Source organism: Lithobates pipiens, unplaced genomic scaffold (genome assembly GCF_037356315.1).
Source record: "Lithobates pipiens isolate NorthernLeopardFrog02 unplaced genomic scaffold, aLitPip1_a1.2 Scaffold_19, whole genome shotgun sequence".
Classification (NCBI taxonomy): domain Eukaryota; kingdom Metazoa; phylum Chordata; class Amphibia; order Anura; family Ranidae; genus Lithobates; species Lithobates pipiens.
Genome location: NW_027507764.1, coordinates 515,931,427 through 516,003,515, shown reverse-complemented (window position 1 = coordinate 516,003,515; position 72,089 = coordinate 515,931,427).

The window sequence follows — 72,089 nt, the reverse complement described above, 5'->3', positions numbered from 1 at the left end:
TACGGCCATATCCCCATCTACCCAAAACTTTCTGGTATTTGAAAATATATTTATTCTTTTTTAACCACTTGCTGACCGCTCCATAGCACTTTTACTGCTACGGGGGGACAGCTGTGGGCAGAATCACATACAGTGCCTTGAAAAAGTATTCATACCCCCTGAAATTTTCCACATTTTGTCATGTTACAACCAAAAACATAAATGTATTTTATTGGGATTTTATGTGATAGAACAACACAAAGTGGCACATAATTGTGAAAGGGAAAGTAAATGATAAATGGTTTTCAATTTTTTTTTTACAAATAAATATCTGAAAAGCGTGGGGTGCATTTGTATTCAGCCCCCTTTACTCTGTTACCCCATAACTAAAATCTGGGGGAACGATTTGCCTTCAGCATTCACCTAATTAGTAAATAAAGTCCACCTGTGTGTAATTTAGCAAATACTGCTGTTCTGTGAAACCCTCAGAGATTTGTTAGAGAACCATAGCGAATAAACAACGTCATGATGGCCAGGGAACACACAAGACAGGTCAGGGATAATGTTGTGGAGAAGTTTAAAGCAGGGTTAGGTTACAAAAAAAATACCCCAAGCTTTAAACATCTCATGGAGCACTGTTCAATTCATCATTCAAATATGGAAAGAGTATGGCACAATTGCAAACCTACCAAGACATGCCACCTAAACTGACAGGCCGGGCAAGGAGAGCAAAGAGAAACAGAGATCCACAGCTCAGGTGGGAGAATCTGTTCACAGGACAACTATTAGGCCGCGTACACACGCGGGGACTGTTCGCTCAACTTTGTCCGCTGAACAGTGTTTCAGCGGACAGTCCGCTCGTGTGTGGGCTTCAGCGGACAGTTTCAGCGAACAGTCTGCTGAACAAAGTTTTTCGGAATTTCCGAAAAACTGTCTGCTGAAACTTTGTTTCAGCAAACAGTCCCCTCGTGTGTAGGCTTGTTCGTCAAACTAAGTTCCGCGCATGCTCAGAAAGGATTTACACGCCGAAGGTTGCATTGCAGTGTATAGGACGTCGTTTTCTAGTCCCGTCGTACGTGCCGTTCACGTCATCGCGCACGGTTTCAGCGGACTGTTCGTTCATCGTGTGTGGGCAAGTCCGTCCATGCTAAGTTTGAGCGGACTGTCCGCTGAAACTGTTTGACAAACAAAGTTGAGCGAACAGTCCCCGCATGTGTACGCGGCCTTAGTTGTGCACTCCACAAATCTGGCCTTTATGGAAGAGTGGCAAAAAGAAAGCCATTGTTGAAAGAAATCTATAAGAAGTTTGTGAGAAGCCACGTGGGAGACACAGCAAACCTTTAGGCATAAAAGCAAAATGTTTTGTGTGGCAAAAGACTAACACTGCACATCACCCTGAACACACCATCCCCACTGTGAAACATGGTGTTGGCAGCATTCATGTTGTGGGGATTCTTTTCTTCAGCAGGGACAGGGAAGCTGGTCAGAGTTGATGGGAAGATGGATGGAGCCAAAGACTCTAACAGAAAACCTGTTAGGCCGCGTACACACGCGGGGACTGTTCGCTCAACTTTGTCCGCTGAACAGTGTTTCAGCGGACAGTCCGCTCGTGTGTGGGCTTCAGCGGACAGTTTCAGCGGACAGTTTGACGAACAAAGTTTTTCGGAAATCCCGAAAAACTGTCCGCTGAAACTTGGTTTGAGCGGACAGTCCGCTCGTGTGTAGGCTTGTTCGTCAAACTAAGTTCCGCGCATACTCAGAAAGAATTTACAGGGCGGACAGGGCGGAAGCGCTCGGTCTTGTAAAACTAGTGTTCGTATTGAAGCTAGCATATTCGTCATGCTGCTAATTTTGTGGTTTTTTAATATAGCCCGTTCTTTTCTTCTTCGTAATGCAAGAAAAGTGTGTGTCTATCTTAAAAAAAAATATATAAAATAAAAAATAAAAAAAAATGTATATATATATATATATATATATATTTATTTCTGAAAAAAAAATAGAATTTATCTATTACTATATATTTTTGGAACTACTATTGTCATATTTTTTTTTTTTTTTTTTTTTTTTTGTGGGGGGTTTGAAACAAGATGGACTTGCATTTTTTTTGGCCAAGCAGGACTATGCAAGTAGAGATAGATAGATAGATAGATAGATAGATAGATAGATAGATAGATAGATAGATAGATAGATAGATAGATAGATAGATAGATAGATAGATACCCAAACCAGCATTTTAGCTTACACATGATTGCATGTTCAAAATCAGCAGAGCTTCCCCTCATTTCAAATGTTAAGCCTCAAATTTACAGCGACTGCACTTCCAAGTGCACTTGCAGTGCTTTAAAAATTGCACTTGAAGTTAGCATATTTACATGAACGTGTGTTTTGTAAATAACCCCCAGAGTCTTTTGACATGTATCTGCCTACTCACAAATAAACTTTGTTTTTTAAGCCAAAATTATACAAAAATATTTAAAAAAAAATAAAATAAAAAAAAACATACAAGATTTTTTTGAAATAATACATTTTTATTTTTCCTCAGAACAAAAATAAATCAAGAGGGAGGCAACACTGGAGAGAATTTTGACGTTTGTGAAGCCTTTTGTCCCCCAGGCACACATCAAGTGAGTGGACACCAAAATTCCTAACCTGCGTAGCATGTACATAGGGAGCACAACCAGGTCCTAAAATCCCAAAGACCAGGAACAGCAGCAGATGAGATCTATGTCCCCAGACTGTGGTACTACAACAGCCTGCGTCTTCTTTCAGAGCAGACTGAAGCCAGGCAGTCACTTGCGACTCTTCCGTCTAGCCTTCCCTCCACGCGCCGCTGGAGGCTGTGCCTCTGGTGGTGGAGTTGTGGTAGGAGGAGGAGGAGGAGGAGGAGGAGGAGGAGGAGCAGTAGGGTCTGTGTTGTAAAGCTTAGTGGTGGGTGTGAGCTCACCCTTCAGACCCCGTTGGATGGCATCAAAAAAGATTGCTTCACACAAGTTTCGCTGTGGTTTGTCCATTTCTTGTAGCTTACTAGCCAGATAAGTGGCATAGGCCTCCTCCGGATTGGGGGGTTTTGACAAAACTTGTGTGGCTTGGCGTATAAGCACCAAGGACTCCTCCTCTGTATGGCTCATCCTCCTGGGCCTTTTGCTGGCTAGGCGGAGGGGAGGGACCTGGCTTTCAGTCCGACTCCTGCTGGGCCCAGCTAGCTCTTGTGTGTGGCTGGTCCCGGCCTCCTCCTCCATACCACTGGTCCCGGCCTCCTCCTGGGTGAGCTCATCCTGTGTAAAAAAACAAAGAAATCAATAAATAAAATATGTCTATATTTAGAAATCATCAATCACTAACAATTTTACAGTTCTCACTTGCAAATACATTTGTCTTGAAATACAAAAGGCTATCATTTTGACACCATCATTTTTCCATCAGTTCACCAAGATTTGAGCCACATTTGTGTAAACTACTGTATCCTTCTATCTAATTTAATTTGTGATGAAATCCTAGATTTGGAAGCAATTCAAACATTGAACTTGACATCATTAATATTTGAGCAATCCAAACTTTAGAAAATAAAATATACCTGGCTCCAGCTGGGCGCATCAACTTCGTCCAGCAAGGAAGGGTCTGGATCTTCCAGGGATGGCTCACCTGAGGCGGAGGGAAGGGTGGAGGGACGGGTAGACGGAAGAGTCGAAAGTGACTGCCTGGCTTCTGACGTGTCATCCAGAAAACGCAGCCTGTCGTAATACCACAGCTTAGGTACATAGACCTGACCTGCTGCTGCTCCTGATGTTTGGGACTCTAGGATCTTTCTTTGCTCCCGCCTATACCCGCTACGCAGGTTCTTAATTTTGGCGTTCACAAAGTCAGTGTCTGCCTGGGGGACTCGGGTTTTCACAAACGCCAAAACTGTCTCCAGTGTCTTCTTCCGGGCAGCACGGCTTGAATATTGGGGGTGTTTTGAATCCCAAAGATTGCTGTGCGACTCCACTAAATCGAGAAATGTTGAGAGGAAGGCCTCCTCCTTAAAGGGGTCTGCAGTATACCTTTGCATTTTCTGAAAAAAAAAAAAAAAAGTCAGACCAAATGCACACTATATAGTGACAATGTAGGCGAGACACACACTACTACACACGCTACCCCCCCCCCCCCCCCCACACACACACACACACACACTACCCCTCCCACACACACACTACCCCCCCCCCCACACACACACACACACACACACTACTGCCCCATACACACACACACACCACACACACACACACACACACTACCCCTCCCACACACACAAACACTACCCCCCCCCCCCCACACACACACACACTACCCCTCCCACACACACACTACCCCTCCCACACACACAAACACTACCCCCCCCCCCACACACACACACACACACACTACCCCCACGCCCCCCCACCCCCCTATACACCCACCTCCACCCCCACACTATCACACAAAACACCAACCCCACTCAACCACCAACCCACATAAAAATCAATTAAACATCAATAAGAATAAAATTCAATATGCACATCCCTAACGCAGGCTTTAAATTAAACGAAAATAAAACGATAACTATCTTACCGTCGCGTGTAGCACTCGCTGCTTCCGTTCGGACAAGCGTACGGCCTCGTGGTAACGCTTTATATACAGCGCATGCGCTCAGGCTCCGCCTGCGTCGCCCGCCCCTGACGTTCCTTGTGAACGTGTTCCCCGCCCCTTTTACCCTCGTTCCGCTGTGGGTGAATGATAGGAGAAAATGGCGGACGCAAATTCTATGAGCAGCGTGAGCAGCGCGGAGGAAAGCCATGGGCCCCATGCTTCCGGAGCAAGGAGGAGATATAAGGCCACCAATATGGCCTTTGAAGAGATGGTGGAGATGGTGGCCATATTAAAAAGGGAGGATTATGATGGGGAACATGGCCCGTACCCCAAACCTAATGTCCGGAAAAGCGCCATCTTGGATGAGGTAGTCACAACCTTGGAGAAGAAATTTGGGGTACGAAGAGGCAAGGACCAGCTCCGGAAACGCTGGTCCGACATCAAGTCCAGGGAGCCGGACCAATATTACCGCATCAGAAAGGCCCTGAAAAAAAGTGAGTAAACTCCGCGTTTCTCGTGACTGTCGGACATAATCGTTCGTGTAGGCATTGTAAATCTGGCAGGTTTGAGCGTAATCGTTCGTGTAGGTAGTGTATGTAAATCCGGCGGATTTTATCGTAATCGTTCGTGTAGGTAGTGTATGAAACTGGCGGATTTGATCGTAATCGTTCGTGTAGGTAGTGTATGTAAATCTGGCGGATTTGATCGTAATCGTTCGTGTAGGAAGTTTATGTAAATCTGGCGGATTTGAGCGTTCGTGTAGTTAATAGTTCATGTAATGAGCGCATATGGTTGTTCGTATATGTGGGCGTAAATAGCATGAATTTGTGTATGGTGTAAATTTATCTCGTGTTGGATTAGATTTTAATTAGTTATTATTTTTTTTTGTATTGTTCATGATAAACTGAATTTTCACGCTCAGTTTATAGGATATAAATTTTTACTAAAGTTTCATAAATTTATTCAGTGCAATGTAGACTCAATTAAAAAAATGAGATAGATAGATAAAATGCTGGTTCAACATCTGGACTGGGAAACATTTATAAGGCCGCGTACACACGCGCGGACTGTTCGCCCAACTTTGTCCGTCCAACAGTTTCAGCAAACAGTCCGCTCAAAATTAGCATGGACGGACATGCCCACACACGACGAACGAACAGTTTTCTGAAACCGTGCGCGATGACGTGAACAGCACGTACGACGGGACGAAAAATACGACGTCCTATACACTGCATTATAGCTTTCGGCGTGAAAATCCTTTCTGAGCATGCGCGCAACTTTGTTTGACGAACAAGCCTACACACGAGCGGGCTGTTCGCTGAAACAAGGTTTCAGCGGACAGTTTTTCGGAATTTCCGAAAAACCTTGTCCGTCCAACTGTCCGCTGAAACTGTCCGCTGAAAGCCCACACACGAGCGGACTGTCCGCCCAAACACTGTTCAGCGGACAAAGTTGGGCGAACAGTCCGCCCGTGTGTACGCGGCCTAAGTGTAGTTTGGGCCATCATAGAACATTTTTTGACATAATCACACACAGGTACTCCAGGGGATGAGTCGAGTGTGTCCGTCTGTGAAACTTGGACAAAAGATATACAGTATCACAGTTTGGTTAAAGGCTAGGTTCACATTGCTGCAATGTACGAGATCAAATGTGATTTGCACCGCACTGCAGTGCAAATCACATGTGATCTCTGTGTGATGCGATTTCAGCCATGCATATAGTATGGCTGAATTTGCATCGCATCCGGACCAAACTTGTACATGGCCCTTTTTTTAGTCCACAGCCGAATCGGATCACATGGGTGTTCACACCATGTGGTCCGATTCCTGTCCGAGTTTAAAGATTGCACTGTGAAATGAGAACTAATTTGGAGGTGTCAATAAAACTTTACACTGATACTCCCAGCAGGTCACATAGGGCAGTGCAAACTGCGCATGCGATGCGTGAAACCACAGTAGATTTGCAGCGTTCGCACATCGCAGCAGTCTGAACACAGCCTAACTAAAAAAAAGTCATTTTAAGGATGTATTAAACTAGGATCTTGTAATAACCACTAATAATTGTACACCACTTCAAACCAATGTTTCATATTCAAATTTCTGAACTCAAATATCACTATGCTTAAAAGTTTTTTTTTTTTTTTTTCATTCTCATAGGGGAACAAAGACTCAGACAAGAGGCGGAGCAGCCCAGGACCCCCCGACCTCGCCAGCCTGATTGGGCACTTAGCCCCAGCCCCGCATCAGTATTGGAGCTGCCCAGCCCAGTGTCCGAGAGGGAGCAGCCAAGCTCGGTATCCTCCGCTGGACCAAGCTCCGTAGCTCCACTGGATGAGCCCAGCCCAGGGCTAGATGTGGAGGAGGAAGACCAGGTGGAGTTACACACCCCACAAAGTGAAAGTGAAAGTGAGTGTCTGACAACCCAGCTTAAGGTAAACAATTAATGGCTGTATATTTTAACCAATTTTTTATCTACACATGTTTTTAGGTGATGATCTGGTTGTGGTAGGAGAAGCCGCGGAGCCATTTTCAGCGGACAGTGCCCAGAGGCTAATTGGTGACATCATGGCCTGGAATGGGCAGATTGACCGGATGGAGAACCAGATTCTCAACATCCAAAGAGAACTGGTCACTATGAGGCAGGGAATGAAGAACATGATCGATGTTTTAGGGAGAATCTAAGCCCCTTTTCCCTAAAACCCAATCGATCATGTTCTTCATTCCCTTGTAAAAACGTTTTTAATGTTTTAAAAACAGAGTTTTTAGAGGCCAAATTTTGAAGATGCACACGGTGTGTCAACATGTGCTATGTGCCATCAGAGGATCGCAATGGACGCATTTGGTGTTTGCAAACCCTTCCTCATTCTAGTATGTGAGAGGAAGGGATTGCACACACCAAACACGTCCATTGATCACTCATGATGGTACATAGCACATGTTGACATTACCAATTTTTGGTGTGCATCTTCAAAATTTGGCTTTACCCCTTGTTTTATGTAAATAGTTAAAAATCTGATTTAATTTTTTTATTTTTGTGATAATTGTATTTTTGATATATCTATATATTTCTATGTTTACCAAAAAAAAAAAAAAAGAAAAAAAAAAAAAAAGAATTTCTAAAAAAAAAAAAAAAAAAAAAAGACACAAAAAAACAAAAAAAGATCTAAATAAGAGGCACTGGTTGGAATGTGCACTATTAAAAAAAAAGATGTGTGTGTGTCTACTTCTTTCAATACTCAATACCAGTTTGGGAAGTCATTTTGTGTTTTCTGTCACAAAGTGTCAGGGAATTATTAGACCAGACTGTGTGGACTGCACAGAGGAAACCCAGAACGAATGTGCGTGAAAATAACAAGTGTTTATTATAAATAAAAGGAAAGTGAAAACATACAGTGCACAACCAACCACAACAGCAAGAAATATATATATATATACAATAAATAGGAACTACCGGAGACGTTAATGAAAGCCAGGCCGAGGTCATACACCAGGGAATCAGTCGATGGGTAAGGACGGATGGATGGGCTCAGGATTGGAAAGGGACAGGTCAGGTAGATACAGGGTACAGGGTACAAGGTACAGGGTTCAGGGTTCAGGGTTCAGGGTTCAGGGTCCAGCGGTCAGGGCACTTGCAGAGAGAGATACCAAGGCCAAGCATGTTAGCGCTTGCCGGGTATATATAAGACTGATGATTACCCTCACGTAACAGCTGATCGGAGCAGATGCTGTCTGCTCCACACTGCCGGAGTACACCCGCTGGTGAGCGCCGGTACTACAGTCCAGGGATCAAATAGTGCCACCAAGAGGTAGGTCCTCTTATTACAGGCCCTGGGTGTTAGAAGACACCCGCTGGTGGACACTGGTACTGCAATCCAAAAGATCAACAGCGCCACCAACGGGTGGACCTTTTCATGACACAAAGGGCCTTATTTCCTATTGTCAAAAACCACTTTGCTATACAAATGCACTAGGACAGGAATATGCAATTAGTGGAAATCCAGCTGTTGCAGAACTACAAGTCCCATGAAGCATAGCAAGACTGACAGCCACAAGCATGAGACCCAGAGGCATGATTGACTTGTAGTTTTGCACCAGCCGGAGGTTGGCCAATTGCATATCCCTGAATTAGGACAATGTAGGAGACAAGCAACGTGAAAAGCAAACAAGAACCAAACTTCAAAATTTGAACAGACAAGACATATTTCAAGAAAAATAGATTTTTATTGGTCAGCTGGCATTGGAATAGCCCCCCTACCATTAAAATAGCTGACATAGCGGTCACGCACCTCACGTGCTGTTTGGGGGGCTAAGCCAGGAAGGGCATGATCCAGCCCTGTCAGTTCTGGAAGCCTGAGTCCGGCCTCAGGCCCAATAGGCTGCAGGTACTGGTTACCTGAAAATTTCCTTAGAAAATTGTGCAGAATGCAGCAGCACAGAATAACATAGTTTAGTTTATATTCTGCCAGGTTGATGGCTGTCAGTAACAGACGGAACCGGCTGGCCATAATGCCAAAGGCACTCTCCACAACCCTTCTTGCTCTGGCCAGCCGGTAATTAAAAATCCTCCTCTCCGGGGTGAGGGTCCTTTGGGGGAAGGGTCTCATAAGATGTTCACTCAGACCGAACGCTTCATCAGCCAGAAAAACAAACGGGAGCCCCTCCACATTCTCGGCATCTGGTGGCAAGTCCAGGCCACCAGTGGTAAGACGGTGGCAGAACTCGGTCTGCCTAAAGACTCCTCCGTCAGACATCCGGCCGTTCTTCCCCACATCCACATAAAGAAAGTCACATTGTGCCGACACCACCGCCATTAGCACCACACTATGGAACCCCTTATAATTCCAATAGTAGGACCCCGAATGGGGTGGGGGCACAATCCTCACATGTTTCCCGTCGATGGCCCCTCCGCAGTTGGGGAAGTCCCAACGGGCAGCGAACTGGGAAGCCACAGTCTGCCATTCCTGTGGCGTGGAAGGAAGCTGGGGAGTCAAACACATGAAACAAAAAAAAATTAGTCATTAAATAAAAACAATTCATAACAAATAAAATTCAAAAACATTTTGGAAGAACAATTAAACAGAAATATTGCAAATTTGTTTTCAGCCAAAAAAAAAAAAAAAAAAAAGTAGGCGGACCAATTCACAGATTAATCAGCCCTCTGATGGACCAGGGGACATAAATTAGGTGGGTAAGTGGGATGGGGGGACTAATTAATAAGTATCCAACACCTGCAAGCAATTTGAGTGGGGTGGGGGGACTAATTACTAAGTATACAACACCTGCAAGCAATTTGAGTGGGGTGGGGGGACTAATTACTAAGTATACAACACCTGCAAGCAATTTGAGTGGGGTGGGGGGACTAATTACTAAGTATACAACACCTGCAAGCAATTTGAGTGGGGTGGGGGGACTAATTACTAAGTATACAACACCTGCAAGCAATTTGAGTGGGGTGGGGGGACTAATTACTAAGTATCCAACACCTGCAACCAATTTGAGTGGGGGGAATAATTAATGAGTTGACAATCCATATCTATATATCTCTATATATCTCTATATATCTCTATATCTCTATATATCTCTATATCTCTATATATATCTATATATATCTATATATCTATATATCTCTATATATTGTGACCTTGGGGTGATTAGCTCAATTGGTAGATGCATTTTTTAGTCCACATCAGTCAGGCGTGTATGGTTAAGGGCCTGGTAGCCCACGTTTATTAGAAGAAAACAAAATATTAGTCCATCCAGTAATCCCACGCAGGGGTCCAAGCTTAAATTAAATACAGCAAAATCAGAACGAAAATGCTAGCCCACCTGGCTACTCTTCAGCAGTACTGCTGCTATAGGTACTTGCCCCGTCCAACAAACTGCTTGGACACACACAGCTTCCAACCCTTCGACACACAGCACACGGCTCCTTGGACGCACACAGCTTCAAGTCCTTCACACAGCTTTGGACATGCACAGCTTCAAGCAGCAAGCTGCTCACACACCACCATCCTACACAAATCCCCTCGTTATATGGGCTGTGTGCAGCTGGGTACACACCCTGCTCGCTAGCCTCAAGACCCGGACACAGGGTTGGAGATCCCGTCCCACCCATAACTCTCAGGGATCTCCAAACTACAGAATCCCATCTGGAGCTAGCAAAACCTGGAGAAAACTGACAGAGCAGTTTTCTCCATTTAAACTCTACACTCTGTAGTCCTGCAGTCCGCAGATATGCAAACTCTGTGTCTCCTTTACCTCTAATTTCATAGGGACAGAGCCTCGCTCTGTCACAATATCTATATATCTCTATATATCTATATATCTCTATATCTCTATATCTCTATATCTCTCTCTCTCTCTCTCTCTCTCTCTACACACACAGGGTGTATACAAAGAGTATACAAAGGGTGGGGGGGCAAGTAAAATAGTACAATGGAGCTGACAATATGAATTATAGAGAAAAACAAACAGTCTCGGCTGTGGGTGTATATGGGGCCCAGGATTGAATGCTGAGGATGTTAATGAAAGCAAATATGCATGTGAGACACAAAAAAGGTAAAAAGCTAAAAAAATGACACAAAAAAAAATATATATATATATATAAAAAACCCATTTAAAAAAAAATAATAATAAAAATGCATGCATTCATATAAAAGGGACATTCACATCATATTCCTGTCATGGATATTAAAAGTCATGATGAAATGAATACAAACATACAATGCATATAATGCATATAATGCAATATTAAAAGAACAAACTTACCTTCATATATTCCTTCTGCAGGACCCGAATAATGGCAGAACAGGTCTCTGGAATAATGATCCCCAGAGCCTGGGGGGAGATACCTGTCGAGAACTTGAGGTCCTGAAGGCTTCTCCTTGTCGCCAGGTAGCGCAACGTGGCGACGAGCCTCTGCTCCGGAGTGATGGCTTGCCGCATGCAGGTATCCTGCCTGCTGATATAAGGGGTCAGCAAAGCCAGCAGACGGTGAAAAACGGGGTCCGTCATCCTGAGATAATTCCTGAAATCATCAGGATTATTCTCACGGATCTCACGGAGTAAAGACATATGCGAGAATTGGTCACGCTGGCGCAACCAATTCTTTGTCCATGAACTCCTCCTCACCCTGTTCACAGACTGGGCTCGGGTCAAAGTATTAACCCCAACACCAAGCCCCAATATAGCACGAACTCGTTCCCGAGTACGTCCACACTCCATGGCTTTGAAACGGTCGGCTGGACAGACAAGCTCAACTGAACGCACTGAAGAACAGCCAGACCTATGAAGAACGACCTGAAACCCAGAAACGAGCGGACCAGAAGCGCCTAATAACAGGTACAACTGATTCACGCGTACCGAAAGACAGATACAAACCTCACAGGTAGACTGCGCCGCAGCGAACGGTCAAATTAAGCTGAAGTCTGAAAAGCGCGAATCGTCTCTAACCAAACTTCTACTAACGCAAAGTCAGCAGAAGGAGCCCAAAGGGTGCTTTGCTGTGTCTTGGACTTCCTATTTCTAGTCCCGTCGTACGTGACGTACGTCATCGCGCACGGTTTCAGCGGACTGTTCGTTCGTCGTGTGTGGCCAAGTCCGTCCATGCTAATTTTGAGCGGACTGTCCGCTGAAACTGTTTGACGAACAAATTTGAGCGAACAGTCCCCGCATGTTTACGCGGCCTTAGAGTCTTCAAAAGACTTGAGACTGGGGTGGAGGTTCACCGTTCAGCAGGACAATGACCCTAAACATACAGCCAGAGCTCAATGGAATGGTTTAGATCAAAGTATATTCATGTGTTAGAATGGTCCAGTTAAAGCTCACACCTAAATCCAATTGAGAATCTGTGGCAAGACTTGAAAATTGCTGTTTACAGATGCTCTCCATCCAATGTGACAGAGCTTGAGCTATTTTGCAAATCAGAATGGGCAAAAATGTCACTGCCTAGATGTGCAAAGTTGGCAGAGACATCCCCAAAAAGACTTGCAGCTATAATTGCAGTGAAAGGTGGTTCTACAAAGTATTGACTCAGGGGGGCTGAATACAAATGTATCCACACTTTTCACATGTTTATTTGTTAACAAATTTGAAAACCATGTATCATGTTGCTTCCACTTCACAATGATGTGCCACTTTGTGTTGGTCTATCACATAAAATCCCAATAAAATACATTTAAATTTTTTTGTTGAAGCATGACAAAATGTGGAAAATGTCAAGGGGTGTGAATACTTTTTCAAGGCACTGTATAAAGGTAATTCAGCATTTCTGCCTACAGAGGATGCACCAGTGGGCCTCTTCTGCTGTGATAATTCACAGCAGAAGTTGATCTACGAGTCCCAGGGAATCGATGTCTTCCGGCACTCGCCGATCATTAGTAAAACACGGAGAACGGAGATATGCCGTAAACAAGGCATATATCAATTCTAAAAGAGCATATTTTTAGCACTAATCACTGTATTAGTGTCATTGGTTCCCGCAAAGTGTCAAAAGTGTAAATTAGTGTCCTATAGTCTGCCGCAATATTGCAGTCCTGCTATAAGTCACTGTTCGCTACCATTACTGGGTATAAAAAAATTTAAAATTCCATTAATATATCCCATAGTTTGTAGACACGATAATGTTCACGTAAACCAATCAATATATGCTTACTGGGATTTTTCTTACCAAAATCATGTAACAGAATACATATTGGCCTAAATTTTTGAAGAAAAAAATATTTTTTCAATTTAGTTATTGGATATGTATTATAGCAGAAAAATTGTCAGCTTTTTTTGTTTATAGCGCAAAAAATAAACACAGTGGTGATCAAATATTACCAAAAAAAAAAAACGCTATTAGTAGGGAAAAAAAAGACATATATTTTATTTGGGTACAGTGTCGCATGACTGCGCATTTTTCAGTTAAAGTAACGCAGTGCCGTATTGCAAAAAGAGGCCTGGTTATGAAGGGGGGTAAACCTTCCGGAGGTCAAGTGGTTAAGGAATTCAAAACTTCATTAAATGGTATTTTTAAAACTATACAGTATAGATCTGCTTGGAGTACCGCTTTAACAAAATAGCTCAGTGAGTAAATATGTAAAGGTTTTACATTTCGCATGCAGTTTTCCTTTGGCCCAGTCAATACAATGAAATAGTTTGCTTTCACAGACAGTTTTATTAGTTCATTATTCTCACCTTGGCCTGCATAAATTCATCCCTAAACCGGTCAGTCAACTTCACTGACTCATTCCTGTATTTAATGATTCGGTCAGGTAGGTTTCTGTTGTTCCTAATAAATTTCTCCAGCAATGACCTATTCTCATGCTTTTTCATTTTGTGATAATAATGTACCATCAATGTCCAATTCCTTTGTGTGCTGTAGAAAAGTACAAAGATGTCTGTTACAGTTCACTAGCAGGCCTGCCTGATAAAGGGTTCTTGCAGATCTGATAGTGCTTTGTATATCACACCTAAACATTTGATTTACATTTAGCCAGTACTAAACCATGCAAAGAGAAGCATTTGGTAAATCCCTAATGCAAACATCTGGGAAAGATCCATGTGTTGCTTATTTAATTCTGAGCTTCTCTCAAGACCATCAGAATATACGAGAGTCATATTTATTTCACATGTGTAACAACTGCAAAGCCATCAGTGGCCAGGATATAAAAGAGTTTCTTGGCAATGTATTTTTCATTAAGATGGCTTGACAATTGTTTGATAAGGTTTTGCATCAATCAATCCACAACGTAATGTAGAGTTTACTTCAACAATTAGATGAGGTTGATTGTAAAGTTGAGCTCTGGCCAGATTTCTTCCCCCTCCGCTCTTTAATTGCTGAGTTAAATTTGTAAAATCTAAAAAAAATGAAAAGCCCCATTTCCCTAACAAAATCTGAGTCCACATGACATCCTGGGTCCCAAGTCTTCTATCTTCTTCAAGGAAGAGGAGGAAGGTTGTTCTTTGGGTGCCTATGTCACTGCCGTGGTGAAAGGGACACTCCCTACTAGCTGTCTAGTGGTGGGGTCTTCACAGATTCTGAAGAACCCAACAAAATTGGGATGACATCATAAATCGGGGTACTGAATCACCAGATATAATTAACAGGAGAATCAATTTGGGGGGGTCATGTAATGGCAGATGTAAAGAGAAAAACTTTTTTTATTTTTTATTTTTTTAGACTATGGGAGATTTTGTTGTTGTTGGAGGTGGACTTTAATGTGAATATACTTTTTATGCCAAACAACTGTACATCTCAGATCAGGGAAACAAATGAAATAAAATAACATTTGATATAGAGCTTGGCGTATCTTAAGTAGGCTTTTAAACATATAGATAATTGAGCAGTTATTTAATAACCAATTAAGCCACAGCAAGTGACTTGTAAACTGTAAATACAATTAGATTCTGGCTACAGTGAAACAAGTTTGACCCCAAATCGTCTTTTTGGCCCTGTCCTTTGAGATCCAGGAATCAAAACCTATTAAGGAGACTGGGGTTGTAATTATTTCCAAACTGAAACACATATGTCATTCTTTTCGAATAATAATATTGTGTGTTTCAGATTTAATAATAATATGATTTTAATTTTGCTTCAGTTTTGTCCCACTGGATAAATCAGTAAATACATATGAATTGATCTTAAATGTTATATTCTTGCCAAAACGAAAGGCAAGAAATTGGACTGTATAATACACACTAACTGCATAAAGAATACTGCCTAACGGGGATTTGAGCTGTTACTGTTGACTTTGACAAGTAATTTAGCTGCCAGTGGCAACCAGTTCATACGGGGTGCCTCCCCCCTAATCCATGCTCCTGGCCCCTAATCTACATGCAGAGGGCTGGACACATGGATTTCAAAGTTTGTTTTTATTTGAAGAACATGATTAGAGCCTGAGGCTCTAATTGGCTCCAAAAAAGGGTGGGCTCGGCGAGCAGAGCACTGCTCCCCGAGCCCTGGCAACATCATCTGGTGGCACCACCCCCTTGTGATGTCAACGACCGAGCATGCGTCGCTCGCCCCCCCCTTTCCTGGCCTGCCAGACTACATGCTCTGTAAAGGGTCTGGTATGGAATTTGGGGGGGGGGGCACACTGTTTTTTATTTTTATTTTGGTGTGGGATTCACCTTAAAATCCATACCAGACCCAAAGAACCCAGTCCGTTTTTTTTTTTCACTTTTTTTTTCGCTTCTTAACAACCAGCCATTCAATGCGCCTTGATTGGGTAAAGCTTTGCCCAATCAGGGCTTAGAATGCACTGTGCAGCGTGTAATGCACTGCAGGGCGTTCGGCAGGGCGAGCACCCCCTGACCACCCTGCAAATTTGGGTGTTCACGGAATGGGCGAACAGACGATGTTCGAGCCAAACATTTGCTTGGCCCGAACCGTTCACCCAACCCTATCTTTTGGATGATGGCAATGACAGTGTGGGCAGGCAGTGTTAGGAATATGATGACAACATTTGGAGGAGCACATTTGCAGCAGGTAATTGAGCTGCTATGGTGCTGAGGTTCAATAGTAATGATACAGTGGGTAGGCTGCGTTACAGTGCATACATGGTATATTGTACATGCTGGCACAGTCACAGTAGTGGCAGAGGACAAGTTACAAAATCACATAGATAGTCGGGTTAAAAAAAGACACAAGTCCATCTAGTTCAACCAATAAAAAAATAAGTAAATCATATAATCCCATATACACAATCCTCCACCCACAGTTCATCCAGAGGAAGGTGAAACACCCCAGCAGAGCATGATCCAATTTGCTATAGCAGGAGAAAAAATTCCTTCCTGATCCCCCGAGAGACAAACGTAACTTTACCTATAAATGTCAGTACCCAGTTATATTATGTACATTAAGAAATTAATCCAGGCTTTTTTTAAAGCAATCTGCTGAGATGGCCAGAACCACCTCTGGAGGGAGTCGATTTCACAGCTCTTACTGTAAAGAAACCTTTCTGTATTTGGAGATGAAGTATTTTTTCCTCTAGATGTAGAGTGCTCCCTTGTCCTCTGTAATGACCTTAAAGTGAATAACTCAACACTAAGTTCACTATATGGACCACTTATGTATTTATACATGTTGATCATATCCCCCTTAATCTCCTCTTCCCAAGAGGGAATAAATACCGTTCCTCTAATCTTTCCTCATAGCTGAGATACTCCATGCCTCTTATCAGTTTGGTTGCCCTTCTCTGCACTTTCTCCAGTTCCCCGATATCCTTTTTGAGAACTGGTACCCAAAACTGATCTGCATATTTCAGATGAGGTCTTACTAATGATTTGTACAGGGGCAAAATTATATCTCTCTCTATGGAGTCCATACCTCTCTTAATACAAAAAAGGATTTTGCTTGCATTGAAAATAGTATTGCAATGTTATTAATTTACCAAAACGCCCAGATTCTTCTCCACTATGGATTCCCCCAGTTGTCACCCTCCTGTATGTATGATGCATGCATATTCTTACCCCCCCCCCCCCCCCCCAAGTGCATAACTTTATATTCATCAACATTAAACTTAATTTGCCACATAGTTGCCCAATTAAACATTGCATTAAACATTGCATTGAGGTTGGCTTGTAAGTTGGAGACATCCTGTAAAGATGTTATTCCACTGCATAGCTTGGTGTCATCTGCAAAGACTGAAATGGTAGTTTTAATCCCAGACCATATATCATGTAAAAAGACAATAAAAAGTAAGGGTCCCAACACTGAACCTTGGGGTACACCACTGATAACCTTAGACCATTCAGAGTAAGAATCATTAACCACTACTCTCTGAGTTCTGTCTTTTAGTTGTAATAGGGCCAATGGTCTTTGATCATACCTGTGATGCGGAGCATTGGTAGTAGCGTGGAGCTTTTGTACATGCATCCCTCCTTGCTCTCCTACTCTATACTCTCTGCCAGGGTAGAAAGAAGCGCTACCTAGAGTTTGGGATGTATGGGACTCCACCCAACACTATTACCAGAGGTTGTGCAAGTCCAAATGCTAAACTTTGATTCTACTATAGTGGCTAGCAAAGCTAGAGGGAGTTGATGAAATGGTTCCTGAAAAGGATTAGTCTAGCAGCTGCAGTCATGATGGAATAAAGTGGAGACAATTTTCTGAGTGAAAGTCCAATTTCAGATGTTATAAAGAGCACACTGAGAAATTACGAGAAAACAAATTAATGTTCAAGGAGTTTAGTTGGAGGTATATGGTGTCTTTCACGCAAACAGAGATTTTGAGATTTCCACAATAGAAATGCTGGTGTAATAATAGAAAAAAACTACATTTTTCTGTATTTTGAACTAACTATACTAGTTACTGTATCTAATACTGTATGTCTATGTCAAGGAAAAGATTTATTTGGAGGGGCTATAGAGTTGGACATCATCAACATATGGATAATAAAAAAAAAATCTTTTATTAACCATATTGCCAAAGAGAATATAAAAGGGGTCTGAGAAAAAAGTCTGGTGATACATCAATCACAAAGTGAAGAAAAAGTTAACCTGCCAAAAATAACACTAAAAATGCAGTCAAATAGATATGATGAGAACCAGGATGGTATGGTTTTCTCAGCCCAAATGAACTAAGAATATTTATAAGCAGAAGACGCTGGTCAGTATCAAAGGCAAGAGACATATGAAGAAGTATTTATATAGAGTACCGACCCTCTGATTCAACAGCTGTAAAGTAATTGAAAAGAGTAAATAGTGCTGGTTCTGTATAATAGAAATAAAGAAAGGTAGATGAAGAAGGGTCCATCAGTCATCAGATAAAGGTAGATGAGCTGTAAATATTTTGTCAATGCCTTGAACAGAACATCCTTGCCTGTGAAATAAATGTTGGAACTGCCACTTTTAGCTTTTACCAGTAGCACATGTAACAGTGAGAAAACAAGAGAGCAATTGGGAGATAGTTAAAGATTTTTTTTGCCCCATAAGAGAAGCCTTCTTGAATGGACCTTTATTGTAGGATTTCCAGGTCTTATTTTATTGTCACTTGCATATTGAAAAGATTGAAAATGCTTTTTGACCATACAGACCTTTCATTTTTTTCTCTATGCAACCCGGGTGGAAGACCAATTTAGTCCAACCTGGTCTGCTGCCACCACTAGCCTTTATTTATTTATACATCTATATACCCCTACGATTTGGCCGTGTTGGATTACACATTGGCAGGTGGTGATTTTGCTGCTGCTCCCCTGTGTTCAGGGCGGTTCGCCATTGAGCTCGGGAGCTGCAATATATGTCCGGGGGATCCTCTGATCTCCTGCTGTCCCTACCCATCTGTCCAGATGGGTGGGGCCATCCACATATCGGCGTCATGTTTTCCACGCCCATTGAGTGGCGCCCACTTGCGTCATTACGCATGGGCTGTGTGGACCATCCCGGGAAACCAGGGTCACTGCACCTGCGCAGCCCCAGTGGCGGCGAGCGTACCTCGGCTAGCATACTTTGTTTATCCATACATGATGTTGGGTGTGGAGCAGCCGGTCCTCCCGGTAGCTCCCATTTACAGCTTTGTTTTGCTAACACAGCTGCACCTCCATGAGGGGAATATTTTATCTGATGTACCTCACCTCACTTAGGTAATCACTAATATTACTTAGTATAATCTACACTTTAGCCATTTACTTTATATATTCCCACTCCTTGTGCACTTCATACACAACTTATTAGTCATCCTCATACTCCTCCTTCAATGATAATTTCTTTGCCCCTTTGCTCCCAGTTCTTACCAGCGTTTACCTTACGCTGCTTTAAAATATTTACGTGCATACTTTATTACTTATTAAGCATATGTGCATTTGCAGGGTCAGTTGACTGACATTCATAATCTTCTACTATATATAGTTATCATGCACCTGCTGCTCGGCCTCCTCAGCTCCCGAGCTAGATGCATTTTGTTTCCGTCGCCTGCCGAGCTAGCAATTGATGGCCTGGACCAACCCATGGGTGATTATGGGGCCTTATATCTAGACCCATGTGACCACTCACCTTCCTCTCCAACTTTGTGTAGCATGAATTTACTTGGTTCATTATTTGTATTGCAGATACATTTAAGCATCTACCCCGAAGAGCAAGCATGGTCTTGCAAAACGCATCGGGTACTACCAATGCTTGCACATATTGTGATGTTTGTATACTGCTTTTATATGTTATGTATCTACCTCTGTATGTGGAATGTTTTCCTTTCACACTGTACAATTTATCGGCCAGTTCACCATTGCTGTTATGCCCCATATGCATGATTAGTTGCAATAAATTTATACTTATTATATACTTAGGTCAACTCTTTTGAATATTTTGACAATACATAAACATATACTGTATATGATATTTTAGTGATTCTCTTTGCATCTGCTTTAAAGTGGTTGTAAACCCTTACAATCCACTTTTTTGATACAGGTAAGCCTATACAAAGGCTTACCTGTAGATATCCCAGATATCTCCTAAACCTGCACCGGCACCGCAGCGGGAGATTCAATCTTAGATGAGTATTATATAATGAGCTAGTATGCTATGCATACTAGCTCATTATGCCTTTGTCTTGCAGGTCTTTTTTTTTCTCACTTTTCTTGCCAGCAGTTTAGACATTAATGGCTGTGTGTTGAATTATTTTGAGAGGACAGCAAATTTACACTGTTATACAAGCTGTACACTCACTACTTTACATTGTAGCAAAGTGTCATTTCTTCAGTTGTTACATGAAAATATATAATAAAATATTTACAAAATCGTGAGGGGTGTACTCACTTTTGTGAGATATTGTATATATATATATATATATGTAACTTTTTTTTTTTATATATTCGTAATCATGTGTTCAGTTGCTTTGCATTATTATTTTATGTGGGCTACTTTTGTTTCCCCTGGCTGGATTTTTCTACAGTCACTGCTATCTTAATAGTATGGAGGTTGGTGAGAAAGAACAAGACCCATGCAACTTCAGGTGGGACAAAGTATGGGTAACAATTTAATGGCAGCAGCTTCCATAGCTTTTTGTCTCTGCAATTTTTTTAATATTTATTTTTCTTTATTAAAAACAGCATTTTGCTGTCACAGCACTAGATGGTTTAGAGGATAATAGTTGATGAAAAGTGAACATTTACAAAAGATTTTCTTGTTGATTTTTGTGTGTGGACTGGCGTTTACTATAAGCCCAGTTTCTGTATTGTGTTTCATAAAAGTAAGAAGGCTATTGTTCTCCTAGTCTGACATGTAAGGTAATTGATACAGAAAGTTTTATTCTGTCTAAGAAGATTACAAAGCAGTTACAGGTCTTTAAAATGTAACCCAACCCTAGCAGCATCACTAGGCCTTAGAGACGACTCTAGTTAAGTTTAAAAAAGGAAAGAACAAGTCCCGCAAATTCAGTCCAAATAACTTGGGACTTTTGCCTAAACGAGGAGCTAAGAAGATCTTCTGGCTTAGCATATTCCCATGGCTGTCAATGGGAGTTAACAGGTGAAAACAGACAAGCTGGCTTTATTGCTGGTACATAAAGGAGCTGTGTAGTTTTAGTTTACACTGGAGATTACTGTAGCTGGGCTGCAGAGGAATTTAATTGTGAGATTCTAGAAAAGATGGAACTTCTCCAGCCTGTTGATTTCAATAGCCAAATTAAAAATAGATTAGTAATCAACTTTATAATTAAATATGGTATACATTGTTGCATCTGTCATAGACTGAGTCAATTGTAAAGGATACTATAAATCAAATGACAAGGTATCTTTACATTAAAAAGCCCTACTAAGAATATTCCCATTTCTCATATAATTTATCCTGATGTTTTATTTATTTATTTATATATATATATATATATATATATATATATATATATATATATATATATATATTTTTTTTTTTTTTTTTTTTTTTTTGCAGAATGCATTCACATCACTTGTTTCTCAGACAAATCTAGGTTTTCTGGAGCAGAAGCCCAGCAAAAGCTTTTTCCTTTCAGACTGACTCTCTTTAACCACTTCAGCCCCAGAAGATTAGGATGCTCAATGACCAGAGCACTTTTTACAATTTTTTTACAATTTGGCACTGCGCTGCTTTAACTGGTAATTGCGCAGTCATGCAATGTTGTACCCAAGCAAAATTGGCATCCTTTTTTCCCACAAATAGAGCTTTCTTTTGATGGTATTTGATTGCCTCTGCAATTTTTATTTTTTGAGATATCAACGGAAAAAAGACAGAAAATGTTGAAAAAAATATATATATTTTCTACTTTTTGTTAGAAGAAAAATCCAATAAACTCAATTTTAGTCATACATTTAGGCCAACATGTATCCAGCCACATGTCTTTGGTAAAACAAAAAAGTCAAAAGGCGTATATTTATTGGTTTGCGAAAAAGTTATAGTGTCTACAAACTATGGTACATCTTATGGAATTCACGCGCCTTTTAGTTTATGGCTGCCTTTCTAATTTCTTGAGGTGCTAAAATGGTAGGGCAGTACAATTCCCCCCCCCCCTATGACCCCATTTTGGAAAGTAGACACCCTAAGGAAATTACTGAGAGGCTTGTTGAATCCATTGAATATCTTTTTTTTCTCAGTGATTGACAAACGACAAAAATAAAAAGAAGAATATTACACAAAGTTGTCGCTAAATGTTATATTGCTCACACATGCCATGGTTATATGTGGAATTACACCCCAAAATACATTCTGCTGCTTCTCCTGAGTATGGAGATACCACATGTATGAGACTTTTTGAAAGCTAGCCGTGTACAGGACCCCAAAAACCAAGCACCGCTTTCAGGCTTTCCAAGGGCGTAAGTTTTTGATTTCACTCCTCACTGCCTATCACAGTTTCAAAGGCCATAAAATGTAAAATGCCAAGATAGCACAAAATCCCCCCAAATGACCCCATTTTGGATAGTAGACACCCCAAGCTATTTGCTGAGAGGCATGTTGAGTCCATGGAATATTTTATATTTTGCCACAAGTTTTTTTTTGCACAAAGTTGGCAATAAATTATATATTGCTAAAACATGCCATGGGCATATGTGGAATTACACCCCAAAACTCATTCTCCTGAGTATGGGGATACCACATGTCTGAGACCTTTTGGGAGCCTAACTGTGTACAGGACCCCGAAAACCAATCACCACCTTCAAGCTTTCTAAGGGTGTAAAACTGTGATTTTACTCCTCACTATCTATCACAGTTACAGAGGTCCTGAAATGTCCAGATAGTACAAAATTACCTCATTTTGGAAAGTAGACACCCCAATGTATTTGCTAAGGCATTGTGAGTATTTTGCAGCTCTCATTTGTTTTTAAAATTTAAGAAAAAGTAAGAAAGAAAATAATTTTTTTTTTTTTTTTTTTCAATTTTCAAAACTTTGTGACAAAAAAACGAGATCTGCTAAATACTCAACATGCCTCTCAGCAAATAGCTTGGGTGCCTACTTTCCAAAATGGGGTAATTTGGGGGGGGGGGGGGGTTGTGCTATCTGGGCATTTCATGGCCTCTGAAACTGTGATCAGCAGTGAGGAGTGAAATCAAAAATTTACGCCCTTAGAAAGCCTGAAGGCGTTGAATGGTTTTCGGGGTCCTGTACGCGGTTAGGCTCCCAAAATGTCTCACACATGTGGTATCCCCATACTCAGGGGAAGCAACAGAATGTATTTTGGGGGCGCAATTTTACATATGCCCTGGGCAAAATATAAAATATTCCATGGACTCAGCATGCCTGTCAGCAAATAGCTTGAAGTGTCTTCTTTCCAAAATGGGGTCATTTGGGGGGGGGGGGGGGGTTGCGCTATATTGACATTCCATGGCCTCTGAAATTGTGATAGGTAGTGAGAAAGTGAAATCACCATTTTAAGCCCTTAGAAAGCCTGAAGGTGGTGATTGGTTTTCTGGGTCCTGTATGCGACTAGGCTCCCAAAAAGTCTCACGCGTGTGGTATCCCCGTGCTCAGGAGAAGCAGCAGAATGTATTTTCGGGTGTAATTCCACATATAATTATGGCATGTTTGAGCAATATATCATTTAGTGACAACTTTCTTTAAAAAAAAATTCCCGAAACTTGTGGCAAAATATAAAATATTCCATGGACTCAACATGCCTCTCAGAAAATAGCTTGGGTTGTCTACTTTTCAAAATGGGGTCATTTGTGCCATCTTGGCATTTTATGGCCTTCAAAACTGTGATAGGTAGTGAGGAGTGAAATCAAAAACTTTGAAAAGCCTGAAGGCAGTGATTGGTTTTCAGGGTCCTATACACGGCTAGGCTCCCAAAAAGTCTCACACATGTGGTATCCCAATACTCAGGAGAAGCAGCAGAATGTAACCTGGCGACCTGTAATAATAGACATGATTGTCATTCCATAGACACTCCCTGGCTGCAGCATTGCGAATAGCCTAATCCACAGCTAAGGATGGTCTGGGAATGTGGCTGCCTGCTTAATTGCGGGCTGAATGCCTAAGGCCCCTTTTACACAGGCTTTCTGATCAGGTCCGCCCGTCAGTTTTTCAGGTGGACTTGATGGGATGCTCCATTCATTTGTGCGGTTGTGCGACGCTGTACCCAAACATAATAGAGCTTTCTTTTGGTGGTATTTGATCACCTCTGCGTTTTTTATTTTTTGCACTATGAACAAAAAAAGCGACAATTTTGAAAAAAAGAGCAACAATTTCTACTTTTTGCTATATTAAATAGCCCCCAAAAAAATATATAAAAAAAAATGTCTTCCTCAGTTTAGGTCAATAGGTATTCTTCTAAATTTTTTCAGAAAAAAATTGCAATAAGCATATATTGATTGGTTTGCACAAAGTTGTAGCATCTACAAAATAGGGAATAGATTTATAGCATTTTTATTATAATTTTATTTCTTTAGTAGTAAAAATAGCCACTGATTACTGTGTAACTGCCACTGGCAGGGAAGGGGTTAACACTAGGGGGCGATCAAGGGGAAATGCAGAGTGTTTTCTAACTGTGGGTGGATGGGACTACCTGGAGGAGGAGACATATTGCTGTTCATAACCAGTATGAACAGCAGATCTGTCTCCTCTCCCCTGACAGAACAGAGATCTGTCATTGACAGATCTTTGTTCTTTCTCTCTCAGGAGCGATCGCGGGTGACAGCAGACATCGCGGCCACCAGGCATGTGCATCAGCTCCGGCAGTGCGCTCGCCCCCTTGTAGTCTTAAAGCACCCGAGGTACAGCTAAGGCGATTTGCCCAGGAGAGCTGCAGTATAATGACGGTGGCTGGTCAGCTACTGGTTAAATATTAGGGATGAGCCGAACACCCTCCGGTTCTGTTCGCAGCAAAACATGCGAACAGGCAAGCAATTTGTTCGAACATGCGAACACAGACATTTTTAAAACGTTATTTTGCATTGATACATGTCCCCTCGGGCAGGGCCCAGGTCCCCAAATGCTTTTTATGACAATAACTTGCATATAAGCCTTTAAAATTAACACTTTTGATTTGTCATATTAATGTCCCATAAACTTTAACAGTGTTCTGGTGGCTTCTGAATTTGCCCTGAACACCGCATATTGTTTGGTGTTCGCGAAATATCCGAACAACCAAAGTTCAGCCTGAACTTATGCTCGGGCTGAACCGTTCGCCCATCCCTATTAAATATACAGTATCTCACAAAAGTGAGTACACCCCTCACATTTTTGTAAATATTTTATTATATCTTTTGAAGTGACAACACTGAAGAAATGTAAAGTGTAAAGTAGTGAGTGTACAGCTTGTATAAGCCCTTGTAGACACGGTCGGAGATTCAGGCAGAATGTGTCATATCGGACCGCTTTGTCGGATATTCCGACTGTGTGTGGTCTCCATCGGACTGTTTCCGTCGGAATATCCGATGGACCAACTTTTCCAACTTGCCGGTAAAATTTTCAGACAAAATGCTCCGATCGGACATACACATCGATCATATGTAGCCTACTCCGACGGACAAAGTGCAAAGCATGCTCAGATAAAATTCCTAGACCTAAGCTATTGGCTACTAGCCTGAACGTAGTCCCGTCGTAACGAAATAACGTCATCACGTTATGTACAATCGGATTTTCCGACAACTTAGTCCGACCGTGTGTCTGCACTATCACTTCTGGACCTCTTCCGGAATTAATCCGTCGAAATTACTCCGACGGATTTGATTGTCGGAATCTCCGACCGTGTGTACAAGGGCTTACAGTGTCAATTTGCTATCCTCTCAAAATAACTCAACACACAGCCATTAATGTCTAAACTGCTGACAGCAAAAGTGAGTACAACCCTGAGTGAAAATGTCTAAATTGGGCCCAAAGTGGCAATATTTTGTGTGGCCACCATTGTTTTCCAGCACTGCCTTTACCCTCTTGGGCATGGAGTTCACTAGAGCTTAACAGGTTGCCACTGGAGTCCTCTTCTACTCCTCCATGACAACATCAGGGAGCTGGTGGATGTTAGAGACCTTGTGATCCTCCACCTTCCGTTTGAGGATTCCCCAAGGATGCTCAATAGGGTTTAGGTCTGGAGGCATCCTTGGCCAATCAATCACCTTTACCCTCAGCTTCTTTAGCAAGGTAGTGGTTGTCTTGGAGGTGTGTTTGAGGTCATTATCATGATGGAATACTGTCCTGCGGCCCAGTCTCTAAAGGGAGGGTATCGTGCTCTGCTTTAGTATGTCACAGTACATGTTGGCATTCATGGTTCCCTCAATGATTTGTAGCTCCCCAGTGCAGGCAGCACTCATGCAGTCCCATGCCCTTAATCTGCTTGTGTTCAGCAAACTGTTTGCAGGCTTTCTTGTGCATCATCTTTAGAAAATGCTTCCTTCTGGGACGACAGCCATGCAGACCAATTTGATGCAGCGTGTGGCGTATGGCCTGAGCACTGATAGGCTAACCCCCCACCCCTTTAACCTCTGCAGCAATGTCCTGTTAACCGGTGTATGATCTTGGCCAACGTGCTGCATCTCAGTTTCAGGGTCTTGGCAATCTTCTTTGAGCCTAGGCCATCTTTGTGTAGAACAATTATTTTTTCAGATCCTCAGAGAGTTCTTTGCCATGAGGTGCAATGTTGAACTTCGAGTAACCAGTGTGAGAGAGTGAGAGCAATAACACCAAATTTAACACACCTGCTCCCCATTCACACGTGAGACCTTATAACAATAACGAATCACATGACACCAGAGAGGCAAAATGGCTAATGGGGCCCAATTTGGACATTTTCACTTAGGGGTGTACTCACATTTGTTGCCATTGGTTTAGACATTAATGGCTGTCTGTTGAGTTATTTTGAGGGGACAGCAAATTTACACTGTTAACAAAAAATGTGAGGGGTGGTGTACTCACTTTTGTGAGATACTGTACCATTGAAAGTGCTTTGTTATATCTGTTTGGTAAGTACAACAAATACCTGTCAATCAGCCAGACGTCTTGTCAGCTGATAACTTTCTGTGCTTCACTATTATCACCTATATAGTACCGCCCATCTGTGTTACATTCAAGAGGACAGGGGTAGTTCCCAGCAGCCCCGTTCGGTTAATTTTGTCCCAATACTGTACAGTGGTTGTGAGACGTTATCCTAGGACTGAAAGTGTGTTACTGCCAGAATTACTAGGTGAAAATAAAAAAATAAATAAATATGATTGGCCTAGGTGGAAAGGTGGAAGTATGATGTCACAATTTTAACCTGACCAATTAGAGGAAACTGTATTCATTCATAAAAATACAAAATTTACTCTGAATGTCTGAGAAGTACTTAGCCCAACTCAATAGAAGGCAAGTCAACTGTGATGCTGCTAAAATACAGCACTTTAGGCTGGGTTCACACTTAATTTGCATGCGGTTCACAGCAGGGGTCTGGTGCGTCCCTGTTCTCCGTTTCGGGGATGAATCAGGCCCGAATTTTTGCTTCAATTCGGACCTAAAATGGAAATCGAAAGCTGCACAGAACTCCTGTGCAATTTGCTCCATGGCCACCACAGAGATGTGTGAACTGGTTCCATTGAGAGCTGGTCACACTCTCCCATAGTTGCCAACTGTCCCGAATTTCCCGGGACATTCCTGGGATTAGGACATTTGTCCCTATTTAATTTTGTCCCGGGAAATGCGGTTTGTCCCGGAAATTGAATTTCCCGTTTTTTTGCCGCCATTTTTAAGAAGACCAGAAGCTGGTTTTCAATAGAGAACCTGGGGCGCCGCCCACCCCCGCTGCCAGTGTGTATGTAATGTGCAGTGGGCACCACAGTTTAAAGGTAGTTTCCGCGCGGTGCGGCAACATAAAGGACGGTATGTCGGGGGCCAGTCTGTGGATGGGATGGCAGAGGAGGCAGTCTGTGGATGGGATGGCAGAGGGGGGCAGTCTGTGGATGGGATGGCAGAGGGGGGCAGTCTGTGGATGGGATGGCAGAGGGGGGCAGTCTATGGGTGGGATGGCAGAGGGGCCAGTCTGTGGATGGGATGTCATGTCAGAGAGGGGGCAGTCTGTGGATGACATGTCATGTCAGAGGGGGGGCAGTCTGTGGATGGGATGTCATGTCAGGGGGGCAGGGATGGCAGAGGGGGCAGTCTGTGGATGGGATGTCATGTGAGAGGGGGCAGTCTGTGGATGGGATATCATGTCAGAGGAGGCCAGTCTGTGGATGGGATGTCATGTCAGAGGGGGGGCAGTCTGTGGATGGGATGTCATGTCAGAGGGGGGGCAGTCTGTGGATGGGATGCCATGTCAGAGGGGGGGGCAGTCTGTGGATGGGATGTCATGTCAGAGGGGGCCAGTCTGTGGATGTTAGAGGGGGCGCCAGTGAGTCGGGATGTCAGAGGGGCGCAGTCAGAGTCTGGATGTCAGAGGGGCACCAGATGTTAGGAGGGGCTCCGCTGATGGACACCAGATGTGAGGAAGGCTGCTCTGATGGACACCAGATGTGAGGAAGACTGCTCTGATGGGGCACCTGATGGCATCTGGTAGCAGGCAAAGTGGCTAGTGACTCAGGGCTCACACTGATTCAGCATTATTGTGAATTGAATGATTTAATTTCATATTACAATGTAATAATAGAAATAATGCGCTTCAATCATCCTGACACCATAACAATCATGGCGCCGGGATGATTGAAGCGCTAACACCAGGTATTTGGAGTATCTTTATCTGCTGATTGTCAAACTCTGGAAAACACATTGCTATTGTGGTGTAGGATCAGGGGGCTGTTGTCCCTCCATCCCCCCCTTTCCCTTTCCCTCTCCATCCCGCATTCATCTCAGACACTAACCACACCCCTTTGAGCCACGCCCCATGTAAGCCACGCCCACTATTTTACATAAAACACGGCCATAGTTTGCCGCGGCGCTCTACACGTGCCGCATTTTATCCTTTTCCTATGCCACACCTATAACCGCATGCCCCGCCCCTTAATTATAACACAACTCCGCCTACTACCAAAAAAGTGTCCCGAATTTTTTTTTTTACAATGTTGGAACTATGCTCTCCTGTCATTCAAATTGGATGTGGGGAAACCCATATCCAATTAGCATTAGTGTGAACCCAGCATAAAGTGAGAGGAAACGTTTTAGGCTTTTATTATACAAGAGTAGGGATGAGCCGAACACCCCCCGGTTTGGTTCGCACCAGAACTTTCGAAACGGACCCCAAATTCGTACGAACGTTAGAACCCCATTGAAGTCTATGGGACCCGAACGTTCGAAATGAAAAGTGCTAATTTTAACGGCTAATATGCAAGATACTGTCCTAAAAAGGGTTTGGGGACCTGGCTCCTGCCCCAGGGGACATGGGTCAATGCCTAAAATGTTTTTAAAAATGTCCGTTTTGGCGGGAGCACTGATTTTAATGATGATTAAAGTGAAAAAAAAGTGAAATATTCCTTTAAATATGGTGCCTGGGGGGTGTCTGTAGTATGCCTGTGAAGTGCCACGTGTTTCCCGTGTTTAGAACAGTCCCTGCACAAAATGACATTAAACGGAAATAACACCATTTAAAACTGCTTGCGGTTTTAATGTTATATCTGGTTCCTGCAATATGGTTGAAAATCATTGAGAAAAATGGCATGGGTAGCCCTCCCTGCCCATTACCAGCCCCTTTAGGTCTTGTACGCATATTAAGGGGAACCCCGTACCCATATTAAAAAAAGGAAATGCGTGTGGCCCCCAGGCCCTATATACTCAGAACAGCAGTATACAGGCAGTGCAAACAAGACAGGGACTGTGTAGGTTTGTTGTGTTAAGTTGAATCTGTTTGTAATTTTCAACTGGTACATTTTTAAAGTGTAGCTCCAGTCAAAAAAACTATTTTTAAGCTTTTTGGAAAACATAGGGAAGGGTTATCACCCCTGTATAATTTGTTTTGTCGTCCATCTTTTTTCATCTCACTTGCTGTTGTCTCCTTCCGTTTGCAAGTAGGAGATGTTTGTAAATTGGATGTTTTAAAGTAGGGGCCTGCCCTATATGCTCTGCAGAAATGGCGGAACAAGGTGTTGGTTTTGCCACAACATTGTAAGCCCTCAAAGTGACTCTTGGTGGGCGCTGGAGCGCCCTGCTGTGAACGATTATATCAAGAATTGTAATTACATGCCATTGTTGAACAGTGGTAGAAAAATTGACCTTTGGTGGTTGTGGTGCTGGTGCCACAACACTATAAGTCCTCACCGTTACTCTGGGTGGGCACAGGAAGGGGCCCTCCTGTGAAATATTATATCAAGAATTGTAATTACATGTCCCTGTTAAACAGGGGCAGAAAAATTTGGCCTTAGGCACTGCTGCTGGTGCCACCACACTGCAACCTCTTCCATATACTCTAGTTTTATTGTAGGAATTAGCCCTTCTGCAAAGCATTGCATCAAAAATTGTACTTAAACGCCCCTGTTAAACAGGGGCAGAAAAAATTGGCCTTAGGCACTGCTGCTGGTGCCACCACACTGCAACCTCTTCCATATACTCTAGTTTTATTGCAGGAATTAGCCCTGCTGCAAAGCATTGCATCAAAAATTGTACTTAAACGCCCCTGTTAAACAGGGGCAGAAAAATTGGGCCTTAGGCACTGGTGCTGGTGCCACCACACTGCAACCTCTGCCATATACTCTAGTTTTATTGCAGGAATTAGCCCTGCTGCAAAGCATTGCATCAAAAATTGTACTTAAACACCCCTGTTAAACAGGGGCAGAAAAATTGGGCCTTAGGCACTGGTGCTGGTGCCACCACACTGCAACCTCTGCCATATACTCTAGTTTTATTGCAGGAATTAGCCCTGCTGCAAAGCATTGCATCAAAAATTGTAATTAAACGCCCCTGTTAAACAGGGGCAGAAAAATTGGGCCTTAGGCACTGGTGCTGGTGCCACCACACTGCAACCTCTCCCATATACTCTTGTTTGATTGCAGGAATTAGCCCTGCTGCAAAGCATTGCATCAAAAATTGTACTTAAACGCCCCTGTTAAACAGGGGCAGAAAAATTGGGCTGATGGCATCAACCAGAACCAGAAATGTTCTTCCAACATATCAGCGGAGGAGGAAGAGGATAGACAATCAACATAACAGGACAGTCACTCAGCATCAGCATAGGCAGTCTTGAAGGGATGTGATATTTCAAAAAAAATTATTCTGTTACATCAGCTTCAGGTGCTTGGTAGCTGTGGGTGATCCAAGACTGATTCATCTTGATGAAGGTCAGTCGATCAACTGATTCGGTGGACAGGCGCACCCTGTGATCGGTAACAAAGCCACCAGCAGCACTGAAGGTGCGTTCCGAAAGAACGCTGGATGCAGGACAGGCCAGTAGCTCAATTGCATACTGTGCAAGCTCTGGCCAGTGATCCATCCTCAAGACCCAGTAAGCCAGAGGATTTTCGGTGGGAAAGGTGTCTAAGTCTGACCTTGCCCCTAGGTATTCCTGCACCATGTAAATCAGACGCTGGCGATGGGTGCTGGAACCGATCATACCTTGGGGCTGCGGACTAAAAAATTGTCTGAAAGTATCAGTCAGACGGCCACCTTCTCCACCGCTCCTTCTGACCGATGCCTCAGCAACACGTTGTCCAGGACCAGGAGTTTGTAACCTCCCAGTCTCTGGGAACACGTTGCACAGACCTTTCTGCAAGGCCTCCCGGAGATGTCTCATCCTCTGCTCCCTCTGCGATGGCAAGATAAGGTCGGCAACCTTACCCTTGTACCGTGGATCAAGGAGAGTGGCCAGCCAGTAATGGTCCCTCTCCTTGATCCGAAGAATACGAGGATCCTTCCGCAGGCTTTGCAGGATCAGGGAGGCCATGCAGCGTAGGTTAGCTGAGGCATTCGGTCCGGAGTCCTCTGGGTCACTAAGGACAACATGATCCGCAGCTACCTCCTCCCAGCCACGTACAAGTCCACGTGTTTCTTGGGACTGTAAATCATCCCTACAAGACTGCTGCTGCTGCTGCTGATGCTGAGTGCCAGCCTCCACCTCCATGCTGACACAATCATCCTCCTCCTCCTCTTCCTCATCCTCTTCCTGTGTGATGGGTGGCACAGTAGGAACACTGTCTGGATAAAGGGGGCCTTGAGAGGCAAGGAAGTCCTCCTCTTCCTGCCTCTGTTCTGCCTCAAGTGCCCTGTCCATTATTCCACGCAGCGTATGCTCCAAGAGGTGGACAAGAGGTACAGTGTCACTGATGCATGCACTGTCACTGCTCACCATCCTTGTGGCCTCCTCAAACGGTGACAGGACAGTGCATGCATCCCTGATCATGCCCCACTGGCGTGGTGAGAAAAAACCGAGCTCCCCTGACCCTGTCCTGGTGCCGTAGTCGCACAGGTACTCATTGATGGCCCTCTGCTGCGTGTGCAGCCGCTGCAGCATGGCCAATGTTGAGTTCCATCTGGTGGGCATGTCACATATAAGGCGGTTCTTGGGCAGGTTCAACTCCTTTTGGAGCTCAGCCAGCCAAGCACAGGCATTAAATGATCGGCGGAAATGCACACAGACTTTCCTGGCCTGCTTCAGGACATCCTGTAAGCCGGGGTACCTGCCCAAGAACCGCTGCACCACCAGGTTAAGGACGTGAGCTACACAGGGCACATGGGTCAGTTGTCCCTGTCGGAGGGCGGAGAGGAGGTTGGTGCCATTGTCGCAAACCACCATTCCTGGCTTAAGCTGGCGTGGTGTCAACCACCTCTCGGCCTGCCCCTGCAGAGCTGACAAAACATCCACCCCAGTGTGGCTCCTGTCCCCCAAACAAACCAGCGCAAGCACGGCATGGCATCATTTTGCCTGCGTACTTGCGTAGCCCCTGGAACGCCTACGGAGCACCGCTGGTTCTGAGGACAGAGCACTGGAAGAGGCCATGGAGGAAGAAGAAGAGGAGGGGGTGGAGGAGAGAGGTGTGTCACAACCAATAGTAGCATTTTGGAGGCGTGGTGGCAGAACAACCTCCAACACTACTGCACCTTGTCCTGCATCCTTCCCAGCTGCCAGAAGAGTGACCCAATGGGCCGTGAAAGACAGGTAACGTCCCTGTCCATGCCTGCTGGACCATGAGTCAGCGGTAATATACACCTTACCGCTGACCGCCCTGTCCAGCGAGGCAAGGACATTGCCTTCCACATGCCGGTAGAGAGCCGGAATCGCCTTCCGTGAGAAAAAGTGGCGTTTGGGGACCTGCCACTGAGGAACCGCACATTGTACAAACTCACGGAAGGGGGCCGAGTCTACCAACTGAAAAGGCAGCAGTTGAAGTGCTAGCAATTTAGCCAAGCTAGCATTCAACCGCTGGGCATATGGATGGCTGGGAGTGAACTTCTTCCGCCGGTCCAGCAGCTGGGGCAGGGACATTTGCCTGCTATAATCGGACGTGGGTGTACCGCTAGCAGAGTTCCCGGAAGCACTTGGCTGTGACACACCTAATTCTACACCTTCATTCCTCTCAGAGCAGGTTTCAGAGAGGACTGAAGGTCTAGTGGGGTTGGAGATGCCAGCTGATGAGGAGCAAGGAGAGGTCCGCTTTGTTCTTTGGTGTGGGTCTTTGAGGTACGCTTGCCAACGAGCTGCATGGCAGGTCAACATATGTCTGGTCAAGCATGTGGTGCCCAAGCGGCTGATGTTTTGGCCACGTGAGATACGCTTGAGACATATGTTGCAAATAGCAGCGGTGCGATCTGATGCACTCGTCTCAAAAAAGGCCCACACCAAAGAACTTTTAGAATAACGCGCAGAGGCAGCGCTCTGCACAGGCGGAGCTCTGCGGTGTGATTTAGTCGGTGTGCTGCCCCTAAGCTGGCCCCCGGAGGGCATCCTGCCTCGTTGGACATGTGCCTCCTCCTCCTCCTCCTCCTCCCTCCTTCCAGGCACCCACGTGGAGTCAGTGCCCTCATCATCCCCTCCCTCTTCATCGCTGTAGCAAACCTGGCAGTATGCTGCAGCTTGTGGAACATGACTGCCAGATTGCTGTCCTTCTTGAGCATCCCCTCTCTCTGCGCTCACGCTACTGCCTTCCTCTAGCTGAGTGTCATCATCAGAGCCCACAAAACACTGGGCATCCTCCTGGAGCATGTACCCAACACTGTGCTCAAAGAGTTCAGGAGACTCCTCAGGAGGACGTGGTGGGTCCAGGGAAGGAGTCACTGATGATGACATTGAGAGGAGGGAAGACGATGCGTTGGCAGCTGCTTTGCTAGTACCCTGAGACTGGGTGAGAGAGGATGAAGAGGGCTTGGTCATCCACTCTACCAAGCCGTTGACATGTTGCGGTTCAACATGCCCAGCTGCCGAAAAGAAGGACAAGCGTGTCCCATGGCCACGTGCTGATGACAATGCACCGCGTCCACGACCAGCACTGTTGTCTCTAGACACAGAGCCTGCTTGCCCTCTTTTATCGGCTCGCGCCTGTCTGCCTCTCCTTGCTGGCCTTCCAGACATGGTAATGGCCTGAAGGGAGTTGGGTAAAAAAGCAGTTGGGTAGTGTATATTGTGCTAGAGGCACAGAACACCCACTAACTCCTGCAGATGCCTTTATTATAGAACACCAGAGATAAAGGGGTATATACAGATGTATACTGTGCTGTGCTGGAGGCACACACAACTTCCAATAACTCCTGCAGATGGCAAGTGGTCTCAAATAGAGAACAGCTATGTAGGTGGATATAGCGGTATGTACTGGGTACGGAGCACGCAGACAGCACGCACTATCTCCTAACACTACTGGGTACAGAGCACGCAGACAGCACGCACTATCTCCTAACACTACTGACTGCAAGCTCTATTATAAAAGATAGATCATTAGCTATATAGGTGAGGTGAATATAGCGGTGTATACTGCGGTCTGGACACGCAGACAATAACCACTACACAACAGCAAGATCGAAAATCGGCCGAAAACGATCGGTGTGTACTGTGTTGAAGGTACACAGAACACCCACTGCTTCAGACGCCAACACACTACACGAGGCCGCCGCGCTGGCGGCCTTATATAGTGTGGGGAGTGCACTACACAGCCTGAGCTATGATTGGCCACAGGCATCCTGCCTGTGGCCAATCATGGCTCTCCTCGCTGCTGGCGCTGCGATTGGCCAAGCATGCGGGGTCACAGTGCATGCTTGGCCAATCATGAGCCAGCAATGCACTGCGCCATCGCAGTGCATTGTGGGCCGTGAGCGCCACACGAATTTGACGCGAACGGACCAAAATGTTCGGACTTCGCCGAACGGGCGAACAGCCAATGTTCGAGTCGAACGTACATTCGACTCGAACACGAAGCTCATCCCTATACAAGAGGCTTCAATATGTATAGTTCCTTAAAAAATTATTCATACCCCTTGAAATTTTCCACATTTTGTCATGTTACAAACAAAAACATACATTTATTTTATTGGGATTTTATGTGATAGACAAACACAAAGTGGCACATAATTGTGAAGTGGAAGGAAAATAATAAATGGTTTTCAAAATGTTTTACAAATAAATATGTGAAAAGTGTGGCGTGCATTTGTATTCCGCCCCCCTGAGTCAATACTTTGTAGAACCACCTTTTACTGCAATTACAGCTGCAAGTCTTTTTGGGGATGTCTCTACCAGCTTTGCACATCTAGAGAGTGATATTTTTGCCCATTTTTTGTAAAATAGCTCAAGCTCTGTCAGATTGGATGGAGAGCATCTGTGCACAGCAAATTTCAAGTCTTGCCACAGATTCTCAAGTGAATTTAGGTCTGGACCTTGACTAGGCCATTCTAACACATGAATACGCTATGAGCTAAACCATTCCATTGTAGCTCTGGCTGTATATTAATGCTCATGGTCCTGCTAGAAGGTGAATCTCAGCCCCAGTCTCAATTCTTTTGCAGACTCTAACAGGTTCTCTTCTAAGCAGAGGCGTAACTAGAAGATTCAGGGCCCTGGTGCAAGAAACAAAGGCCCCCGACCTCCACCCTGGACCCTTCCCTCCAAGCCCAGAGACCTTGCTACTGATCTCAGGACCCTTTACGGTCCTGCAGAGGATCCCTTTAACATATGGTGAAGTGGACCCTCTTCCAGCAGTCTTGGGCAGTCTTGGGCCCTACCATGGTGGTGAAACCCCAGGGCCAAGTCGCAAATGGGACCTTTTCAACCCTGGTAGCTCCACCAGTCGTGTCATTGTGGACTGTGAATAGTGTTAGTCCGTAAAGCAGTGAACAGTGTCAGTATGGTAGTGGATGTGGTCAGTAGGGCAGCGGAGAAGAAGGGCAGTGGAGGGCAGTATGAGTAGCCAGTGTGACGGGAGGGGGGCAGTGGAGGGCAGTATTGGGGGACAGTGTGATGGGAGGGAAGCAGTGGAGAGCTGTATGGGGGGAGGCAGTGTGATAGTAAGGGGACAGCATGACGGAAGGGGGTAGTATGGGGGGGCAGTGTGATGAGAGGGGGGCAGTGGAGGACAGTATGGGGGGAAGTGTGAGGGGAGGGAGTAGTGGAGGACAGTATGGGGGAGCAGTGTGAGGGGAGGTGTAGTGGAGGACAGTATGGGGGGGCAGTGTGAAGGGAGGGGGTGGTGGAGGACAGTATGGGGGAGCAGTGTGAGAGAACGGGGGTAGTGCAGGACAGTATGAGGGGCAGCGTGACGGAGGTAGTGGAGGACAGTATGGGCTGCAGTGTGAGGGGAAGGGGTAGTGGAGGACAGTATGGTGGGGGCAGTGGAGGACAGTATGGAGGGCAGTGTGATGGGAGGGGGGTAGTGGAGGGCATCATGGGGTCAGTGTGACAGGGGGATTGTGGAGGACAGTATAGGGGCAGTGTGAGGGGAGAAGGGTAGTGGAGGACAGTATAGGGGGCAGTGTGAGGGAAGGGGGTAGTGGAGGACGGTTTTGGGGGCAGTGTAAGGGAAGGGGGTAGTGGAGGGCAGTATGGGGAGCAATATGACTGGAGGGGGTAGTGGAGGACAGTATGGGGTGCAGTGTGAGGGGACAGGGGTAGTGGAGGACAGTATAAGGGGGCAGTGTGAGGGGAGGAGGGTAGTGAAGGACAGTATAGCCCGGCAGTGTGAGGGGAGGGGGTAGTGGAGGACAGAATGGAGGGAGAGCAGAGTGACACTAGGACACCTGGACACACTATAACTCGCTGGGCAGTGCACTGTGTGTTCTCACGCAAGAATCTGCTGTGGTTTGTGCCTTACCAGAAGCAGCCTCGAGACAGGGAGCATTTCTCATACCAGGTAGCAGGACCAGCCTTCAGGCAGGAGGAAGCCGGAGCCAGAGTTGGGGGCAAGGCTGGGAGGTGGAGCTGGCAGTCCAAGGTATGGATGACTGCTTATAAACATAAAAATAAATGAAATCAATCCATCAATATAGTGCATATACAAATACAAAAGTCTATAAGTGAAAAAAGAAAACAGGTAAATTGTCAAGAAGAGTCCGCTTGTGCAGTGTGTCTTCAATCAACAAAACAGGTGATGATGTAATCCCTTCACCAAAGAGCAAGATGGATTCTCACCTCAAATAATAGACCCCTGATAAATCAGACAGGTCAAAAATGCATGTTCCCATCAAGGGTTAATCACAGCAATCAGCAAACGTAACGGAAGTGCTCCAAAGATAAATCCTTTTTCATGTCCTCAAACCAATATGATTCCACATAGAAGCATAAAAAACAGTGCTCTCCGTTTATAGCGAATTTATTAAAAAAGAAGCAGGAATAAAATGGTACACTCACATTTTTATGCACTGATCTCCAGTGCTGAGTAGTGGGCATAAAAACAGATACAATCCAGCATCCATGCACGGATCAGTGTAACAGCTTGCGGATGACGTCACGGCTTAGGTCAGGTGGTCCGTACGCATTGCGTCCCCGAAAGTAGGCGGGACTTCATCAGCGGCGACGGCGTGACGTCGGGCAACCGCTTTTAAGCTAGCACACTGATAATTGGCCAATAAGAAAGAAGATTGTGCGCAAGTCAGCTACCCAGGGACAGACACATCAAGCGTGACCCCTGCGCTGTACTGTTACTTTTTACTTTGTAATGTGGGATTTGGTATTTTGACCTATAGTATTCTAGCTGCATTAATATTTTTTTCACTATTTTATTTTATATTTATTTTATTGTGTTCAGCGCTGATTGATTTTCGTTTAATGGATGACTGCTTGCCTCTAAGTGTGACCTGTAATCAGTAGCGGGACCTGGAATCGGGGCTGGGGAGCAGAGCTGGCGGTCCGAGGTATGGATGACTGCTTGCCTCTTGCAAAATTGTGGATACAGCGTGCACCAGGCTGGCAGGGCAACTGTAGATGAACCAATCTCCTCCAATTTCTTCTGGCTCCTGGCTTTCAGAGCAGGATCGGTTCTTCGGTATGCCGCTCCACCGACCCGCGTATCCTGGTGTGGATACATGTGACAGGGGAGCCGCACGGTCACCTGCAGCATGAGGACAAGTCGCAATTGCGACTCTTGCGCCCCCTATAGTTACGCCCCTGCTTCTAATATTGCCCTGAATTTGGCTCCATCCAACTCTAACCAGCTTCCCTGTCCCATGCTGAAGAAAAGTATCCCCACAATATGATGCTACCACCGCCATGTTTCACGGTGGGAATGATGTATTCAGAGTGATGTGCAGTGTTAGTTTTCCACCACACATAGCATTTTGGTCAAAAAGGTCAATTTTGGACTCATCTGTCCAGAGCACCTTCTTACGTGTTTGCTGTGTCCCCCACATGGTTTCTCGTAAACTGCAAACGGGACTTCTTATTGCTTTCTTTCATCAATGGCTTTCTTCTTGCCACTTACATAAAGGCCAGATTTGTGGAGTGTATGACTAATAGTTGTCCTGTGGACAGATTCTCCTACCTTAACTGTGGATCTCTGCAGCTCCTCCAGAGTTACTATGTGCCTCACGGCTGCTTCTCTGATTAATGTTCTCCTTGCCCAGCCTGTCAGTTTAGGTGGACCATGTTTTGGTAGGTTTGCAGTTGTGCCATACTCTTTCCATTGTCAGATGATGAATTGAACAGAGCTCCGTGAGATGTTCAAAGCTTGGAATATTTTTTATAACCTAACCCTGCTTTAAACTTCTCCACAACTTTATCCCTGACCTGTCTGGTGTGCTCCTTGGCCATTGTGATGCTGTTTGTTCACTAAGGTTCTCTAACAAACCTCTGAGGGCTTCACAGAACAGCTGTATTTATACTGAGATTAAATTACACACAGGTGGACTCTATTTACTAATTAGGTGACTTCTGAAGGCAATTGGTTCTACTAGATTTTAGTTAGGTGTATCAGAGTAAAGGGGGCCGAATACAAATGCATGCCACACTTTTCACATGTTTATTTGTAAACAATTTTGGAAACCCTTTATCATTTTCTTTCCACTTCACAAATATGTGCCAATTTGTGTTGGTCTATCACATAGAATCCCCAAAAAACACATTTATGTTTTTGGTTGTAACTTGACAAAAAGTGGTAAATTTCAAGTGGTAGGAATACTTTTTCAAGGCACTGTACGTAATTTCTAACAATTACCAATTACATTCTCTTATTTGCTGCTTTTGGGTCTGGTAAGTATACCATTGAATATACAGTATTTACTGAAATAATGGCATAAAAACCTGCTAAAAATCATATGAGAATACTTTCCTGTGCACTTTGCCTCTGCTGACTTATCAGTTAGCATTGCCTCTAGCTCTCTCTGTGGACTACAGAACACCCTCTAGCTATGATATAGAGCACAGAAGGAAGGGTGGTGTTCTGCAGTCCTGTCCTAGGTTAGCAACACTGATCCATTACATCCAAGGACTATTTGACTACAATTGTGGTTTTGGGTTTAGATACGCTTTCATTTTCAATAAAAGAGAATGAGCATAAAGGGCAGGCATGGAAGACTTTAGTTTACTATGTGGGTATTGTGTGGAATAATATGTGGGTAACACAAATGAATAATGTTGTTTGGGATAACTGACACTTTAAGAATGTAATGGAAGAAAAAGGATTACTGTATGGAAATTACGGGTGGGAGACAAGTTGTCTGTTGATTTAATTTGTCTGTTGATGTTCTCAGATGAAAAAAAGTCAAGAGGGAGACGTGAAACAAAGTCAAACGGGATAAGTGAAAACAAAGTCACCATCTATGAAACTCAATAGGGGTCTGTGCATAACAAGAGCAACTGGTTGAAAAACCTTCTCACACAAGATTCACACAACTTTCACACAGGATCAGCTATTTATCAACTGAATCACATTGGAAAAATGTATGAATATTGGGTGAAAGTTTTCTGAATCTTGTGGGAAAACCTTAATAACTAGACCCCTAAGGCTTTATTCACACATACTGAAAGAGCCATTGTGTGGATGGATACTGCTAAGATCTCAAGTGTTCTAGTCAGAGGCAGCTTCTCAGCCTGTACAACTCAATGATAGACTGAAAGGAAATGGACTTGTCCATCGGTGTAAGCATGTATAAAAATATATATTCACACATCCATTGGCTAAATGGGGTTAGGCACAGATGATTGGCCCTTGATACAGTCTGTCCGCATCAGACTACTGTCCTTAGCCATATGTGGATGGGGTCATCTGCACCCGTGTATGTGGGGTAGCACTCACTTAGATTCCACTCATTGCCTGGGACCAAGCGGAGACTGTGGAGGATTGGAAAGGACGTTCTGAGCCTGCGCCCACTCCACTAGTCCAGTATACCTCTGTTGCCTCACTCCCAGTAACAGAATGACGTCCCTAGAGTGGACCTCTTATGTACTCTCACTTAACTCTTTCCTTCCCATACCTGAACAGGCCATAGATCTCTGTAATGCTAATTTGCTTCCTGTTGCTATGGGAGATGGACTGTTAGGGAGGGAGCCAGGACATCGACCCCCTTCTCTGCTGGAGGATTTTTAATTTTACCAGGTACCATGCTTCACAACTGGTTGCTTGCACTTCAGTTCCTTCACTTGGTTACCCATAGCAATTACGCTTCTCTTCCTTGACTTGCCGAGTTAACCTTTTGTAGTGGTGTTACTTCCTACCCCATAGTGCATTACAGACCCAGGTTATTTGCTATATGCCAGAACCAACATATTCCTCTTGCATAACTTCAGAACAGGCTTAGAAGGGTTAATGTAACTTTACTGGTGAAATGCAGCGTGACAATACAAAATGAAAAACGTCCTGTCCCTGAACCTAACATAACGTAGTGGCCCAGACATACCTCTGTAGTGTGAGAGTTCATGTAGGCATTGTCCATGACTTGGATGCTGTCCATGACTCTTGGTAGCTTCAGCGCGCCATCTTTGCTCGGCCACCAGCTAACCCGCTGCTCTTCATCTCAGCTGTCCTCCTCTTTATATACCAGGTGGGACCTCTGAAACCAAAAGCCTGGGAACGTAGTCAAAACTGTGTAACCCCTTCCCCAACCTGGGCTGATTGCTACACATATACCATACACTTCAACTTGTCTACACACAGATAACTGGTGCAAAAACACGTGTGCAAACACATGCTTATAGTGGAGGACAGCCCTGACTCCTTTCAGTTTGTTATTGAGTTGCACAGGTTGAGCGGCTGCATCTGACTGGAAGACCCGGGATCCCAGCTGCAGGTATCTGTAGTATACTTGCATCACCATGGCTCATTTAGGATTTGTGAATGAGGTCAGAAGTCTTTTACATTACTTTTGGCTCATACAACACTACATATAGATGTTCCCAACCAAGCATTTAGCTATTTGGCCAGAATCACCCTTCAAAAGGTCTTCATAAACACCTATTCTTATTTCATCTCTTTCTGCAGGAAGAAATGTTGCTTTCAAGAACATCCCTGGTGACTAGTATTCATGAGCAAGACTCATCCATAATATATGAAATTGCACTTTATGGCAGTGTTTAATATCTGGATTTAGACTTCCTAAACATTGATTTCAATTACTGTCATGTTTCTGTCTGTTAGCTCATGGTTCTGGTCTCCTCTGAGGAACCTCCTTTACAAATGCTGACACTTCTGTAGAGGAATCCCATGCAGAGAATATCACATGGAATTCAACTATTAGTCAAATTCCAGCTTTAGTAGAAGTAAATGAAGTGCTGCAAAAGGATTAATAGAAGACCAAATGTTTACCAGATTTCACTACTAATCTACGCAAAATGGGAAAAGGAATTTGTTTAATAAGAGCTAAGCAGAGGTTTAGCTACATTACAGTTTACACTGTGGTTGTTAAAGCCGGACATCTGGAAGATCGTAAGAGTTTCTTACACAATGCAATGTTGTAATTTGTTTTTCCTTCACTGCTCTTGTCGTTCAACCGTACAAATGTACAACTTTGATGACATATTGGTTCACAGTATGTAAACATGACTACTTGTTATATATAAGCTTGACTTAGGTACATTGTATTCTGAATTTGCAGCAAGAATAAAAAATCCTAAACTGAGTTGTTTCTTCCCCCGAAATATATCTTAAAAATATCTTTAAACATGGCTTCTGCGGTAGATGATTCTGAATACTTACTCCAGTGGGCAGTAAGTTGGGACTCCACTGTCTTGAATTACATGCATACGATCATATTATAGGCATACAATATGCCTAGCTCAAAAAAACCTACACTATATTGTCAAAAGTATTGGGCCACCCCCTATATGCAATGGATAAATTCATGCATAGCATAAATCTATCCACTGCCGCCGCGGACACCCCCTATTCATGCATTCGGCCATTTCAGGGCACTGTTTGTATGATTGCTTTTTTTAAGCACCTGATTAGAGCAAGAGGCTCTAAAAGGCTTCACAATAGGGTGGGCTTGGGTCGCAGAGTATGCCACCAGAGCCCACCCAGCTGTGTTACAACAGCAAATTAATATTCACTGTTGAAACACTGATCCCAATCTGGGCCAATCAGAAGTGGATGTGAGACCCGTTTTCCGGTTGCTGAAAAAAGAAGACTCCCGATTGGCCGCCAAGGAGTAAGGAGGAAACGGAAGCTGCTGCTGTCCCAGTGATGATCCGTGGAGAGCATCAGTAGGAGAGGTCGCAGAGCTGGGGAAGCCAACAATGATGGAGTTAGTGTTACCGACCGACCGGGGAGGTGGCATACTGCATACTGTTTGCCGCCCCCGCCCCAAAAGACATTTCACCACTGAATGCGTGCAACAATAGAAACACAGCCTCATAGCCTAGGATGGTAAGGCACTCCATTGCTTTTCTCTTCTTTCCCTTAATTCCTTCTCCAAGTGAACAGTGACGTAAAACAGTATTATTCACTGTTAACTACTGTGAAGACTGGAAGCTCAGGGAAGAAGAGCATGGTTAGGAATGTTAACAAATAGTTTACTGGGAATGTTTATTTTATTCTACTCACTGTGTTAAATTAAAACATGCTGAAGGTTTAATACTACTTTAAGTTCTTTTTACATTCAGAGGCCATATAAGCATGCAAAATCGAAAGTCTTTCAATGGAACATCAGGTCAAATCATAGATACTGAGAACACTGTGGATACGTAGTCAGTAACAGTAAAGATGTAGACATGGGTGAGTATCACTACAAGAACCTAGCAGTGGAAAGTATAAGAATGTCCCCAAAAGTGAGGTAGAAAAGACCAAGCTATTTAAAGGCTGCTACAGTGTCTACCCTCCACTCCCCTTGTCAAGTGCCATGGTCCCTGAAACATTAGTGGCGAATGGAGATATCCTTTTCCAGTCAGGATACAGGCTCGGCCCTGTTCTACCGCAATTTTAGGGATGTTCTTGTACTCTGTTTCTCTAGAGGATACTTTAAAAAAATTAGGAAATAACTGATTGATATTACTGTTCGCCTTGATATGGCCTGACATCATTTAAAGCCTAAATCTGGGATTTTTTTTTTTAAGTTCCCCAGCAGAAGGAACAAAACAAGCAGATTCTGCATAAAACTCACATCTTACCAAGTTCTGTCACATGCAGTAATTCCTTTTTTCAACTTGATGTCCTCAATCTTCCTGGTTGAATGATGCCTGCATTTTCAATATGGAAGACTGAAGACATACAGTGGGTAAGGGGCATCATGGACCAGCCCATGTGATGTGGCGTTCCCACAGCATCCTGCACTCACAGAGTAATGATGTAAAGATCAGAGCTCGCATGATCACTGAGAGGAGCTGAAGAGGAAGAGAACCATGCATATCAAGTCACCAATCTAAATGTTAAAAGGAAGAGTTGGATATTAAACCAGATTTATTCTAGAGTTGGGTTTTAACTGATTTACAGCTTATATTGTGAAAAAAATACAAGGTATTCTGTCAATGGACAAATGGAGAGGATAGGGCAAAAAAATAATACATGTGATATTCTATTTTAGCTGTGGTATTAAACACATATATGAATTGCACAGTAAACAGAAACAGTCTACACCATTAACACATCTTTTAACTTTTTTATACTTGTTCCATGGAGTTACAATGAGCAGATGATTCCTTGGTTTGCATTATGAAAACTCTAAAATCTAAAATTGTTGCCCCATGTACAAAGAGTCAAGATTTGTAAACTATTGAAATACAAAAAGTTTACCATCAAGATAATTTGTTTTACATGTTTATGTTAAAGATGTATAAAAACTGTGAAAAAAGGCCTATATCCACTACCTTGGCACTGATGGAACCTCAAACTTTAAAACATATAAATATTTCCAATTTTTCAAAAAAATAGCAGCCGCTTAAATTCGTAAACTGTATAAATAAAGAATAGTAAATGTCCTCATGCACCTCAATAGGTACCTATATATACCGTAGCAGAGCTACTGTCATGAATTACTATGAACAGCTTTCTTAAGGATGATAATCAGTCCAAAAGACACAGGTAGCAATATAAATGTGGAGTTTGTTGAAGTTCACTTCACACCAGAGATCCCCAAAATGTGCGCCACACTCCCCTAAGCCCTTGTACACACGGTCGGAGAATCCGTCGGAATGTGTCCTATCGAACCATGTTGTCGGATAATCCGACTGTGTGTGGTATGCATCGGACTGTTTCCGTCGGAATATCCGTCGGACCAAATTTTACAACATGTTGGAAATATTTTCCGACCAACTGGTCCGATAGGACATACTCCGATCATGTGTAGAGAATTTCGATCGGACAAAGTGCCACGCATGCTCAGATCAAATTCCTACATCAAAGCTATTGGCTGCTAGCCTGAACGTAGTCCCGTTGTAACAAAATTACGTCATCACGTTCTGAAAGATTGGATTTTTCGACAACTTTGTCCGACCGTGTGTATGCAACAGTTTCAGACAAGATCCGACGGACAGAATCCGACAGACAAAATCCGACGGATTTGGTTGTCGAAATGTCCGACCGTGTGTACAAGGGCTTAGGGGTTCACATTCACTAGAAAATTAAAAACATCAATTGTTGAAATGTTTTTGTTTGACCAATATCCCCCTACATGGATAGTGTCAGCGCTGAAAATCGTCTCCGCCATGTACTAAGATAAAAGGAAGAAAGCTCCAAATAGTGTAATTCAGTTTTAGATCCTTTATTACTATACTAGGAAGCCAGCATCCACCACTTACTTACGGTTTGTCTCTCCCTGGCTGTGGAATGCAAAACGGCACATTTCCGGCCACCGTAAGGTTGCGCCTGATGCGCTTTGTCATCATGGCTTCATCTGAGAGTAATAATAACCAAGCCCACAGTTGTGCAATTAGCCCACCTGGCAAAATCAGGCATACCTTGCTAATATACACCGTTACACGGGGAAGCCTCTTCACAAGGCTTTGCCTCAAATCCTTCTGTCTCTTTATGTAATCTCGGACAGATTCAATGATGTTGAGATCAGAGCTCTGTGGGGGCCAAACTATCATTTTCAGGACTCCTTGTTCTTCTTTAACCACTTCAATACTGGGCACTTAAACACCTTCCTGCCCAGACCAATTTTGAGCTTTCAGCGCTGTCACACTTTGAATGACAATTGCGCGGTCATGCTACACTGTACCCAAATTAAATTTTTATCATTTTTTCCCACAAATAGAGATTTCTTTTGGTGGTATTTGATCACCTCTACGGTTTTTATTTTTTGCTAAACAAATAAAAATACCAAAAATTATGAAAAAAAATATGTTTTTTTTTCTTTCAGTTTCAAAACTTTGTAAATAAGTGCGTTTTCTCCTTCACCGATGGGCACTGATGGGGCTGCATGGACGGGCACTGATGGGCACTGATGAGGTGGCACCAATGAAGTGGCACTGATGAGGTGGCATTGATGGACACTGATATGTGGCACTGATAGGTGCCACAACTTGCCACTGATAGCTGGCATGGATTGGCATGGATAGGTGGCATGGATGGGCATGGATAGGTGGCACAGATGGGCATGGATAGGCGACACAGATGGGCATGGATAGGTGGCACAGATGGGCATGGATGGGCACTGATAGGTGGCAGGGATGGGCACTGATAGGTATCACGGATGGACACTGATAGGCAGCATTGTATTGTATTATACTGTTCCTATTGTATGCCAATCAGTGCCAAATAATCCAGTCCGGGGGGCTGCACTGATAATTGATCAGCACAGACCCCCCCGTCAGAAAATCACCCGATCGGCTCTCCTCTACTTGCGTCTGACAGATGCGAGTGAGGAAAAGCCTGATCACTGGCTCTTCCTATTTACACTGTGATCAGCCATGATTGGACACGGCTGATCACGTGGTAAAGAGTCTCCGTCGGAGACTGTTTACCGAGATCATAATTGCTGGGGTCAGACTGACACCTGCAACAATGATCGCTGCGATGCGGGCCCCCGGAGGCACGCAGCGGCTCAAAATCCTGATCATGTCATATGACATCCGGTCAGGAATTTGAAACCACTTTGCTGCCGTGTTTCTGCTATAGGGCAGGCGGCAAGTGGTTAAACTGACGATAGTTCTTAATGACATTGGCTATAGGTTTGGCGTCATTGTTCTACTTTAGAATAAATTTGAGGCCAACCACAAGCCTTCCTGATGGCATGGCATGATGAAAATATATATGCCTACATTTCTCAGGATTAATGACACCATTGATTCTGACCAATTCTCCATCTCCATTTGCAGAAATGCAGACCCAAACTTGAAAGGAACCTCTACCATGCTTCACTGTTGCCTGCAGGTACTCATTATTGTACCGCCCTTTGGCAAACTCCTTCTACAGCCAAATATTTCATATTTTGACTCATCCGTCCAGAGACCTGCTACCATTTTTATGCACCCCAGTTCATATGTTTTTGTGCATAGTTGAGTCGCTTAGCTTTGTATCCAAGTCGAAGGTATGGTTTTTTGACTGCAATTCTTCTATCAAGACCACTTCTGGCCAGACTTCTCCAGACAGAAGATGGGTGTTCCTGGGTACCATTGGTTTCTGACACTTTTGTGATGGCACTGCTGGACATATTCTGATGTTGAAGGGTAAGCATGATGTGTCTTTATTCTGCTGCATTAAGTTTCCTTGGCCAACCACTGTGTCTACAGTCCTTAACGTTGCCCATTTCTTTGTGCTTCTTCAAAAGACCTTAAACAGCACATTATGAAAGCCAAGTCTTCTTTGAAATCTTTGCCTGAGAGAGACCTTGCTGATGCAGTATAACTACCTTGTGTTTTGTTGCTGTGCTCAGTCTTGCCATGGTGTATGACCTGTGATATGAAATGTTCATCCACATACTTAGTAACAGAGTTTGGCTGTTCCTCACCCATTTTTAAGTTTCCCACACAGCTGTTTCTGTTTCAGTTAATGACTGTGCTTCAACCTACTAATAAAATTGATGATCATTAGAACCTGCTTGGTATAATTGGATAATCATACACCTAACTCCTACAAAATCCTGACTTTGTGCAAGTGTAAAAAGTGTACAAGTGTAAGAATTGCTGCTGGTTTGAAGCCAAAGGGTAGTCACACCAAATATTGATTTGATTTAGATTTTTCTTCTGTTCACTCACTGTGCATTTCATTAACTAAATAAAATAAATAAACAATTACAATGTATATTTTTAAAAGCATTCTTATTGTACAGCATTTCTTCACACCTGCCTAAAACGTTTGCACAGTATGTATTTAAGCCCTGGTTCACATTGATGCTACTTTGAAATTGTGCTACTTCACTTGAAGTAGCACGATTTCAAAGTAGCAATGTCAGCGCAATTTCAGGTGCTACTTGATAGACATCTGTGTGGCTTCATACACAGATGTCTATTGAGGTTTCACCTGAAATCGGCAGAAACTACTTTTGCAAATCGGTGTGGGCACCGCAAAATCAGTGCCACACCGATTGGAGCAATGCCATTGCCACCAATAGGCTGCGACTTGTCATGCAATTTGATCTCTCAAATCACATGACAAATCGCTCCAATGTGAACCTAGGCTTATGGTCACTCCGTACAATTCCATGTTCCTGTCTTGCATTCCAGCTGCTGCATTAGCTCATAGTGATGAATGCTATTTTGTGCAGGAAGTTTATTTTTGAGATTGTACACAAAAAGCATCTGTCAATGTCTGTGCTTAGTCTTTTATAGTAATCTCTCTCTTTGTGCAGACTGACAAATCACCCTTTGACACTTAATTTTAACAATACAATAAAAATGTTGAGAGCCAATGATCTCTCAAATGGAAGAAAATGGAGTAAGTTGTTACCTTTATTGTTATTACAGTTGCAAAAATTTTTTACCAGATGTGTTTTGATTTTTCTGTTTCGAAAAAATGAACTTCTCTAAATTTCTCTGGTCTGTTACATTTATCTTTGAAAGTGTATTCTTATATCTGTTTGATAAGTGCAAAAAAAATAAATAAAACTGTGATCCTGCCTGAAACGATGTGAGATGATACCTCTATTATCTGTAACTGTTCTGTTCTGCCCCACTTTCATGCAATTTTTTTGTGCTGTATTTAAAGAGGAGGGCCGGTTTAAAAAAAAAAAAGTCATCAGCTGCAAACACTGTAGCTGCTGACTTTTAATAAGCAGACTTACCTGTCCAGGGCGCCCGCGATGTCGGCCGCCCGAGGCTGACCTGTCCCTCGGTCTTGGGTCCCGGCGCCGCCATTCTATCTAAGGGAAACAGGCAGTGGAGCCTTGCGGCTTCACTGCCCGTTTCCTACTGTGCATGCACGAGTCACGCAGCGCTTTGTGAATGGGGCGCTCTGTGTTCTGGGACACACAGTTCCCAGAACACAGCGCGACCCATTACCCAGAAGACGCCGCACGGAGGAGAGAAGACCAGAAGATCTCCGCGGAGGAGGAAGAGGCAGATTAGGATGATGTGCCTAGCAACAGGCATTTCTGGTATGTTAAAAAAAAAAATTTCATTTTTTTTTCTGGTTTTCTTCTAATTTTTTATGTATTTGTTTTTCAGGGTGGCCCTCCACTTTAACTGCATTAGGCTGTTATTGTTTTGTAGTATGCTGATATCTAGTGGCAGTTTTCGGTCACTGCAATTTGTTTACTAATTAGATTTTGGTATCTTCCTCTCTCCTCCCCTCTGTTTAGTGCTAGTTGGTTTAGTCTTAAAGTGATTTTTTTCTCTCTCTAAAAATAACAAACATGTTATACTTACCTGCTCTATGTAATGGTTTTGCACAGACCAGCCCAGATCCTCCTCTTCTCGGGTCCCTCTTCAGTGCTCCTGGCCCCTCTCTCCTGTCGAGTGCCCCCACAGGAAGCAGCTTGCTATGGGGGCACCCAAGCTTTGTCCATTCAGACACAGACCCCCGATTCAACCCCACCCCTTCTCTCCTGATTGGCTAACTGACTTTGATTAACAGCAGCTGGAGCCAATGGCTCTGCTGCTGTGTCTCTGCCAATCAGGAGGAGAGTCCCGGACGGCCGAGGCACTTATGAACATCGCTGGAGAGAGATGGAGCTCAGGTAAGTATTATGGGGTGCTAGGGCGGTTGCTGCACATAAAATGCATTATGATAAAAAAACCTTCTGACTTTATAATCACTTTAACTAACTTCTTCAATGTTTGCTCTGTCCATGTTAGTTATTTACAGAGACAGGTCTCAAGTAATTGTCTTCTTACACTTCAAAAGACTGGAAAAACATCCTCTCTACTGCAATCAATTGTCAGGATCCAACTTCTGTGTCTTATTGAAGAGTTAAGCTGTCTGTAGATGATACCAAGTCAGCAGGTGACCATGCTGTCTGGACTTACAGTATAGGCCAGGAGCTCAGGCGCACCATAAGCATAGGGCCTACATGGCAGGGTTTGTACAGAAAGGCTATAGTAAGGCGGGGGTTTGAAATGTTTATTACCTTTTTTTATTATGTAATAAAGTGTTGTTTTTTTTTATGGTGGGTTTATTGTAATTAAGGGCTGCTATGACCATTTAAACCCAAAGAAGTTGTCTGGCTTTAATTATTTAAATAAGGTAAGGTGGTATTTGGGTAAGTGGTATAACAGCCAGTACTTGGGCAATACCCCAGGAAAGTATAGGCCATGGGGCTCAGGCACAGCATAAGCATAGGGCCTGTCAAGAGTGTAAAGTGTAAGCGCTCAACTTGTATCTATATGACTCTTGAAATGAAACAAGAGAATAGTAAGCCCTAATATGTGCACACACCAATGACAGATAATTACAACATGACCCCAAAGGTGGGGATAATAATAACGTGAAAAATAAGAAACCAAAAAAACAAATAGTGACAATCGCAACCTATATATCAAAATAACTAGACATATAAGTATATAGCTAAGTGAATAATAGATAAGGTCACACTGAGTCCTAATGCGACCCCAAAAAATTAAATAACAAAATATATAAAAGGAAGCATCAGTGTCAACACATAAGAATGTGCATAATAAGGGTGATAAAGTCCAAAAATACAAAATGAAAGTCCCAGTAAACTTTAGTGTCCACAGAGGTACCACATTACTGCAACCAACTGTTGTTCCACCCTGTGAAGATCCCACCACCTTAAGAAGTGCAGGCTTACCAGATGTACATGACCCAAGTCGACTTATGTCTCAGGGGTCAGTAATGGCTTATAATCCCGGCTGATGCAATCCTGGATTAAACGTTCCAATCCCGCTACACACGGTTAATGCAAACGACTGCGTGTAGTCGCTGTTTTCATGTATATGGACAGCTCCGACAACAATTCAGGCATGGAAAATGGAAAAATGGAGCCGACATAGCATAATACCGTTTATTTTTTTTTAAATTTACTTTAATAAAAAAAATTTAAACTCACATTTCCATAGTAGTCAACAAAACGTATCAGAGTAAAATAGGCAGTGGCGGAGTCCTCCCGACGCGTTTCGACCTACAGGTCATCATCTGGGGTGGGCTCCAACCACTGTCACACTGCCTTATATAGATATTTACACAATGAAGTGGTTACAATCCCCCTGTGTTGCTCTCCCGTCCACTTCCGGTGCGGACAAGATGGCGGGCGGGCGTGCGTTCCACGCCTCAGTCATACTGCGTTCCACCCATATATTCAAAGAACATTAACATAAGAAGCATACTTAAAATAGTAACAGCTCACTTCCGGTTTCGGCAAGATGGCCGCAAGGCGTGCGTACCACGCCTCAATGTCCATGCGTTCCACGCATATCTCCCATTTACAAAGGAAGAAAAATGCCTAACAATATGAGGATACAAGTGCCTCTACAATTTGGGGCACAAAAGGTGGACAAACAAAACTTCTATTAGCCACCAATGCATATACAGGACATATGGAGTCCGCATGTCCAACTCTTTTGCGAACTCACAACCCGGAACCGGAAGTGCGCATGCGGTGTTTCTTCCCAATAATACCGAAACCGGAAGTAAACAAACGTCACTTCCAGTGCGGTACAAAAGTAAGAACGAGGCTTGGATATACATTGCTTGTGTTAATTCCTCTCTAGTGACAAGCGATAGGTGCAACAGCGACACCGACTGACCAAAATTGGAATTGTCACAGAAATGAAGAAACAATGCCCAAGACCTATCACTTTATCACCAATGATGTGATAAATGGACTGTTAAAATAATAAACAAAATTTAAAAGTTATAGAAATTGTGGTGATAAGATGTCCTATGACTCAATCATAGGATATTAATTAAAAACAAAAATAAAACTCATCGATTAAGCTTGCACTTATACGTATACGGAAAAAAAGAACAATAATATAGATGTCAAAAGGAAAAACACTTCTATGATATAGATAACTTTCCCACATACTAAACTACCCACTAAATCAAAAAGAAACGGAAAAAGATTATCATTCTGTTTTTAATTTTTAAGAGTCATCAATGAAAGCATTGATGTCCCACTCCACATTCATACCGAGTGGGGAGTGGGACTGGAGTTCGTAAATCCAATAAGTCTCCAACCTAGAGACCCCTCTTATGAGAGACCCCCCTCGCCAAGGTGGAGTATACCTATCTATTGCAACGAATTGTGTACCCCGTAAGTCATTATTGTGACATTCCCTGTAGTGTCTTGGCACTGTGTGTTTGGACACCTTGCTCTTAATAAGGGAAATGTGTTCACCAACTCTAGTGGAAAAAGCTCTAGTGGTACGTCCAACGTACTGCTTCCCACAAGGGCAGGTAATTAAATAAACTACATATCTTGTTTTACAAGTGCAGAAAGGTTTGATGGAATATCTTTTCCCTGTCACAGTAGATGTGAATTCCAAAATTTTTCGTTGTGTTAATGCATTATGCTGACATACACTGCATTTTCTGCATGGGAAAAATCCTACCAGGTTATGAAAGAAAGTAGGTCGAGTTGGAGGGTTGATGATGTTAGGGGCTATTTTGCTCTGTAATGTTGGAGCACCTCTAAACAGGACACTTGCTTTTTCAGGAAGATTTGGACCCAAAACTGGGTCTTTTTTCAAAACTTCCCAGTATTTACAAAAAATATTTTTTAATTGTCTATGTTGGATGTTAAAAGTGGTCATCAAAGACCACTTAAATTTATCATTATCTTTCTGGGGAGTTTTGACCTGTAATAAGGTGTCCCTATTTATATGTGAAACTTCTTGTAGTTGTTTCTCTAGAGTGGGCGCATGATATCCCTTATCCAGGAACCGTTGTTTTAGGCAATTAGCCTGATCTTGAAAAGTATGGCTATCAGTACAATTACGGCGAAGTCTAATGAATTGGCTCCGGGGGACAGAGGTAAGCCAAGTTTTATGGTGGCAACTGTCCATGGCAATATAGCTATTGCGATCCGTGGACTTGAAGTGTGTTTTGAAACTAAATCCTCCTGATGCAATTTCTATCTCTAGATCCAGAAATTGTATCTTATCAGTACTGGTCTGGTAGGTTAATGAAATACCCCTGTCATTGGCATTCAAACCTATAAAAAATTCAGAAAGTGTCTCAGGGGTGCCACCCCATAGGAGGAGGATGTCGTCTATGTATCGGACCCACAACAACAGTGATGGGCTCCGCTGGGCATAGACGACATCCTCCTCCCACTTGGCCATAAAAAGGTTAGCCAGACTGGGTGCGAATTTAGCCCCCATGGCCACACCCCTTTGTTGTAAGAAATACTGGCCATTAAACCAAAAGTAACTATGACTGGTGGCAAATTCCAGCAATTCAATGATGTAATCACGTTGGCACGTAACCAGTGATTGTTCTCTATTAAGAAAATGGCGCACCGCTTCCATTCCCTTCTCTTGTGGTATGCAGGTGTATAGGGATGCAACATCTGCGGTGGCTATAATGCATTGTCCCTGAATCTGTAAACTTTCTAATTTTCTAATAGTGTCGCCTGTATCCTTCAGATAGGAAGGCATATTTCTAACTAGAGGTTGGAGATAAAAATCTACATATCTACCTATACGTGATGTGACGGAATTGATACCACTAACAATTGGTCTACCGGGGGGGGCGGTCAGACTTTTATGAATTTTGGGCAGATAGTAAATAGTGGGTATTCTAGGAGATATCGGAACCAGGAAGGCTCTTTCTTTTTTATTCAAAATTTTTTGTTCGAAGCCTTTATCAATAAGAGCTTTTAGTTGTTTCTTGTAGACAATAGTGGGGTTGTTAAGTAATTTATGATACGTGTTGGGTTCATTCAGAATATTAACCATTTCCTCCTCGTATTTTACCTTATCCAGGATAACAATACCACCTCCCTTGTCTGCAGGGTGTATGATGACTTGTTTCTGGTCACAAAGCGACTTTAATGCTGCCTTCGGCAGAGAAGTGGGGTGGTAATTCCTCACAGGTAATTTAGCCAAATCGCTGAGAACTAAATCTCTAAAGATTTTTACCGCGGGCGCGGTAGGTACTGGAGGGTAAAAAAGAGAGGGGTTAGATAGCCCCGAATGAACTGTGCCTGATGTACTAGCATGATAATCTGTACGATAAGGATTAGATGTTAGATATCTCTGGATGTTGATCTTCCGTATAAATTTGTGTATATCTATGAACGTGGAAAATTTGTTAAGTTTGTTTGGGGGTGCAAATTTGAGACCCTTATCCAATATAGACATCTCCTCGTGAGAGAAAGATTTGGTACTCAAATTAAAAACACCCTGACCTATCATAGCCTTCTTCGCTTTCCGCCTTTGTAGTCTCCTTCCCCCTCTGCACCCTCTCTTGGTTCTTGACCCCTTTTTCTGGTATACGGGCCCTCGTAAAAACCCTGTTGTTCGTAATTGATGGTAGGAAAATCATGGGGGTAGGGGGAAGGGGCATGCCCAATGTATGTGTTGTCGGAGTCTCTCTTATCATGTAGGGGTGCAAACCTATTCTGCATAGGTGGTATACCCTCATGATGTTGAACTACCCGATTCCGGTAATTAGAAGGATTTACCTCTCTATTTACCTCTCTATGGGAGGGATAGTTCTGATAGTTAGAAGGATGAGCAACTCTTGGAGAAGAGTAGTACGGAGAATCATTAAGATCGCCAAAAGAAGGAGTATTTCTCTGATGAGAATAACCACTTTGGTAGCCACGTCCACCTCTTTTCCCTCTTTGGCCACCCCTGCCCCTCCTTTGATTATTCGGGGTGTGTGGGCTATAATGTTGAATGCGTTGTGTTCCCTTATCGGACCACCTCTGAACAACCTCACTGTATGTTCTAGGAGGTACTGTATCTTGAGACATAGAGGTGCCAGAATTAGGGATAATCCCTGCATTCACAGAGGGAATGGTTTGATTAGGTGGAGGTGCTATGAACAGTTTTTGCCATACAAACACATTATTTGTTTTATAGTCATTTGTGTCACGAGAATATTTTTTCTGTTTTTTATTTTTTTGTTCGCGGTCCTCCTTCTCCAAATGGCTGAGCAAATTGGAAGAAAGGGAAGTATATTCAGGCGAACCTTTATATATATTCAACTTATCCTTAATTTCCTTAATTTCCTTATCAATACATGTCAAACGAGCATTTTTCTTTGAGATTAAAAAAGAAAGAAAATTAATTCCTGCCTCGTTGAAATATTTGAACCAAGAGTCTGGATCAGACTCTCCCTGCTGTGGGCCAATGTCCCATCTTAGGCTACGAGGAACCATTTGCTCAGTGATGTACTGTTGCAAAAACACTAGGTCCCACTGTAGATGTAGTTCTGTGGACATAATGTTTTTCAACCTCATAAAGAGACCCCCAATCTCAGTATTGCTACTGTCGGGGACAAATACACCATCGATGTTGACTTTGTGTGAGGCTCGATAGTCAAATACATCCATTGTGAATAAGGACAATTCCTATCGGCTGCAGCAATATTAATCCACAAAAACCAAGGAAAGTAAAATATACACAACAATACTGCGCAGTGCTCAAAAAAGAAGGAAATAAAACTACAATGAAAGCTGCCAACACGCTAAAACTGGGATCTTTTTAGCCAGAAAAAATGTCAAGAGTGTAAAGTGTAAGCGCTCAACTTGTATCTATATGACTCTTGAAATGAAACAAGAGAATAGTAAGCCCTAATATGTGCACACACCAATGACAGATAATTACAACATGACCCCAAAGGTGGGGATAATAATAACGTGAAAAATAAGAAACCAAGAGAGGGTGCAGAGGGGGAAGGAGACTACAAAGGCGGAAAGCGAAGAAGGCTATGATAGGTCAGGGTGTTTTTAATTTGAGTACCAAATCTTTCTCTCACGAGGAGATGTCTATATTGGATAAGGGTCTCAAATTTGCACCCCCAAACAAACTTAACAAATTTTCCACGTTCATAGATATACACAAATTTATACGGAAGATCAACATCCAGAGATATCTAACATCTAATCCTTATCGTACAGATTATCATGCTAGTACATCAGGCACAGTTCATTCGGGGCTATCTAACCCCTCTCTTTTTTACCCTCCAGTACCTACCGCGCCCGCGGTAAAAATCTTTAGAGATTTAGTTCTCAGCGATTTGGCTAAATTACCTGTGAGGAATTACCACCCCACTTCTCTGCCGAAGGCAGCATTAAAGTCGCTTTGTGATCAGAAACAAGTCATCATACGCCCTGCAGACAAGGGAGGTGGTACTGTTATCCTGGATAAGGTAAAATACGAGGAGGAAATGGTTAATATTCTGAATGAACCCAACACGTATCATAAATTACTTAACAACCCCACTATTGTCTACAAGAAACAACTAAAAGCTCTTATTGATAAAGGCTTCGAACAAAAAATTTTGAATAAAAAAGAAAGAGCCTTCCTGGTTCCGATATCTCCTAGAATACCCACTATTTACTATCTGCCCAAAATTCATAAAAGTCTGACCGCCCCCCCCGGTAGACCAATTGTTAGTGGTATCAATTCCGTCACATCACGTATAGGTAGATATGTAGATTTTTATCTCCAACCTCTAGTTAGAAATATGCCTTCCTATCTGAAGGATACAGGCGACACTATTAGAAAATTAGAAAGTTTACAGATTCAGGGACAATGCATTATAGCCACCGCAGATGTTGCATCCCTATACACCTGCATACCACAAGAGAAGGGAATGGAAGCGGTGCGCCATTTTCTTAATAGAGAACAATCACTGGTTACGTGCCAACGTGATTACATCATTGAATTGCTGGAATTTGCCACCAGTCATAGTTACTTTTGGTTTAATGGCCAGTATTTCTTACAACAAAGGGGTGTGGCCATGGGGGCTAAATTCGCACCCAGTCTGGCTAACCTTTTTATGGCCAAGTGGGAGGAGGATGTCGTCTATGCCCAGCGGAGCCCATCACTGTTGTTGTGGGTCCGATACATAGACGACATCCTCCTCCTATGGGGTGGCACCCCTGAGACACTTTCTGAATTTTTTATAGGTTTGAATGCCAATGACAGGGGTATTTCATTAACCTACCAGACCAGTACTGATAAGATACAATTTCTGGATCTAGAGATAGAAATTGCATCAGGAGGATTTAGTTTCAAAACACACTTCAAGTCCACGGATCGCAATAGCTATATTGCCATGGACAGTTGCCACCATAAAACTTGGCTTACCTCTGTCCCCCGGAGCCAATTCATTAGACTTCGCCGTAATTGTACTGATAGCCATACTTTTCAAGATCAGGCTAATTGCCTAAAACAACGGTTCCTGGATAAGGGATATCATGCGCCCACTCTAGAGAAACAACTACAAGAAGTTTCACATATAAATAGGGACACCTTATTACAGGTCAAAACTCCCCAGAAAGATAATGATAAATTTAAGTGGTCTTTGATGACCACTTTTAACATCCAACATAGACAATTAAAAAATATTTTTTGTAAATACTGAGAAGTTTTGAAAAAAGACCCAGTTTTGGGTCCAAATCTTCCTGAAAAAGCAAGTGTCCTGTTTAGAGGTGCTCCAACATTACAGAGCAAAATAGCCCCTAACATCATCAACCCTCCAACTCGACCTACTTTCTTTCATAACCTGGTAGGATTTTTCCCATGCAGAAAATGCAGTGTATGTCAGCATAATGCATTAACACAACGAAAAGTTTTGGAATTCACATCTACTGTGACAGGAAAAAGATATTCCATCAAACCTTTCTGCACTTGTAAAACGAGATATGTAGTTTATTTAATTACCTGCCCTTGTGGGAAGCAGTACGTTGGACGTACCACTAGAGCTTTTTCCACTAGAGTTGGTGAACACATTTCCCTTATTAAGAGCAAGGTGTCCAAACACACAGTGCCAAGACACTTTACAGGGAATGTCACAATAATGACTTACGGGGTACACAATTCGTTGCAATAGATAGGTATACTCCACCTTGGCGAGGGGGGTCTCTCATAAGAGGGGTCTCTAGGTTGGAGACTTATTGGATTTACGAACTCCAGTCCCACTCCCCACTCGGTATGAATGTGGAGTGGGACATCAATGCTTTCATTGATGACTCTTAAAAATTAAAAACAGAATGATAATCTTTTTCCGTTTCTTTTTGATTTAGTGGGTAGTTTAGTATGTGGGAAAGTTATCTATATCATAGAAGTGTTTTTCCTTTTGACATCTATATTATTGTTCTTTTTTTCTGTATACGTATAAGTGCAAGCTTAATCGATGAGTTTTATTTTTGTTTTTAATTAATATCCTATGATTGAGTCATAGGAAATCTTATCACCACAATTTCTATAACTTTTAAATTTTGTTTATTATTTTAACAGTCCATTTATCACATCATTGGTGATAAAGTGATAGGTCTTGGGCATTGTTTCTTCATTTCTGTGACAATTCCAATTTTGGTCAGTCGGTGTCGCTGTTGCACCTATCGCTTGTCACTAGAGAGGAATTAACACAAGCAATGTATATCCAAGCCTCGTTCTTACTTTTGTACCGCACCGGAAGTGACGTTTGTTTACTTCCGGTTTCGGTATTATTGGGAAGAAACACCGCATGCGCACTTCCGGTTCCGGGTTGTGAGTTTGCAAAAGAGTTGGACATGCGGACTCCATATGTCCTGTATATGCATTGGTGGCTAATAGAAGTTTTGTTTGTCCACCTTTTGTGCCCCAAATTGTAGAGGCACTTGTATCCTCATATTGTTAGGCATTTTTCTTCCTTTGTAAATGGGAGATATGCGTGGAACGCATGGACATTGAGGCGTGGTACGCACGCCTTGCGGCCATCTTGCCGAAACCGGAAGTGAGCTGTTACTATTTTAAGTATGCTTCTTATGTTAATGTTCTTTGAATATATGGGTGGAATGCAGTATGACTGAGGCGTGGAACGCACGCCCGCCCGCCATCTTGTCCGCACCGGAAGTGGACGGGAGAGCAACACAGGGGGATTGTAACCACTTCATTGTGTAAATATCTATATAAGGCAGTGTGACAGTGGTTGGAGCCCACCCCAGATGATGACCTGTAGGTCGAAACGCGTCGGGAGGACTCCGCCTCTGCCTATTTTACTCTGATACGTTTTGTTGACTACTATGGAAATGTGAGTTTAAATTTTATTTTTATTAAAGTAAATTTTTTTTTAAAAAAACGGTATTATGCTATGTCGGCTCCATTTTTCCATTTTCCATGCCTGAATTGTTGTCGGAGCTGTCCATATACATGAAAACAGCGACTACACGCAGTCGTTTGCATTAACCGTGTGTAGCGGGATTGGAACGTTTAATCCAGGATTGCATCAGCCGGGATTATAAGCCATTACTGACCCCTGAGACATAAGTCGACTTGGGTCATGTACATCTGGTAAGCCTGCACTTCTTAAGGTGGTGGGATCTTCACAGGGTGGAACAACAGTTGGTTGCAGTAACGTGGTACCTCTGTGGACACTAAAGTTTACTGGGACTTTCATTTTGTATTTTTGGACTTTATCACCCTTATTATGCACATTCTTATGTGTTGACACTGATGCTTCCTTTTATATATTTTGTTATTTAATTTTTTGGGGTCGCATTAGGACTCAGTGTGACCTTATCTATTATTCACTTAGCTATATACTTATATGTCTAGTTATTTTGATATATAGGTTGCGATTGTCACTATCTTTTTTTTGGTTTCTTATTTTTCACGTTATTATTATCCCCACCTTTGGGGTCATGTTGTAATTATCTGTCATTGGTGTGTGCACATATTAGGGCTTACTATTCTCTTGTTTCATTTCAACAGTCATATAGATACAAGTTGAGCGCTTACACTTTACACTCTTGACATTTTTTCTGGCTAAAAAGATCCCAGTTTTAGCGTGTTGGCAGCTTTCATTGTAGTTTTATTTCCTTCTTTTTTGAGCACTGCACAGTATTGTTGTGTATATTTTATAAGCATAGGGCCTACATGATGGGTTTTGTACAGAAAGGCTATAGTAAGTTAGGGGTTTGAAAAATAAGGTAGCCGGTACTTGGGCAATCCCCCAGGCAAGGGTCTAAGGAGGCATATCAATGCATCAAGTGGCATTTGAAGTAGAACATGCTCTCTGTTGACTCTTATTAGCTAGCATTGTTCCCAGTTCTCTCTCTGGACTACAACCTCTACCCCGACACAATGTTAAAGTGGTTGTAAACCCTTACAACCAACTTTGACCTACAGGTAAGCCTAGATTAAGGCTTACCTGTAGGTCCAAGAAATATCTACTAAACCTACACGGTTTAGGAGATATTTACCCGAAGACAGCCACCGCTGTCTATGGCACATGCGCCGTAGACAGCGGCGCACAGGCACACGGGGGCAGGTCGCAGATCGCGGCAATATGCCGCAAGTGTCGGCTCCCGTGCGTATGCGCGGGAGTGACATCATCGTGGCTCCGGCGAATCACAGCGTCGGAGCAGCGAGACCCGGAAGTCGCTCCGGGATACATGGCAGCGGCGAAGAAGAAGATGGAGGACCACCTCGGGGGCTTCGTTCTCAGGTAAGTTATTCATAATGAGCTAGTATGCTATGCACACTAGCTCATTATGCCTTTGTCTTACAGGGTGTGCTTTTTTTTTTTTTTTTTATGATGCCTTTACTTCCTCTTTAAGCATATGTCCCATAGTTGTAAAAACACTTTCAGCCCTAGGATTATAATAAGTTTTTTTTTTATAAATACAGCAGAGTAGATGAGCATTGTCATCTTACGACAAGGGAGTGTGTTACAGGCAGGATGAACAGGTAACAATAAAAAAAAGCCTAAGAAAATAAAATTATTATAGCCATCACATCTAAAGTCTAGGGGGCTGCAATATATTACACTTTTGTTTTTGTGTTTAGATTGGCTTTAATATCAAGATATAAATGCTTACAATACGCTGACTTGCCTATTAATTGATCCTAGAATCATAGACTCTTAAGTATGTTTTACTATACAACTTCCTGCTCAGTGTTACTCTCTAATGGATGCAAACCTTGACTCCAAGAGAAAAGCATAGTATAATTCTCTCTCTCGGTAACTCTAGAATATTTTTATAGTACATATAAAACTGCTGGCAGGCATTATATTACACCACATTAACATTTTCTTGTTCATTTTACACACTTGAGAATAATTATTTTAACATTTTCCTCAAACATTGTGTGTGATATTTGTAGAAACTTGCAGATGGGATAACAGCCTAACAGGGAATTATTTCATATGTATTGCCTATATTCATTTCCTGCAAAAAAATGACAGAAGCTAATTTTCACTATTCTATGCTGTCCATCTCCAAGGGTAAGACAGCCAAAGATATCATTATTATTACAGGCCTAGGGCAGTGATGGTGAACCTTGGCACCCCAGATGTTTAGGAACTACATTTCCCATGATGCTCATGCACTCTGTGGTGTAGTTGAGCATCATGGGAAATATCGTTCCAAAACATCTGGGGTGCCAAGGTTCGCCATTACTGGTCTAGGCTGTTCACAATAGGTTGAATCACTCCCTTGCTCATTAACCATTTAGATTACTTTGATCTTGCTCAAAAGGAACCAAAACTTCCATCTCTACGACAATGCAAATTGCTGACTTCTTAACCACATGCCGACCGGGCCATATATCCGAAAGATGGCTACAGCACGGTCGGCTTATTCTGGGAGGGAGTCCATGGGCGTCCTCCCAGAATCTTGCTCCTGCGCGCCCCCCGGGGCACGCACTCGGGAACATCCGTTACCGTTGGGTCCAGAGGACCCGGCGCATCCCGGATCACAGTAAACGGGCATTGATACCGGCCATTTACCACATGATTGCTCCGTCAAATGACGGAACGATCACTTGTAAACAAACCGGCATCACGTCATGACGCCGGTTCCTCCCTCCCCTCTCTGTACCAATCGGTACAGTGAGAGGGGAGAGGGAGAGAGGGGTAGAGATTGCAGCAGCGCTGTGGGCTGGATGTGTAGTGCCCACAGCGCTGCTCTGGGACAATAATCTGCAGTAATCTGCCCATACTCTGCAACACTGTGCAATACTCAGCAATAATCTGCCAATACTCTGCCAATACTCACCAATACTCGCCAATACTCTCTCAATACTCTGCCAATACTCTGCAACACTGCAATACTCTGCAGTAATCTGCCAATACTCTGTCAATATTCGCCAATACTCACCAATACTCTGCCAATACTCTCTCAATACTCTGCCAATACTCTGCAACACTGCAATACTCTGCTGTAATCTGCATATACTCTGCCAATACTCTGGCAATATTCGCCAATATTCTGCCAATACTTGCTCAATACTCGTCAATACTCTGCAATACATTTTAAAAAAAACAAATATATATATATTTTTTTTACTGAATTTTAATTCTTTTTTGATTAATAGCGCAAAAAATTAAAAACCCAGCGGTGATCAAATACCACCAAAAGAAAGCTCTATTTGTTTGAAAAGAAGGACAAAAATTTCATTTGGGTACAGTGTTGCATGACTGAGTAATTATCATTCAAAGTGTGAGAGCACCTAAAGCTGAAAATTGGTCTGGTTAGGAAGGGGGTTTAAGTGTCCAGTGGTCAAGTGGTTAAAGCAGGTTTCCAGCAAAATATAAAATAAAAATCATTGCCCATTGAAAGATAAAATCATGAAACCGACTTTTGCTGCAATATGTACCTTTAAATCAGAGATGTCCCCAGTGCAATTCTTTTTTTGTGTGATGGCCAGTATAATTTAGCTTGCTTCATCTGAATCCAAGTCCTCCTGGACTTGCCCAGTGCCTTTGAATGGACAGTGAAAGGATACACATCATAACGATGAGCTCATCTTTCTGTCACTATGCTTTCTCCTCTTACCAGAATGTTGTACAGGCATTTAACAGGCTGATATCTGGTCAAATTAAATGCTTGCATTTAAAAACTACTGAAATGATTGTGGAGCTGCATTCATTTGTGTATTTTATATCTGCCTAGAGTTCAGTTTTAAAACAGAAGGAATTTGCATATCTTAAAGGTTAATTCAACCTTTTCCAACATTACATTTGTATTTAGGTTATAACACGCAACATGTTGCAAAGCAAACCCCCAGCCCATAATGCCCCTCTGGTGCGGCAGCATGCAGGAGAGCCTCTCCTTCAGAGCTACTGTCACTTTTGAAATCAGTGTGGCTGTGTGGGTGGCAAATTTCCATTTGCCAACACAGTAGACAGATCTGTAGTCCTCAGTGGAACATAAGTCCAGCTCCGTAACTAAAAACCTATACCTTGGACAGGCACAGAGATAGAACAAGAGACTTCAGGAGACCAGCTTTGCTTGCATGATCCACTGATCGTGATTTGCAGGCTCTTGTGAAAAAATAATAAATGCACCCTTTGCTGCAAAACACTTGAAAATAAAGTGAAGGGAAGGTAGGAATTTGCATGTCATCACTAAGCATCACTAAGCAAACTAAAAAACAGGGTTTACTCCTTACAGGCAGTCCCAGAGGCACAAACATCCAACTTGTATATGACTCAAACTTACAAATGGAGAGAGACAACAGGGAGTGAAAGAAAATCTACCTCTAGGAAGTTAAATTCACTACTGTAAAGCCGCGTACACACGGGCGGACTGTCTGGCCAACTTAGTCCGTCGAAACACATTTCAGCGGACAGTCCGCTCGTGTGTGGGCTTCAGCGGACTTTTTCAGCGTGCAGTCTGGCGGACTAAGTATTTCGGAATTTCCGTAATATTGTCCGTCGTACTTTGGTTTTAGCGGACAATCCGCTCGTGAGTAGGCTAGTTCGACGGACTAAGTATGGCGCATGCTCAGAAAGGATTTACACGGCGAAAAGGTTGCATTGCTGTGTATTGGACTTCCTATTTCTAGTCCCGTCGTACGCGCTGTACACGTCATCGCGCAAACTTTCGACGGGCTGTTTTGCATCCGTGTGTGGTCAAGTCCGTTCATTCGAAAGTAGGACGGACTGTCCGTCGGATTGTCTGAAGGACTAAGTTGGCCATACAGTCCGCCCGTGTGTACGCGGCTTAAGATTTATCATGGGAAAAAGGTGTCTCCACTGAAGGTTTACCACCAATCCTTGTTTCCACAACAACCCAATTTCAAAATCCAATTGTCACAGGAACAGAAAGTGAGGTGAACTTCTGAACAGGGGCACAGACAGCAAACCAAACATCACAGAATTGTATCTTCCCTAATTAACATACCCTGTCTAAAACCACATTCAATGCTTTCTTCTTTTGACCCTGTTACTACAAAAGAGGACAATCTTCTCAGACTCCTGCCTAAGCCATCTGTACCCTGGACCCTGTTTCCTTGCAACTGTTAAGGCCACCATCTTGCTCTGTTCTATGCTCTCTCACTCACATCTTCAATCTCTTCCTCTCTATACCTTCCCATCTCCTCTAAAGCATGCACTGGTCACCCACATACCTGAAATGTCCTCTCTGGACCCCACCAGTCTGAACAACATAAGACCCATCTTCTTGCTCCCATTTACCTTTAAACTTCTAAAGCATCTAGTCTCCATCAATCTGAGCTCCTACCTCACTGACATTAATCTTCTTGACCCCTTACAGTCTGGCTTTTGCTCACAACATTCCACAAAAACTGCCCTACTAAATCTCACTTATGATATACTAACTGCTAAAACCAATGGCTATGACTTCATACTCATACTACTAGACCTTTATACACTCCCATGGCCTTCGCAACTATGCTCTTTCCTGGTTCTCCTCCAACCAATCACAGTATTGCCTATCCTTCAGTTTTGCCTATAACTCTGTCTCCTCCTCTCCACTTCCTCTTTCTGTAGGGATCCCCCATGGCTCTATTCTTGAACCCCTTCTCTTTTCTGTCTTTAACTCCTCCCTTAGTCACTTGATAATCTCCCACAGCTCGCAATATCATTTCTATGCTAATGACACCCAAATCTATCTCTCTGCACCAGCACCTCACGCCTTCAGTCTCCTCCCTCGTTACTAACTTATTTACTGAAATATCAGTATGGACGTCACACCACTTCCTCAAACTAAATCTTCTAAAACTGAGCTTATAATATTCCACCCCTGTCCATACCCTCGTCCCTGACTTTTCCATCAAAGGTTATTAACACTACTATAGGTCCTTCCCATCATGCCAGGGTACTAGGTGTAAACCTGGACTCTGACCTATCCCTTCAGTCCCAAATTCAATCTCTGTCAAAATTTTGTAGACTTCGCCTCTGTAACATTTCCAATATACACTCCTTCTTAGCCAATTAAATCATCAAGCTACTCATTCCCTCCCTGATTATCGCCTTGACTATCATATAGATATATGTGTTGTCACCACAGGGTGGCACTGTGGACAACATAATTAATGATATACTATGCCATGTCCTAAAATGAGTATATATAGGAATTGGAAAAATGACTTTTTAGGCATGTTGTACTATTGTTTAAAAAATGAACAAAGTTTATTTAATACAAATCAATCATGAAAAAGACTAGGACAAGTATAAAAACATTTACCACGGTATCAGGGGCTCAGCAGCCATGATTATCATGGTCTGTTTGCAGAGGGGAGGGTATAGCTAGGCAGGATCAGCCAGGTATTTCAGGTGATACAGGGGTCCAAATGACACAGCACACGCACTGTGCTGTATAACAGGGGTCATCAACCCCCGGGCCGCTGCCCACTGCCGGGCCGTGGCCTGCTTGCAGCCGGGCCGCGAAGGCTGCACTGTATCTGATGAGCGGCGGCGGAGCAGGCAGAGAGATGACATCATCTCTCACCGCCCGCCCGCATCACCGTTGTTACGCGCTCACAGCAGGGCCGCTATACGGAGGCGAGCGAGCAGAGAGATGAGATCATCTCCAACTGCCCGCATCGCCGCTCTTCCGCGCTCACAGGGGGATGCTATAATGCTGGAGGTGAGGCGGGGGAACAGAGAGATGAGATCATCTCTCACTGCCCGCCAGCTTTACTGCTCCTCTGCTGACACAGCGCGGCATTACACTGGTCCAGGCTTTAACTAATGTGCACACCTGTGCTGCCACCACTGCAGTGACAACAGTCATGTGGTGGCAAGTGACAATCCACATTTGGTGGCAGGTGTGGCAGGTGGCAGGTGTCGTGGCAAATGACAAGCTGCATCTGATAGCAGGCAACCTCGCAAATGACAAGCTGCATCTGATGGAAGGGGACATGGCAAGTGACAATCCAAATCTGGTGGCAGGTGACGTGGCAAGGGACAAAATGCATCTGGTGGCAGATGACGTGGCAAGTGACAAGCTGCATATGAAGGCAGGCGACATGGCAAGTGACAATCTTCATCTGGTGGTAGGTGACGTGGCAAGGTGACATGGCAAGGGACAAGCTGCATCTGGTGGCAGGTGACATGGCAAGGGACAAAAAAGCATCTGGTGCCAGGCAACGTGGCAAGGGACAAAATGCTTCTGGTGACAAATGATGCGACAAGTGACAAGCTGCATCTGAAGGCAGGCGACGTGGAAAGTGACAATCTGCATCTGGTGACAGGTGACATGGAAAGTGACACTCTGCACATTCTGCGTTATGGTGAGTTGAACTATTTCATTACAATGTAATAATAGAAATAATGCACTTCAATCATCCTAACATCATATCAATGATGGTGCCGGGATGATTGAAGCGCCAACGCCAGCCATCGCCCCGATAAATTGCCCGCGAAAAGCCGCATACACCCCACTGGGCCTTGGCACAATTTTCTTCAACTACGCCGGTCCCCGGTGCCAAAAAGGTTGGGGACCACTGCTGTATAACATGCTTTAAGGGAACAGGATCTGTATCTTTTTTTTTTGTTGGGTTAATAAACGCTTTAACTTTTAATTCTTCCATCAGCTCATATCCTGCAGTTACTACCTTTTGTACAACTTGCCCCTCCCTATTAGATTATAAGCTGTCAAGAGCAGGACCCTCCTAACCCCCTTGTAATGAATTGTGTTGTAACTGTACTGTCTCCCATTTATTGTAAAGTACTGGACAAATTGTTGGCACTATTTCAATCTTTTTTTTTTTTGTGTTTCATAAATATATCTTGACATTCAGGTACATGGAACTCATTGCTCAGCATATTTGGAAGGTTGGGTGGCATTTAATATACTGTATACTGTATTATAAAATGTCTTTCCTGAAAAGTCCTGAAATGTGCTAAAATTAATATGCTTCAAAATCCACCCTAACACTTTTTTTTACTCAAATGGTGCAGCTTAAAACATGTAAGACCCATTGCCTTCCTATCAATAAACGCCAGGAACAACCATTCATGCATGTGCCCTGTGGTGACGTTGAAAGTGGTCTATTTTATAATGTGTTCCCCCACTTGTAGTTTATAACCGCAGAATGAAAATATTTTATAAGGTTTTGAAAAGTCTGACAGTCAGCCAGTAAGGAGATTCATTGGCCTACTAGGATACATGTGGAACAATGTCAAGCCAACAAAACAAAACAATCTAAAGGAACCAGTGAAGCATGCTGGTGAAATAAAATAAAATCTAGTTTCATACTGGAAAGCTAAGAAGAAAGGAATGTATTTAATTAAGTACCCAAATCACATGCCATCCAAACATACAGTATACTACAATGGCAAGGGGAACTATTGATGATTATAAAGTCCTTATGACAACAGTATGTACAGGCTGCAAAGATGTTGATTCAGACTCCATTAAATGTTTATAAAATAAAAAAAATAAAAAAAATTATATATATATATATATATATATATATATATATATACACACCCAGTATATATATCAGTTATAAGGTAAAAAGTAAGGTGCTTGCATCACACCAAAAAAACACAATAAAGACAAAAATTGGTGCTAATACTAAAATCAACAGTCAATGTACTGTATATACTGTATATTGAAAAGGTCATGATTCCAAAGTAACTTGAAGGGTAGTGATTTCCCAGACCCTCCTCTTCAAATTACTTTGGGATCACAGACCTTATATACTTACTTAGTACCTTTTAGCTTTTTACATTAGTAATTTATACAGTGTGCAATATATATATATATATATATATATATATATATATATATATATATATATATATATGTAAAACCATTTTATCATTTTAGAAAGGGGAGGTAATGATTAAATATCCTTTTATTTATTTATTTATTTTTTGCCTGTGCCTGTCTTAAATTCAGGAAAGTGTTATATCATTTTATGCCTTTCATGACTAAGCCTATTTTTGACATTTGGTGTTTACAAGTTAAAATCCATATTTTTTGCTAGAAAATTACTTGGAACCCCCAAACATTATATATTTTTTTTAGCAGAGAATCTAGAGAACGGCGATTGTTGCAATATTTTATGCCACACAGTATTTGTGCAGCGGTGTTTTAAACGCAACTTTTTGGGAAAAGGGACACTTTCATGAATTTTAAAAAAACGAAACAGTAAAATTAGCCCCATTTTTTTGCATAATGTGAAAGATAATGTTAACAGATACCAAACATGTCACACTTTATAATTGCACGTACTTGTGGAATGACGACAAACTGCGGTACCTAAAAATCTCAATAGGCGACGCTTTAAAAACATTTTCCAGTTACCAGGTTAGAGTTACAGAAGCGGTCTAGTGCTAGAATTATTGCTCTTGCTCTCACGATCGCGGCAATACCTCACATGTGTGATTTGAACACCGTTTACATATGCAGGAGCGACTTCCGTATGCGTTTTCTTTGCGCAAGCTCACGGGGACAGGGGGGGGGCGCTTTAAACTTTTTTTTTTCTTATATCACTTTTATTGTAAATGTAAATATCCCTTGTGACAGTAATAGATGGTGACAGGTACTCTTTATGGAGGGATCGGGGGTCTAAAAGACCAGTCCCTTCCTAGCCGCTAGAAGTGGCGGATGTGCGATCGGTGCTCCCGGTTGAACGGGAGCACCGGTAAGAGCGGCGGGAGGCGGCGGGAGGGGCGACGTCCCCTCCCGCTCCTCCGGCATAACAGCTGAGCGGCTTTTTGCCACATCGGTTGTTATGTCTGAAAAGCCGATTGCCCGCTGTAAAAATTTGTACTGGGATGATGCCTGCAGATGCGGGCATCATCCCGGTATAACCCCCGGAAGCCGAGTACGCACATCTGCATACGCTCGGCGGCAAGGGGATAAAATCGCTCCAGGGTTAAACCCTTTAAACTTAAAAAGTCTGTGGGACTTTCCTTTATCTGTAAAGGATCTAATTATCAATGTTTTCGCACAAGATTCCCCTAACTTTCTACCAAGGTTTACTCTTTGTTCACATAAGATTAAAGGATACAGTATCTCACAAAAGTGAGTACACCCCTCACATTTTTGTAAATATTTTATTATATCTTTTCATGTGACAGCACTGAAGAAATTACACTTTGCTACAATGTAAAGTAGTGAGCGTACAGCTTGTATAACAGTGTAAATTTGCTGTCCCCTCAAAATAACTAAACACACAGCCATTAATGTCTAAGTCACTGGCAACAAAAGTGAGTACACCCCTAAGTGAAAATGTCCAAAGTGCCAATATTTTGTGTGGCCACCATTATTTTCCATCACTGCCTTAACATTCTTGGGCATGGAGTTCACCAGAGCTTCACAGGTTGCCACTGGAGTCCTCTTCCACTTCTCCATGATGATATCACGAAGCTAGTGGATGTTAGAGACCTTGCACTCCTTCATCGTCCTTTTGAGGATGCCCTACAGATGCTCAATAGGGTTTAGGTCTGGAGACATGCTTGGCCAGTTCATCGCCTTTACCCTCAGCTTCTTCAGCAAGGCAGTGGTCACATTTGAGGTGTGTTTGGGGTCATTATCATGTTGGAATACAGCCCTTTGGCCCAGTCTTACCGAAGGGAGGGGATCATGCTCTGCTTCAGTATGTCACAGTACATGTTGGCATTCATCGTTCCCCAGACCATGACACTCCCACCACCATGCTTGATTGTAGGCAAGACACCCCTGTCTTTGTACTGCTCACCTGGTTGCCACCACACACGCTTGACACCATCCAAACCAAATAAGTTTATCTAGGTCTCATCAGACCACAGGACATGGTTCCAGTATTCCATGTCCTTAGTCTGCTTGTCTTCAGCAAACTGTTTGCGGGCTTTCTCATGCATCATCTTTAAAAGAGGCTTCCTTCTGGGAAGACAGCCATGCAGACCAATTTGATGCAGTGTGTGTTTTATGGTCTGAGCACTGAGAGGCTGACCACCCACCCCTTAAACCTCTGCAGCAATGCTGGCAGCACTCTTACGTCTATTTCCCAAAGACAACTTCTGGATATGACACTGAGCACGTGCACTCAACTTCTTTGGTTGGCCATGGCGAGGCCTGTTCTGATTGGAGCCTGTCCTGTTAAACCACTGTATGGTCTTGGCCACCGTGCTGCAGCTCAGTTTCACTGTGCTGACTGCTCCACACTGCCAGGATCCATCCACTGGTGGATGCCAGTACTGCGGCCCAATGATGACATAACACCAGCAGGGAAAGTCTCCCTTTTCAGTTACAAACTGCCAGGAGACATCTACTGGTGGACCTCAGTACTGCACGCCAAATGATGGATCTTACCAGTGGATGGACCCTTTACTGACAGTGGTCAATAATTTTACAGAAAAGGGATATCGCGATCCAGATCTTAGACCCATTCAATTACAGATCATGGATATGGACAGAAAAATATTATTGGAGGATAAGCCTAAAAAGAAACTAGAACAAGACTTTATAGCATTTTTGACTAATTTTAACCGAGACTATAAAACTTTGGAGAAGATCATTTTGAAACATTGTCCACTACTTCTGAGGGATAAAAGATTATCAAAATTGTTGCCCAATCGCCCTAAGTTTATCTACAGATGGGCACCTAATTTAAGGAACAGATTAGCCCCTAATGTGTTAGATCCCCAAAGAAAAAAGGCACTTTATTGGATGTAACAGAGTTTTATTACTGTAAAAAATGTAAAGCATGCAAATTGACGGGAAAGGATGCTAGTAAAGTAACACAATTTGTATCAATCAGTATAGGAAATTAATTTAGAATTGATAAATTAATCACATGTAAATCGACCCACGTAACTTTCCTCATTGTTTGCCAATGCGGGTTACAGTAGGTAGGATGTACTAAAAGGAATTTAAGTACCCGCATTAACGAACACTTAAATAATATCAAAAATGGGTTTCCAAAGCATAGCCTCTCCAACCACTTTAGGACACATCATCATAAGGACCACAGTTTAGCTACATTTTTTGGCATTGACAACATAGACCCAGATTGGCGAGGAGGTAATATGATCCAGAAAATATAAAAAAAATTCAACGGATCTACAAATTAAATACACTTACTCCCTTGGGAATAAACGTTATTTATCTAATTATTAGGGATTTACTAGAGGTTTACTTTCTACGTAATGGGTATTTTCAATATTGTAAAAGGTGTTGCAATTGTTTTAAATTCATTCCCATCATTCGCCACTAATGGCTCAATTAGTAATTTTTTTTCTTAAAAAAATATTTAAAAAATATTTTTATCGCCATCTGGTTTTTGTCCACAAGATGGCAGCACTTAAAGAAAAAATATTTAATTTAATTTTTTCAATTTTGAATTTAATTTTAAAACTAATCAATTTAACCTTTTTTTATATATTTTTTATTGTCTTATATAATTATGGATTAATATATGGGTTTTGATTGAACATTAGGCAAGGATTGAATTGGATTGGATATCCTTAGTTGGCAGACTTGTATAAATTAGGAAGCGTCGTATCAGATCACATGACCCCTGATGGCGTCAGAGCGTGCTGACGAAACGCATAGGGTGCCTTAAACGTGATACGTCACTTCGACCCCTTGCAATGCAGCTGGAGCTGTGTTTTTAACTTTTTAAACTTTTGAATAAACCATGATATACTTCA